Source organism: Ixodes scapularis, unplaced genomic scaffold (assembly GCF_016920785.2).
Source record: "Ixodes scapularis isolate PalLabHiFi unplaced genomic scaffold, ASM1692078v2 PGA_scaffold13__105_contigs__length_92229423, whole genome shotgun sequence".
In the NCBI taxonomy this organism is placed as follows: domain Eukaryota; kingdom Metazoa; phylum Arthropoda; class Arachnida; order Ixodida; family Ixodidae; genus Ixodes; species Ixodes scapularis.
This window is the reverse complement of record NW_024609839.1, coordinates 59,964,555-60,015,327: the sequence shown is the minus strand read 5'-3', so window position 1 is coordinate 60,015,327 and position 50,773 is coordinate 59,964,555. Positions and strand designations below refer to the sequence as shown.

At 45.3% G+C, this 50,773-nt stretch overlaps 1 protein-coding gene across 1 annotated transcript; it reads right to left on the bottom strand.

Moving 5' to 3' along the window:
* Positions 1 to 2,010: 2,010 nt before the first annotated feature.
* On the bottom strand, positions 2,011 to 41,258 carry LOC8027237 (polyunsaturated fatty acid 5-lipoxygenase). The gene is made up of 17 exons (XM_029993750.4): positions 41,237 to 41,258; positions 27,132 to 27,598; positions 21,001 to 21,258; positions 19,233 to 19,277; positions 18,197 to 18,322; positions 17,577 to 17,674; positions 16,658 to 16,790; positions 15,619 to 15,714; positions 15,155 to 15,251; positions 12,219 to 12,336; positions 10,621 to 10,713; positions 9,800 to 9,860; positions 9,356 to 9,461; positions 8,573 to 8,664; positions 3,660 to 3,839; positions 2,832 to 2,995; positions 2,011 to 2,294 (listed from the first exon to the last, which is right to left on the bottom strand). Exons 1-17 carry the CDS (start codon positions 41,238 to 41,240, stop codon positions 2,180 to 2,182), a joined length of 2,253 nt encoding a protein of 750 aa, XP_029849610.2. The 5' UTR covers positions 41,241 to 41,258; the 3' UTR covers positions 2,011 to 2,179.
* Between the last annotated feature and the right edge of the window lie 9,515 nt (positions 41,259 to 50,773).

Here is a 50,773-nt window from a genome sequence, read left to right as displayed (position 1 = left end):
GTTCGTTTCAAGCTACACGTCCCTCAATAGCCAGTGATTCTTGGCTTCGAAGTTGTCGCACGCGGCCTCATGCTATCAGGTATAGCCCTGGAACCGCGCGTAACTGGACTGAAGGTATTGCATTATTCGCGAAAATAAATCAACGCGCTAGCCATAGGAAATCGTCACCTATAACATTGCCAAACTTTTCTATAGCCTACGTAGAAAGTATGACGCTTTGAACCATATATAGGCTGGTCGAAAGAGTTCTACGGGTACGCCTAATAGATGGCGCCAGCATGCCCGCGTGTACTCTAGAGAGCCCATAAATTGAAGAGAGGGTCCATCTGATACCGGGGGGAGCGTTTGATATTTAACGGCGAGGACGCCGCCTGCGTAGTTTGGTCACAACTGCGTATGCGCTGCGTTGCCAAGTGGCGAGAAGGAAAGCTGGCGGAAAGGCGGAGACGTTTGCCGACGATCAACGCTTCTGTCACCTTCTCGCAGCTCGTCTTGCAAGCGCGGCCCATAAACAGTTGGATACTCTATGTAATCTAGCCGCACTATAGTGTTCTCTCGTCGAATGCGATTAGAAAAGAAGGCAACGCACTCGGGCTCAGACAAAGTTAATTCCCCGAACCGGTCTATTACGCAGCTTTCTAAAAAAAGGCTTCGGTGCTTTTCTATACGTGCAGAAACTGGGAGAAAGGGGGAGACTAGAGCGCGCGAGGAAAGCGTTCGAACGCCGAACCCTGGCGTTCGGCGTTTCGCGTTCGCGTTCGAACGAGTTCGAACAGCGAGATAGAGGCGTCTACCCGCTAATTATTCCAACCAGAGCTCGGTGTTCCGACGTCGCCGCGCGCTTTAGTCTCCTCCTCTCCCTCCGTTTCTGCCCGTATATATACCTTTCATCATAGCCTCCTATACACTGACACAACCTGGCAGATCGCCACGAGAAGCGCCGCCGAAATGGAAAAGGTGGAGCGGCAGACAACGCATGAAAAGAGAGCCACGTGACTGGCGCCCCGCTGCGGCGATACATGGAAACACACTTTTCCCGAGCGAACAAGTGTGTTTCGAGTCCTCGACGCTGCAAAAGCTGTGCGCTGACGTCCAGGTTCCCCGAGAAATGGCTCTTTGATGCTCTGTGCTACCAGATCCTCGCGCTCCAAATCTGCGACCGGGCACTCTATGGCTCCGTCGTCGATCTGCCAGGCTTTGGGAGTTTAGAAGAGGCTATGGCTGTATAGATTCCCTGTGCAAGCTTTTTTGCTTGCAGTCATTTTCAACAGCATTCCACATCTTGAATTTCGTATGAAGTGTTTCGTTCTTGATGCGGTGAGGGGTTTACTGCGCTGTCTTTTTACATTTACATTTTGAATAATTCTTGTATGTATTTTGTGTTTTTTTTATTGTTAGTTTTCTTATTTGTACATTTTATGTTATCGGGAAGATTTCGATCCTTATGCTTGAGTTTAACTTTCACCTGAATGTTTTTTTTTCTTTTTTCTTATGTGAACTGCAAGGCTACAGTGCTTTGTTAGGCGTTTTGCACTGACCCCCTTTCGGGCCCTGTAAAAAAACAAAAACAGTTTGCATTTGATTTATTTTCAAGATGCAGGTGAGGCCGTATCGTTGCTCATGCAGACAATTGCTTTTCAAATTGGTGGAATTTCCTACGACAAAAAACACGACCCCAGATCAGAATCATTGGAGATGGTGCCTGCTAGTGTAATTAATTCCACGCTTGTTTAAACAGCAGCAACAAAAAAAGCGACAACACGTAGCATTTTTCTTTTCTTCGTGGAACGATTACTGTGCATAAAGTGCGAATAAACAAACGTTTTCAATTGACACCTGGTGCTTTAACAGACAAGCACTGTCTTATCGAATCAAGAACGCTTTACTTGGTTGAGTGCGATATCTTCTCTTTTTTTGTTCGCAGCTTCTGGTTCTTCTTGTAATGTTCTCAACGTGGGAAATTATTTTGATAAGATCCTCACGCTTTTTATACGACGCATTGAAAACAAATATGCTACAAAAATTGGCCTTTATTGGGACCGTACAAGAAATGATATATCAAGAATGACACCATTTAACTTACAATCAGAGAGCGTTTATATACAGTGAGACAATGAAGACGCTTTTAAATAATACTCGAGGTCGCTGACTCGGCTCGACCAGGCAGAAATTCCGTTCTTTAGATACTGATAGAATTGGGCACAATCTCCGGATCGAGGTAAGGGTACGGAAGATCCTTCAGAGAATTCCGATGCTTAATGTCGTCGCTGATCCGCTTCAAGTCTTCCCTGAACCTGTAATGAAAAGATTGGCGGTTACCGCTACCTTGAAAGTCCTATAATGGATGAAATGCATTATAGGGAATTGGTGAGAGAATTGCAGTGTCACGTGACGTATATTTTCCCGCAACATTTAGCGGGAAAACTGAGTAGACGTATAGGTCATGTGCCGTCAATTTTCCCAAAGTTGAAAGGTCGCGTGACGTCACGTTACTGCACTTTCCCCGCCAAATTCAGCGGAAAATGTATGGATGGATGGACGGACAGACATAATTTTGGGATTGGGGGGGGGGGGGGGGGGGCAGTAGGCGCTAAAAAGTATTTCATGTCTTAATAAAAAAAAACTGGATGAGCGATAAACAGATTGTAATACTTACTCAGCTTGTTATTAGATCAAAGTTTTTTTTAATAATGATTTCTTAGCTAATGCTAACAAGCTAGGTGGCCCTGCGTGGACCCACTAGGGATGACCTTTGAGAGACAAAAGCCTCTTCGAAGTGACATACCGCTGCAGTCGAGAAACGAAAGGGCCCCACTTGAGAGGCTACTCACTCTTCGGCTGCGCTGACTGCCGCCGGTTCGTACATGTACTGAACCTCGAAGTAGCCGAGGGAGTTGGTGCCCTTGCTGCTGAGCAGCTTGGTGATGATCATGGCGTCGAGCGTCACCTGCTTCGAGGGTAGCAGAGACACGACGTCGTCCTCCGACAGCGCCCTCTGTGAACACATCGCAACAACCTCGTGCTCCAGTCATGGCTACACATCGCTTTCAAATGCATTTGTCCATATGTCCAAAGAATAAAAAAATAATGGGGGTGGTGAGTGCAGACAAGCTATAGGGTTTTAACTGTATGTTCGGTATCCTTCCATTTTTGTATACTTCACTTGACTGCATATCTGTGTTTTTTGTCAAAGGTATATCGTAAGCATACCACGCGGTGTTAAAAAAGCGCCTATCCTTACAGCAGTTTTCCGTAAGATCGGCACAATAAGTTTTGATTGAACTTATAATACAACAGCACGCGATACATACCGCGAGAACATTGAGAGGCGTATGAGAACCTATATATCATTTATATCAGTTCACATAGCCCACCGAAAAATCCCGTACAAGTTTTCACCACCTGGATTATGGAACTGGAAATATATCTAAATTCTATACGGATCTCAGTAAAAAAAAAAAATAATAATGCTTTGTTTGCAATCTGGATTTCCAGTTCCATAATCTAGATAGCAAAAAATTATACTGGGATTTGAGGTAGGGATATATGTTTATTGAAAGGATCCTATGTCAAATTTTCCTTTTTTTCAATAGAAAAGTCCTGGTATGGTCATTGGACGAATCGTACGCTACATTGTCCTCATTTGAAGAGGGGCATACCTTGTCCTTGGGAGGTCCCCTGTCCAGGTAGGCCGGGTAGTTCGGTGGAAACGCGTAGTCCTCGTACTGCTGGAAGTTAGCCGCAGCGTGGGCGACGCTGCACTGGCTGATGATGGCCGCCACGGTGTCGATGACTTCGTCCTGCGTCGTGAAGCGCCCCTTCTCTTGGCCCGGCACGCCCTAGGGAAAAAAAAGAAAAGAAAAGAGAAATTGTTTCAAGAAGACGTGACCTGGATGGATGGATGTCATTGTAACGGGTGGTAGCTTGCGCAACCCAGCCCTTGCACCTTGTGTCGCGACGTCCAGTGTTTACAGACCATTCCAAATGCCGGCTTCTTTGCGACACCATATTTGTCTACAGGGCTCTGGAACGCGTTCTGAGCATGCGCGTTAGCTCTTTTCTTCAAAGCGTCCGAGGCCGCCCATATGTCCACGGCCAGTACAACCCAGAAGAAAAGGCCTGAGCATGATGTCATTGCTGTAGATGGTGCTGATGATCAAGTAACTGTTCCCTTTGTATCGGGCGAACTCGAATATTCGTGGCCTAATCAAAATTAAAATATAGAACAACAAAAAATCACCTATTGCTGTCACTCATTTCGTGCCACCATTTGAAAGTCTTGCCTTTGTCCTCGACACACACTAGTGCACAAACGAGTCAGTGCCCTGCCTAGCTGTTGCTGATACGGTTGAGCTGGCCATGTTGGAGTTTCTCCCACATTTTAACCCTTGCTCCGCTTGTAGACGCATTGCCCGTGTTTGACGTTATCATCATCATCATCTTCATCGGTGATAACATTTTTTGGAGAAAAAGTGCAGCACTTGTTTTTTTTGTTTTTTTTTAGGCGATATTGCCACAGCCAAGTGGCTCGCCATTTTTCGCCTGGACGATAAATGCTTGAAAAGTGCTTATATTCGTTCTGTCTAGAGACTTGTATAGGGGGCGCTGTCACTCAACCGCTGGCTAGATGGCGCAAGCCGCCGTCCGGTTTTACACTCTCAGACAAGAAGAAGAAGAAGAAAAAAAAAGGTATAGTCTTACAACCCTTGTCCAATATAATACATCCCAAAATTTCTGTTCCACGTACAGCGGACTAATGTTCAAGCGACGGTACCAACTTTCACGAGCGGCTTGATAGCCCAGTGGTACAACTTACTAAAAAAAAACAAAAAAAACTTACATGTTATTGAATAAAAAAAAATATTTTTGCTTCCCTGTAAAACCGGTGTTATTTCGTGTTTTTTTTTTTCTGTAGTCTTCGATACGTAGATACATTATCATACATTATATAACACCGCTATGAAGCACATAGTAGACGTTAGAACTGTCCATTCGACGTCAGCGCGCTGTACGTCCAACTCAAGTTTCGGGGGGTATATTATATGGGACAGAGGGGTGTAAGAATACCACTGATATTTATTGTAGTAGGCTGGATCGCGGACCGCGGCCTCGGCAGCTGGGGCCAAGTGTCGCCACCGGCGGCCATTGATTGACACCAGCCAATGCATGAGACTCTATGGGAAGAACGAGAAAAAGTGACGTTTTCCCCTGCTTCTAAGCTGTTGTCAGCACTAAAACTTTTTGGATGTTTTTCATAAGCCCGTCAAATAGTTTGCGTACAAACATTAAAATTGACAGCCCTCGCAGTTCTTATAAATAAATATTTTGTGGCCGAAAGTGACTCCGCTGTAGTGCAGCTCAATGAGGCGAGAGTTACCTAGAGTTACCGCGGAATCGGTGGCGGTTTCGTTTGATTTGGGTTTAGCAGACGACAAGCTCGAAGGCTTTGCTACGCGGAATTCGCTCACTCCCGGAGAGCCGCTGTCGAGATGGAACTTCTTTGTCATTCATCAAATTCTGGGCTTCCCTAAGGACGGTCTTATTGACGGCAAGTTCCTTTGTTTACTCCACTACGAGAGCAAGCTTGCCAGCTCAGCCGTGGGTGCTCCGGTACGTTTGATTTTTTCATTCGGCGACCGGACGTTTGACAAATACCGGTTCGATCTCCAAACACCCGACATAAGGATCGCAGCGCACCATAAGATACTCGCCTCGGAGCACAGCGTACATGCTTCAATATGGTCACTTTTGTGCGTTTCTCCCATAGACTTGCGTGTATTGCCTGGTGTCAAGCAATGGCCGCCGGTGGCGACACCGACGGGCTCCCGATCCGCGATCCAGCCTACTAAAATAGAGATCAGTGAAGAATACACCTTTTTCTTTCTTTTTTTTTTAGAGTGTAGAGTAAAGGTTGGCTCACGCAGTTGCAACTGCAACGGCTTGCGACGTACGGGTTGCTATGGGCACAGCTGCAAAAAACCAGTTTTTCTAAAGCCGACGCGGCAGTTGCCATAGCAACTCGTACGTCACAAGCCGTTGCAGTTGCACTCGTTCGAACACGACGCAGGATGTGTGAACCACCCTTTAGTGTACAGACCTTTTCTGTTTACTCTCGTCCCCAGCCACCTGGTAGGCATATCCGGTATGGGCGATAAAAAAATAATAAAGCGTTTATATTTTCAACCTAGATATAGTAAAAAATTAAAGGGGAGACAAAATGAGAATGGGTGCCAGTTATGCGCTTCCTAAGTGTTTTGAGGCATTTTGTTGGTCCCATCGTGGGAGCTACCGGCTCAGTGTATGATGTTGTGTGTTTAACTTGATGAGTTTAAGGCCACTGGCCTAGCGCAATCAAAAGGGTAAAAACCAGTTGTCTCTTCTCAGTGTAATCAATTTTTATGGCTTACTTTGATGCAAATGAATCGAACCAGTTCAATGTCTGTCGCAGAAAAACTCTTCAAAAAACGCTCTCTTGTTTTGGCGTAATGCTACATTTTTATTTGGAGAGGTCATTGTTAATCCTTCTCTGCCATTACAATAAAATGTACCGAGTCCGGTAAAACGATTTCCATGGAAGTGCTCATTTAAGGTCAGGTATTCTAGGTATGGGCGCCGCACTTTTAGGAGCTTTTCATGATCAAGAACACCCATTATTAAGATAAGAAGTTTTGTAATTGCAAACCAACTTTATCTTTTTAAAAAGGTCAATTAAGCATTTGAGGCAAAAGCATCTCAGGAATAGTTATCATTATTGCATTCACTCCTTGTTTTTCAATATTCAAAGCATAGAAGTCAAAATGTTCCCGTAGAGTCCTTAGTTTAAAAAAAATAGCAAACAACCACTCGAAGTGTGCTGCGATTGACAGCGGTAAGCTGCTGCGTTGTGGAAAGGCACGTTGAAGATTTCCCTTCAGCCAGTGTGCTGTACAATGTTTGCAGTCGGTTCTTTGCTTCCAGTGGAATTGATGTAGGAGGCGTGTGTGAGGAGATGTGCGCTTTGGTGTAACGATTGTGCGAAACGTTGCATGTGTTCAAAAAGACACAGACACGTGCTTTTTTATTTTCGACAAAAACGCTTTTTTTTAGGACGGGGACACCCATGGCTTGCGGCGAAAGAAGCGAAAGTACGTACGCGAGCTGCTTTGCAGACGCGCGCAGCGTACACGAGGACGGAACCTGGGCGGCGGCAGTGGGGAGGCGAGGGAGCGTGTCCGCACAGTGCGACCACGTAAGTATTTCGCTACGGCGGCTGCCGGAGGAATAGGGGCGTGTGTGTGGGGGGGGGGGGGGGGGGGAGGGGGGGGGGAGAAGGGGAGGGAAGAAAGGGGGAGCTTTTGGGAGAGCGTCGCCTGAATAAGAAAGCGGAGGCCTACAGGAGGGAAGGGAGGGGGAGCGAGAGAGAGCCTTGCCGTGCGTGAGGAACGACGGGAGAAGGGACAGGAGTGCCTCTGCTGTGGAATGGGATTTCGCGTTTGTATATGAGCATTTTTGCCGGGAAGGGGCACTAACAGCTACCGCTGTACACCTGCAACTATATTAATTAGGTTCTCGTCATGCATGCGTCAATGAGAATCCTGCGAACGCTTCCATTCGAAGTCTAGCCAGCTCGCCGGCACTGCCAAGCCCACCCTGCTCTGGCGCTTTTTCGCGCGCTGGACTAGCCATTGTGACGTCACGGAGCAGACGCACATGCTTTAATTTCTAGGTGTTGGTTCAGTCGCATTCATCCACCCATTCAATGCCCCTTTCGCCTGCCATCCTTGTAAACGGAAATGCAGGTGGCTTATTCCAAGTTGTTCCGACTGGTCAGGTATTTCTGGTAAGTTAAGCTTGTGATTCTGCTCAGGATAAGGCTTCATATAAAAAGAAGGAACGGTATTTTTTGCAAAATGAAGTAGGATTACACGTGACTCATACTGACGTGTTGGGACATGGCGTCTCATGGATGTACGCCCACACTATATCTACATTTAGCCCGTGTAACTTCTTTAGTAATGAGTGGAGCTCTACTGGGTTGGCGACGCCCGTGGTTCGAATATCCGGAGGCGCAATATCCAAGACGACGTTTAAGTCTTTGTTTGTACAGTTGATATGGCGGTTCCGCAGCGAAATGAGACGACAAGTCCGTTGCGTGACATGTCCTGTCATGTCGACCCGTTGTAACAGATTGATCAAAACACATAAGCTACTGACTACGTCGCCATCTGGCTGGTGATTCAAGTCCAGGAAATTATAAATAAGGCAAGTGCGTTTCCCTTCTCGTTCTCCAGCATGTTTTGGGATAGAAAATGAGTTAGCTGCTGAAATTCAGAGCAATAGCCAGGTGGCACAAGCTACCGCCTTATCCAAAAGGTTCAGGCGTATTTATTTATTCATCTACCTAGAGCTAGTTAAGTCCCGCTATGCTTGTACACTGTCCAGATAGGTTGTTTGTGATCAAATTAATGCGATATCAGTGATATTTCGGGTTGTGGACTGGTAACCAGACGCCAAATCTATGTTCTGTGTGTGGAACAGCTTTACATTCAGTCGGTATTATCGCAAGCTGGTTGGCAGGTCTTCGTGTGCCTACCTTGAGTCCGACGCCAGTCAGGTGTCTTTCCTTGACGAGCTCGTCCCTCCACTGCTGAAGCTCGTAATCGTTCTCCAGTTTCTCAGGCGTGTCTGCACGAATTACACCAAATTTCACGAACTGAGTTAACCGTTAACACTGAAATCGCAAACAACTCTGCTCGTGCAATTTTTTTAGGCAGTTTTTGGCTGTTTGGATAGTTTAAGGACTACACTGCGTTTTCTTTACGCGGAAGCCCAGATTGGCGTCTTGGTTAGGGATGACCTAGTTGGGCTGATGGAACAAGAAAGGAATAGCTTGGATTTCGTAGAATTACATTATTTTGGGGCATTCTATGAAGGAAAAACAGATCCTTCTTTTATATTATTTGCCGACGGCTCCGAAGTTTTTGTATCTCTTTACTTTGTGATCTGTTATAACTTACCTCATAAGTGAAAACTCATATAAATTATAGACTATAGGCAACCACACGGAAAGCGGCGTGCACATTCGGGTACAACAGGAAGGTGTGGAAACACACCTCTATGTTGCGAAAAATGTATTCAAAGTTAGACTCAATATACTGTATGTTCTTAATATATTATGCCACACTTCGCTCTTGAATATCGGCCTGCGTTCCAGTGATAATAAAACAATAGAATCGAAGCAACATAGACGTGCGGTTTTTACAGAATAGGACATGTGCCCTTCGTAATTCAATAGGTGGTGAGATCACGAAAGATATCATTTCAGAAATAAAATAGTAGCGTTTCATCGAAGGAAATGTAGAAAAACAATCCTCACCGTAGTAGTACATGACGATCTTGGAGACGTACTTTCTGATTGCCTTGTAGATTCGGATCGAGTCATCTCTGTAGGGATACCAGGGCAAGATGTCTGGACTCAGAACCTAGAAATAATTATGATTTCTGTGTTAGTGGAATCACTGGACATTCGTATCAGCGGGTCAGGTACCTCGACCCGCCTATGAAGGTACTCACAGAAACCGTGTAGATAACTTATTAAGAAGATCAAGAAAGCTATGTCCAATTTATAAAATCGCTCAGTCAACCGCTGGTAATTCCGATTTTTGATAACACTTTTTAAGGGTTAATTCTCGGTGTTTATCGGCATTTACTGAAAACAGTGAACCCTATAGTTTTGACATCCGCACCCAGAATGAACACACACAGAAGTTCACTTTTGGAAAAACACGAATCTCAGAGGATCGTGGACGGATGAACTTACTCCTCTCGACTGTATGTCTTTTTCAGGATCTCCTTGCGTGTCCAGTCTCCACCATTCCAACCTGGTGAAATTCACAGCTATTAATCTTCGTACCGGTTCACAATCGCTCTTAACCGCAGAGCAAACATTCAGATAGATCTTAGTGGTATCTTGTAGGAAACACTCAACAAAGGAATGTTGCAGAGAATCCTTACACTGATAATCAACGCTTTGTCAAGAGACGGCTTCCCGATGAAGAGTATAGATGAAAACCGAGAAGGCAAAGAAGATTAAGCTATAGTTAAATTTTGTGAGGTAAGGTAAGAAGATATGTACAATTTTAGAAGGGACGAGTTCAGAATGAAGTCGCCTTAATTATGTCATCATACTTTATTTTGAAGTATTTATGTACAGGTTTGAGAGCAATCGAAACCGTGTTTTTGTCCAACGAGCACGTTGCTTCTACCGCCTGACGAGCTTAGCGAAGAACGGACAAAAGAACCGTTGTTTGATTCGAAGTTCCGAGAGATTTAATTAAATTTCCAGCAATAAAAGGGCGGTCAATATAAACCGTGAATGGATAAGACAAATAGCGTCTGCCATCGGGAACGGGCGCCTTCTTTTAGCCGAAAAATTTCCGAAAATTGCCTATAACTTCCGATTCCGCCAGCGCAAAGTTAGAAACCTTTAGCATCCGATTTCCACCATGAGCACAATAGATTCATCCAGAGCGCTCGGCGATGCATAATTTAGCTTTGCGTGCAGGCAAACGCCGATTACGTTTTTTCCCCGAACACTTTGTGGATATTCGATGTACTCGCGTAACACAAATAATCTCATACCCACGACGAATGATCTCGAACATTCCGGACACTCCAATCGAAAGCGTCTTGTCCACCCATCCTCCGGGACTGAGGAGTTTACTGATGCCACGTCTGAAATATAATCGTAAGAATAAAAATGTTTAGTTTCCGTTGCTTCCCCCCAAATCCGTTGTGTGCAGTGCCGCCGCGCATGCGCAGATGTCAAGTGCGTGCGCCGTGACGTCAGAGGCGTGCGTTAGCGTACACCAACGTTATTAGATTAGCTCAGTTACGGAACTGCTCATAGGCGCCGCATACACGAACAGTACCCCCCTTCACTCACAGCGACTCGCCAAGCGTCGCTCGACGCGCCGCCAGACGGCTACTTTGGTAACTGAATCAGGATACGTACGTTTCAACGTTACTAGAAACGTAAAAACCAACGGAAAAAAACTCTTTTTGTAGTAACTTTTATTGGAGTTTAGTACAAAATGGGGGGCGCGTGATGTTTTCTCAAATCTTTAGATTGCAAGGTTTTGCAGTACAATTAATATTGTTTTCATACAACCATGACTCAGCGGCCATTTCAGGTAGCACGTCCCGACCTATAGGCTCATCTTAACTTCGGGCAATTTCGCGGCGCGCCCGCTGGGGACACGGGGGTAGCATCCCTGTTACCTCTTTCTATTGTATCTCTTTCGGCTCCGAAATGGCCGATTGAAGCCAAAATAGGTGTTACGTGCAGTTCCTTGAGTGACCGCTGCGGGATAAATGGCGGCGTTGTGATCGCCATTTGGCGCTTCAGCCGGGCTCTTGGAAACGAATAGTTATGAAACGAAAATGTAGATGGCACTTCGATCGACGCTTGGCGGATTGGGGTGAGTGAGGGGGGGTACCCCTCTCCACGGGAGTTCCACAACTGAGGTAATCTAATAACGTTGGCGTACACCAAGTCACTGAATGCTGAAGAAGCGCACAGCGTGGCTAATACTTCGTTCACGCCTTTTTGCTTCGCGATTCGCTCTTGGGCGTTCTTATCGAGTCTATAGTGAAGCATTGTAACTGCCTGCATAGCGTTCATATGTGACGCTCAACATTCGTCACGTCCAGCATTTCTAAAAGGGGCGCTAAACTACTTTTTGTGGTAGTCTATTTATGGTCAGAACTCAGTCTATGGGCCCTAGGCGTCATTAAAAATTAAACATGACATTAACGCGTAGCCGATTTTTCTATTAAAATCGTAATCAAAGATTGATTGCCCTGGTACTATCATTGAAACCAGATGGCGCAACCGGAAGAGGAAACTAACTTTAGCGTCCTATGGCGCCCTCTGGTGTCCGCAATAGTTCCGAGGTAGTCGACCTTTGATAACCACAGGCATAACTAGATTTTTTTTAGGATGTTTATAGCTTATATATTATGTTATGACCATAAATAGACTATCGCGGAAAGTGGTTTAGTGGCCCCTTTAGCTTGCTGGGACTCTAGAGCATGAAAGTTCATCAGTTAATCCCTGTCCTTAAGGTTTTCTGCTACAGTTTATCTTTATCCAAAGCAGTGGATCTCCGCTGGTATTGTAAGTAGTATTCTTTCGGTACCTCGTTCATGTCACTATACACGACAAATGGACGACTCACGAGTTGATGGCGATCAGAAAGAGGAAGTGGGGCGCCATGAGCTTGAAGAGAGGGTGAGAGGGACTCAGGTTCCGATGGGTACAGACGGTCACGCCCTCCATGAGGAGGTGGGTGAACCCTGAAACACCGCAAGAGGACGTGTTGAATAGACTCGTGTTTTATTCTTGTCGGATCGAAACAGATCTGCCTATCTTATCACTCTTAATGAAATAGAAAGGCGCCTGTAAGTATTACTATACCGAACTAAAGAAGTAATTTTAGTAGTTTTACAATAATCTTTGAATTAATCAATCGCCTTCAATTGTATTATTACTATTAGATAATCTGAATAATTGATTGGCGTATTAGTACGATTATGATGCCGAGCCCGGCTGTTCGGTCGTTAAAAGCCGGTCAAACAAAGGGAAATTAAGCTATGTGAAGAAATGGGTCTTGACAGACTAAAGTCCTCAGTACAGCGGGAGAAATGTGTGTTCTTCTCTGTTAAGGTATACAAAGGCTATGCCGTTAAGAACAAAAGTATCTCAAAAAAGATCTTGGGAACTACACATGGCGTCGTACCTACAGCGACACCTTGCAAATCTGGATCTGCTACACCCCTTCCGGGTAACTCAGGGAGTGTTGTAGAGTTTTTGAAGGAACACGACCCAGGCTCGTGCGATGCGTATCATTTGATATTGAAGACGCGTATTGTGCGATGCTGCATAAAATTTTTCTAGAGGCAGTAAAAGAGTGCATCGAGTCTTACGGATCAATCGCTTTTCAAAATGCATGTGCAGTAAGTGTGGAAAGCTGTCTGGAACTGGTATGGTTCTATTTGTAGGCTATCTTTATCGTATTTAGAGAGGAACAGTTTGCACAGAAACAAGGAGTGTGTATAGGACCGAGTGTGGCGCTAATACTGAGTGACATTTTTTTAGCGAGATGTGATAGAGGAATCAACAGCAGCCTTGGAGAAAAAATCCGTGTTTATCAGTACGTTGATGATTATCTGGTCCTGTTTCGGGGGGATTCCGAACTCAGTCGGGAGGTGATGATAACAGAAATGTTAGGAAAATTTAAAGTGCGTTTTTGTGGGTTGAAATTCACAAAAAAGGACAGAGGGGAAGGCGGTATGCAGTACATGGACCTAAAGCAAGTGTTTGGTTCTACTGCCCCAGAAGTAAGAAAGGAGTAGTATTTCCAAATGATCCTGTCACTCAAAGGTGGTGAAGAGAGGCACACTGGGAAGTTGCCTACGGGCAGCGTTATCAAAGCCGTGCGAGCGTAAAATGATGGCAAGTTTTGGCTCTCAGGTAAAGAGCATAATTGGAAGTGGTCATCCTCGAAACCTTCCGGTGATGGTCATAGAAGGTATTTTAAAAAGACTTCGGAGCAAGGGGGAACACGTCAGAAAAAAGCCTATAACGAAACCAGTGGTGTAACCTTATATACATAAGGTGGCTCACAGACTTAAGAAAGTTGGACAAAGACATAACGGTAGTGTTCACGGCTCCGTTAAAATCGAGACGCCTTTGTGCAAAAGTTATCAAAGGAAGGCAGAGCGTTAAGGTACGTAAAAAAAACCACCGAAAGAAAAATAGATTCGTCAAGTGCCAAGTGGGTGTTGTGTACCAGATACAGTTGACGTGTGAAAGAGTTTATATCGGACATAGTGGTAGATGTGTTAATAAAAGACTATGGAACATGCCCAGTCTGGTAATTCACTGTGATAGGAATGGATGCAGTCCAATATTAGAGAAAACGACGATGCTGGGTAGGCATTAAATTAAGATGACAAGAGAAATTTCGGAGGCGTATTTTATTTCACGGTGCGAGGATGGAAGCTGTGTCAGTGTGCCGTCTATAGCTTTATATGACAAGGAACTCATGTTTCTCCGGGATTTCGACAAGTGTTAAAAACATGGATGACGGCGTATGTTTATGAATGTTTTGAGTATCACAACGAACTTCAGTTTATTTTCAATAATAAAAAAAAAACAGTTGTAATTCAGCGCTTTGTCTGTGTGCATGCATCATCTCATCCCCCTTTCGTCTTCACGCTGTTTTTACTTTTCACAAAAGAAATCCGCATCCATATTTGGCTAATATTGTGACCTGATTTCAACAAATCAGAGGTAAGAGTAATACCCTGTACATCACAAGCGAGAATACATTACACTCCGCTCATCTGCATCGGACGGCAAACCTACAGCGTCAAATCCTCCCCATGCGCTGTTAGCACCTCATGTCCAAAAGAGCTAATCTGCGTCGCTCTGTCTGGAGAACCTAGATGTAAGATAGGAAGCAACTCGAACCATGAAGAGTGTTCGCAATTTTATGGCGGACGCCTTCTGCGCAGATTGGTCGTAAGTCCGCATGCACTGCGTTGTCACATTGGAGGGAGCAGAGCGAGACAGGGAAGGCGGCGGCGCTTGTAGACGATCAACGTTTTTGTCACCCCCTCGCAGTTCGTATTGCAAACGGAGCTTATGAACCACGTGACCTCGATCGGGCAGTTTGAAACGCTCTGGAATCCAGGCACGCCGTGTCTGCGATCCGAGGGTAAGTGTTACCGTTGGCGCACCGAAACACCTGGTCCGCCGAGGCAGCCGAGACAGTTGCCTCTAGTGGCGCTAGAGAAGCTCCCGACGATAGATGGCGCCAGTCACCCCCCAAAAATTCAAAGAATAACCACGAGGCTGCTGCGCGTCCAGCCGTTCAAGCTATGCAATACCTGTCCGCGCCAAGGCCATTCGACTTTCCTCAATAAGTATTCAGTAACGAGGACCTACTCTCTGTGAAAGCAATTTCGAGTTGAGGGCAGTTCTGATGTGATCCTCCGCGTCGCACTGTCATATCACATTGCACTGTCATGTCATAGAGCCGTATCAAACATTTTGCAGAATCCTCTGCTGCGAGTTCTCCCGTCATATTTGTAACGCGTTGAACTTTACCTAAATGGGAGCACGACTGGTGATAGCAGGCATCCGAGTTGTTGTAGAACATCTTGGCAACGATCCACGTGTAGGGAGGGTCGGATGGCAGAAAGACCTGCAACAATGTTTTATAGCGTGTTAGAACGCGAGGTCTAGTTGTTCCCAGTATCCCTCGTGATTAAAATTCAACGAAGCCACCTTGTCTTCTTTAGACTATGACCACTGATAACTTAAGAAACATAGGGTGTGTCTTATCATGTTTACGCTTATTGCTTTGTGATTCCTTCTTCAGAGTTCTGACAGGCACTAGCCCATAAGAACGCTGACTGTCAACCTCAGCGACCGCGGAGCGACGCTAGGTGGCGCAAGCTACCGGCTGTCATCAAGAGTGCAACCATTAGCACCCATCCATCTAACACTAATACGCTCGGGAGGCGGCACGCCTCACGTTTCTAAAGATGTCGGCGACGTCCAGGGCTTACCGGATTGTCGAGTGCCTTCTGCTGCCTCAGCTGGATGGCGATGGGCATGAGGTCGTTGCGCTTGTTCAGGAAGAACAGTGCCATGGCACCACCCAGCTGGGAGAGAAGGATGAGTTCATGGCGCACTAAAGAGATTTGCGATTTGTGTTTGTTGTCAAAGGAGTTATTGTCCCGTGGCGTATACCAGGGAGCAACCAAACCCCGAATTGTTCTCATCAAAATTGGGGAAAACACCAAATAAAGCCTGTCCTCAAGTAAACAAGAAAAAATATTTAGAGTTTTGTGAGAAGAAAATTTTATCTACAATAACCTGAAACGTGTTGACCTGAAACACGGCCTGCCTTAAACTGCCCGCGAATTAACTTCTTTTCTTTTTATCGGAAAAAAGGGGGGGGGGGGGGGTGGAGAACCACACTTCTTTCCTCGTTTTTTCTTTTATCAAGACCGCGACGTTTTTTTTTTTGTTTTTTTTTTCAAGTTTTTAAGCTTAAGGTACTCTGGTCAGACAAGAAAATAAAGTATTTACGCATGTTTGAAGCACATAGGTACGTGTGAAGCAAACATACTCGAACATCCTTGAAGCCCGTCCGCAGATAACTATATCATCGTGTCTGCAGCAAACGCAGTGTCTTGTGTGTGATGTATACGCGCAGGGTGACCGCTACTTTAAACATTGTTTAAACAAACCATTTAAACGTTGTTGTTGTTGTTGTTGTTGTTTTTTACAGCGGATCTGTTAAGGGCTAGTCTCCCCAGGATCATGTCCCCCGCAAAGAAATGAAGACACCGAACTCTGGACACCTACCGCCATCTATGAGCGACGGCGGAAAGTCACGTACCTGGCTGCCACCGTCGCTCATAGATGGCGGCAGCCTTTGCACTCTGGCTTGCCGACTTGCGGCCGGTCATTACTTTCCATTGTACAGCTCCTCTGGTCTTCCTTCTTCACTAGAGTGGGAAGGGTGAAAGGCCTTTTTTTTTTTTTTTTAAGGAAACGTTGAATTTTCTGAAACGACGGTTGCGTCGTATGTTTACCCACCATTTCGCCGTTTATTAGCGGGACGTCTTCGACGATCCCGACGTCTGTCATGAAGATCTTGTTGGCCCGCAAGGCGTCGTTCAAACTCATGCCTTCCAAGAAAGGCTCCACCATGTAGTCTTCTACGCCAAACCTACACGTGCAATGAAAAAAAAAAGGGGGGTCATCAGTCACAATGTAATTCCAGTAACTAGAGAGTTTAGTTTTAGGGAACCGTTTTTGCACATCCTATACGGTGTACGATAAGCCTTCCGATACCAACAGCGCTTGCGCGAGTCCTCTGTGGTAGCGCGCGTGCAGTTCGTACCGGCCGAGGGCCCATCGCATAGCTAAACGTATAGTGGCGCGAGACTGGTTTTTAAGCCTCTTGCGACGGCGTAGGAACAGATGTGCTGCTACGGAGCAGGCCCTAAGCCGTCAGAATTGGCTTAAAAACCGGTCTCGTCTTAGTCGGTTCTACTGGGTCGCATGTGTGTGAACGAGCCTTTAAAGGAACATTGAACTAAAAGTGCCTGGACTAGAAGACGTACGTCATAAAACTATTTTTTTTTTTCAGAGAAAAATGCTAGCGCAATATTTGTGCCATCAGAATCATTTGAAGTGATCACTCAAAGTGAGGAGTGATTCACACTACGGTGGTTCGATTTTGGCCGCCGTCCTGAAATAAAAGTCCGATTGTCCCGTTCGGTCCTTCCTTGACGACGTCACACCCGATTTCATTAGATAGCTCTATCTTATTTCGGTGTTACGCGTGACATGATGAAATATTTTCTTAAGGGCGCGATTATGAAATGGTACGTACGCCAACTTAAATTAGCATCGTGACGTGTTTCTTTTTTTCATGCTGGCCAATATGTAAATAATGGTAATGTAGTGAAAGGGAGTACATAAATAAATTCTGCGCATAAAATGAACTTACTTTTCTGGGATTTCGTTGCAGAGGCGGATCATGAAGGGGTTCACACCCTGCACTCTTTGGAGTCCGAACCACCGGTCCTCGTTCCAGTGGTCGAGGCTCTGCAGAACAATTGAAAGACGGCTGCAGCTGCTATAAATGTATTTTATTTGTCTTTTGTGCCTATCTAGGTCATACATTAGCCGTATACTAGATTAGGAAATGGAAATGACTGGAAGTATTAGCATCGTGGAGACACCTTCTGTTTTGAGTGAATCCTACAATATGCAAGCGAAAGTTTTTTCGTTTTTTTTTTTTTGTTTAGTTATTTCTCGATTAGGTTAAGTTTTAGTTAAGCTTTTTTTAAGTTAAGATTAAGTTTGACAGTCAGTTGGGGTAATTTTATAACCTCAAAGATGTTCGTCGCTGTTTTAACCCATTTTTTGGCAAGTACTCAGAGCGCCGCTTTCGATACAAATATAATAAATCTTGCTCACCGCCAAAAAAAAAAAAAAAAAAAAAAAAAAAACGGCGCTATAATGACTGATTACCTTCCTTAACAACTAAACACGGGTAAGACGACTTTGTGGCGAACATGTGATCTCCCACGAGTGATTTCAACCTAATATTATAATGGGGGCTACCTTTGGTTCGCCGAGGCTGTACTTGTAGACCCGCCTGAGGTCGTCCATTGACTCCCAGTGCTGAACCTTGATCTTGATGAGCTTGGTTTCGACCATCATTCGAGCCTTCATCGATATGATGTCCCACTAAAAACATCACACGGACAAATAATCACTTTATACTACTTTGATTTGTCTGCAGAGGGTACTCTTGAGGTCCAGCTTAAGATTCAGACTTAAGCCACATATAACCATGTAATCAGACAATAATAAAAAACTGACAATTCTAATATTGACTAAAGCACGAAACAACATTAGAAAAAAAAACATTGCAATAAGAACTGAGTAAAGCATTGTCACAATAATTATTATATTATATTTCTAAGATTTTTGTTCCACTTTTTTGTTTTTCTATCACAGGATTGGCGGTGTGTTAAGGCCCTGTACATAAAACAAAAAAAGAGAGTTCAGCCGCATTCATGTCCAGCACTTTTTGTTTTGTGTTTAGAGACAATATTCCCTGTATTCTGCGTCCAATTTTAGTATGTAGAAATCACATTCCTTCGTAAATGCGATGTTTACAGTTCAGTCATCGCAGGTTTTGTCCTTAGGCTAAGAAGGATATGCGTGCAAACTGTAGGGGCAGTGTATAAACACCGATCATTACTAGAACTCAGTCCCGTATGGACCCTTAAGCGAGGATCACGATGCACTCGAATAAAGTCTGTGTGTTCAGTTTTCTGCAGAACATGAAAACCGCCACTCAGGGCAAATAATAGAAGAATTCCAGCCTAAATGACGACGCTCAAAATACGATTAGAATCAAAAATGCAGCGTGCACAAGAGACCTTGAGCATAACGTTTCAGTTGCTGGTTGAACAAACAAAGAACAAATGTCCCTAGGGACTAGGGACATTTGTTCTTTCAATTTCTAAATCGTATTCGGTGCAGCGTCATTCACTCGAAGACTGCTAGTGTTTGCCGTGATTGAACGTGTCCGTGTTCTACATAAGGGTGGACTCAAACTTTGTCTAATCTCAAGTTTGGTTGCCCTTACCTTGTACTCGTTCGTGAACCTCTCGTCCTCTGGAAGCTGATAGCTCTAGAAAAAAGAAAAGAAAAAAAAAAAAAAAAGGAAGTGCCATGAGTAAGTTACAACAAGGATTATTTCGCTATTCTGACTTTTGATCATGATATCACATGGGCCAAAAAGCCGTTCTACTCAAAGCAATAAACAGATTAAAGACTAAGATATTTGAAACCGAACGTATTCTGACGCGCTCCTTAGAAGCTAAGAACGCACATCCATCATTGTGGACGCTCTCCAGAAGAATTCGATCTTCGTCTTCATGCGCAAACTAACGTTGGCAAACAATCTCGCAAACTTCATTTCCTCCCCAATATCCGTTCGGAAGCTCTTAGCGAAACTTTCGTACGTTCGCTTCATAATATTTGTGTGTTTTGGAAAGCGCCCCGAAGGAATAATGAGTTTTTATCCTCTTTCACGTAGAGCGGCCCGCAGCCGGGAATCAATTTTGCATTTCTGTTAGTGCTGCAGCTATTGCGTCGGGTAATGGTGTTCAACTTTCATGTTACGTATCTCTCTCCACTCTTTCCTGACGTGGCAGGTAAACTAAATGAAACCAAATACTTTACTATGGGAATATAACTCACTCCGCGAAAATTCAATGGCCACGGCGTAGACAATTTTTACGTAGTTCAAACGGCTGGACGCGCTGCAGCCTCGGGGTCTCCCTTTGACTTGGGAGGGGCAGCTGGCGCCATCTATCGGTGGTAGCTTCTCCAGCCCCAATTGCGACAGAAGTCTCCAATGACTCGTCGACCATCTCCCTAGGAGCGCGGAAAGCGTGATATGCATGTGTTGTCTCGAATCCAAGACGCCCACACCACAAGGGGAGTTATTGGCGCTGTAGACGCACTGACTAATGCAAATGAGCCGAGGGGAATGCATTCTCTCTAGTAAAGTATTGGTGAAACCCAGAATCGTATACTGAGAGATAGAGAGAGAAAGAGATAGATAGAGAGGCCATTCATTTTAAATAGTGGCATAAAAAATGGAGAAAAACAATTCGCGAACGCTCGTTGGGCACATACGCGAGCTTATCTTCGGGTCAACCGCAGGCCGCGACTAATTCCCTGGCGCTGGCGGCGAGCACAGACCGGACGGCCTAAACGGGATGACTTCGTTTTACTGTCGTTGGAGTTGAACGAGGTAACCCTTGGTGACTGAAAAAGCGGCGCGCCTCTAGTCGTGGTAATGGGCGTGTTCAACACTGGAATAAACAAATGCAGAGAGCACTCGTCAGCCTGCTTGTAGAACATCATTAGAGCCTCCAGGTCATCTTGAACATCACCAACTGGTCACAAAAACCAAAGAGCATGATTTGTGCGAATGTCCGGTTCTCGGGAACACCCTGCGTGGGTCAGGTATTCGCAAAAGTCGGTCTTCGTCGGCCAGCGACACTCTACTTTGTTTCATCCTATGTCCAGGCGCAGGCTACATTCGAAGGCAATGGGACCAATCAAGCAGTGTGAAAAGCGCAAGCACTAGGTTTTTTCTGTTCATGATATGCTCAGCGATGATAGAACACGTACAGAAACATGACGCACACCATGATTGTGCGCTTTTGACGCTGTTTGATTAGTCCCATCAGCTGATAGTGTCAGCTGTGTCTGGACTTGCAGTGAAATGAAGTACAGGGGCCGGGGATCAAAGTCTGGTTTTAAACAGACTTCTTTTTTTTTCTTTTTTTTTTTTGTCCTTTGTTCTGTGCAACGTACACGATATTGATGCCCTGTCTCACCTGAGACGGTCCGTCAGGGATCCACGTCTTGTAGCGGTACTTCTTGCGTTTCCGCTGGAGTTCTTCCCTTCGCTGATTCTGGTGGGCGTCGGCGTGGGGCAGGACGCAGTCATAGAGCGACAGGAAGAGGTGTTGGTCCGCGGGCACCCACCGGTGGAACGGGAACACGTACAGTTCCCCGGAGAAGAGCTCCTGGATCTCGATGCGGTCCAGGAACCATGCGTGGCCGAAGCCGAAGCTGTCACGCCATACTTCCACCTGGACGAGGTCATTTGGGTGCAGGGGTTCAGTCCTCGACAACTTTAGAGCGCAGGGCGTAATAAGTCCCGTACATTTCATTATCACTCCACAAGCGATCAGATTGCGGCATTGGACGATAAGAACGCCAAAGAACCAACCACGAAGTAAGAAGCGAGAAGATGCCACGTAATGCGTTTTTCACTATATGGGTGACAATATGTCATATTTGTGTGTTCAGATACAAAACTAACGGATGCATCTGGTACAGCCTAGCGAAGGACTGCGGATTCATTTCAATTACCTGGGAGTCCTGCGACATGCAACCGAAATCTCGGCTGCCATGTGAAGCTTTTTCAGCAATGGGCCTTTATCAGAGAGTGTACACTTCGGCAAGTAATCGAGATCGCGAACAGTACCATTGCTACTTCCACGTGGGAAAGGTTATTTGGTGCCCCGGGGGGGGGGGGGGGGGGGGATTATAGTGTTTAGCAGGTTAAGAATAACGGCACAAGCCTCTCCAACAGAACCCTCCACCCTTCCACTTTAGGAGAGCGAATGATGGAAAGGGGACAGTTGGCGTGGAGTGAACCTCTAATCATAGAGATTAGAGAGCACTGTATAGGGGCTTTTCCACACTTTCTTGTTTTGCAGCAGACTTAGCTAGACGCGCCTTATTCAACCATGTTGATAGAAACCGACTTGTCCAGGTGTAGACTGAGGATTGTCTAAAGACAGTAGACCAAGGGTCATTCCCAAACAATCTGGTGCATCATAAAAACCTCACGAAAGCCTCTGCGCTCTTTTCTTCCCAGTTAGAAATGACGTGATACAGTATAGTATGCAGGACGTCATGGAATAATAGAAGTATCCTTCAGAACCCCGTTTTTAAGCCTGGCACCTACAAAAGAAAAAAGAGATAGCTCCGCCTAATGACTATTGCGCCGAGTGGTGCATTGCCTTTGTGGACAGAGCTTATAATGTATCTCTCTTACACACTAAAACAAAAAAAAAAAAAAAATATATATATGCAATTCAGGGAAGGGCAGTATTTCAAATACAAGTATTTGAAATACGTATTTCAAATACTTTGTGTATTTTGCATTTGTATTTAATTACAAATTGGGTAATGTATTTGACGTGTGTATTTAAATACTAAAACGTGGGTATTTCAAATACAATTGTAATTAAATACAATTTTGTGGGCGAAAATACATCCCTCAAATTTACTGTCACTGTCCAGAGCAGTAAGAAAACTACGTTCTGCACCGAATGCGGTATTTCTCAATGAAGCACAAGCGTTCAGTGACTTTGTGATTACGGTGCTAGTCCAGGGCAAGAATAGTGACGAAATCGACGTTCACAGGCAGACTGGCTAAATAAGTGCCTGTGACAACTTGTGATGCTTTCCAGCCTAATTTACATCCATATTTTTGCCTGGAACATTCTAAATGCGCGGGTCGTCCAGATTTTCGTAACTGGTGCGAGTTGCAAGAATAAAAAATTCTCTAGCTAGTGCTGTGCGTCTTGGTCGTCTCGGTTCTTTGTTGGTCTATACCAAAATGTAATCCACAATAAAAGCTGCTTGAAGCTCTGTACTTTTTGCACCTATTACGTCCAAGCTGATTACCGTAAAATCCCGAGAGATAACCCACCTAACATCAAGAGCAAATCAGGTAAAAATATGGAGTGGCCTAACTTTCGGTGTACAATGAAGAAAATTTAAAAACTTACTATTTTTAGGTCATGTTCCTTTCAAGCTTGATAAGGTGGCGAGGGGCAACGAAGCAAAGATAACTGTACTTCCCAGCTGGCAACGTTCGCTTATATTCCGCCATAGCTAACTAGCCGCATTTACGCCGAGGTCATCATTGACCCCAATACTATTATTAGGAGTCTGGGGGTATCTTTCGGTAAAAAATAGCAAATCAAGCCGAAAAATAGGGGTGGGCTATCTTTTGGGGGTGGGGAATCTCTCGGAATTTTACTGTACATTCTTTTGTGATTATATTTCTATTACGTTACTAGAGCCTCGCAGACTAACTCCCGAGTGTGTGATGCAAAATCAAAATGAGATACCCAGAAACCCGTTGCAGGTGCCCTGAAGTCGCTGACGCAAATTTTGAGGAATGTATTTGGAAAAGTATTTGGCGGAGACCAAATACATTTGGTTGTATTTGTATCTTGTAATTAAATGCTTTTTTGGAAATGTAATTAGATTTGTAATTAAATACATTTTTGACGGAGTATTTTGTATTTGTATTTCGATACATATTTGCATGTATTTTGCCCATCCCTGTATACAATTAAGGGACGCGTTCGGTCAGTGATGAAGCCTAATAAACGTTTCGGGTTGAAAACGAAGTGCAGGGTGACGTTGAACCTGATGTTCCGCTGGCTCGTTGTACCTGCCGCACGGGTTCCCGAGCCCTTCCATTTTTGCGTTCTTCGTCGTTCACTATACTTCGTTTCAGCTTCCGTCCGAGCGCAGCCAAAGCTACGTGTGGCCGGAGCCAATCATACGCCGGCAATAGGTCACGCGATCTCGCCTGCACTTTTGTATCACTCCGCTGCACCGCTGGTCGTCCGCGCCGCCCGCGCTCGCCGAGTATTTCGTCTGCTACGGGTGTATCAACGGTATCGTCTGCTACAGGATTAAAAAGTGCCCTTTCACGTTCTGAAGTTTAGTCACAGAGGATGTCAGTACGCAGGCTGGCCCCTGGCGTCTGTGTCCGAGCTTTCCACTTGTTCGGCATTTCGGCATAGTTTCGAGATGTAAGTACACGTTGCAAGGTGCCCGATGACCCGGCCGTTGATGTTTCCTTCTATTGTCTGGATATACCAGAGCTCGAGGCGCAGTCCTTCTCACCAGCTTCTCGGCGTTCAATGTGATCGGCAGGTAAAGGAGTGCCCTGATTTCGCCACGTATCAGTGAACTGTAGTGGCCCGGACGCTTTCCTTGTTTACAACACATTCGCGGTACGACGCAGCCGGAGCCTCCTGCCGAGTTTGAAACTAGATATTCATCACGACCTCTCACGTCTGACGCACAAACGTGCCATTGCGAAAGGGCGTTTTGAAGTGACTCAGTGAGGAAAGCAGCGAAGCACATGATTCGGCCATTACGGGAATGAAATCGCACAGAAAAATCGAGCCCTGCAGCCGTGTTGCCAGTAGGTGTCCGTGTTTTGACCAAACCACATGCATTTACATATATTAATAAAAACATAAACTTAGGATATTTAATCTTTATATTTGCAAATTACTCTCAGCAGTACACATCTGCAATATTGTGCATTACTTACGCACAAAACAGCTATTTAAAAAAAAAAAAAAAAAAAAACTTTTGCGGACTATTTTGTGGTGCGTAGGAATGCTCTTCTCTAAGTTGCGAACCGTCCCTCAGTCTCCGGCTGCGCTCGGAGGGAAGCTGAAACGAAGTATAGACGTGCTCTGTGGATGATAGTGAATGGCTCTTTGCCGCCCTATGCGGGGAGGTATACGTTCAGTCATGCTTGAGAGTCAAGCTTTGCTGCATTGGGTGATACAGGGATCGATTGAGAAAATGAAACCCGGCTTTTCGGCCTGGATCGTAGAAAGGTGAAACTCCGTGAGAATTTGGCGCCAGCGGTGCTGAAAAAAGTCAAAAGTCTGAGCACATGACGTCACATGAATCAAACGATGCAAAAGAAAAACAAAAATTCTGTACGCGTCGACGGCCACCCAAGCCTCATATTCATCAAACGAAACTTTGAGCTTTGGGTGCCTGAAGAAACTATGTCAGTAAAACGAAAATTGCCAGGAAGAAAGAAATGTGTATAATCTTTCTCATTGACAAATGTTTTGTTTTTTCTTTTAAATTTATTATAAACTTTACAGGCGCCAACAATCTCAACTTTCCATTTCATGAATGTTTGTGGCTTGGGTGGACGTCAGCTGGAAAGGAATTTTGTTTTCCCTTTTTTTGGATATTGTGATCTATGTAACGTCATTTACTCCCACATTTCACCCCCACCGCTGGTGTCACATTTTCACGAAGGTTCAGGTTTCTGCGTTGCGTGGTTTACTTGCGCGGGACAAAAAACTGGGTTTCCTGATCTCGAGTCATCCCTGTAGATCACGAAGGTACGCGAAGTAGGCAGTAGGAACTTGAAACAGAAGAACCTTAAAATCACAGAATGGCAGCAAGCGTTTGGCCCATTAGCGTGGCTGATTTGAGCTTAGCGTTCTAGGCTTAGTCTAGTTCTAACGAAAGTTTACGAAACTTATACGCCTACTACGTAGGCGTACCTTAACGAAGTGTCGGCTGGGTTACTGGGATGTCCAGGAAGTTCCATTACAGCAAGTTTAAATAAGGCAACTTGCAACTTCAAAAATATCTTCGCTGCCTGTTTTTTTGTTACCAGCACCATAGCTGTGAGCTAGGTGGATGTTTGCTCTTCTGAATTTTACTGTTCTAAAGCTGCAAAACGCTTTAAAGCGCAATTTATGTTCTCTCTTCGCAAGATAGGCTGGTAAAATATCTCAAATTGCAATCGGGAAACATCGAAATTACTTTGTTGATATATGACAGCACTACCTATAACGAACTATATTATAAACGAAACATTCACTGATATCATATTTTGAGCGATGTTTCACGAATAGAATGTGACAAGTAGAGGGATGGCATCCGGTAAAAAAACTTCCAGGGACAGAGTGCGTGAACTCACCTCGGTGGAAGGGAAAATCCACACGAAAGTAAAGAGGGCGCGCCCACAGAATAGACGGAACCCTAAGTACCACCTACCACTTCTAAGTTCCCTCTTTTCTGGATAAAATCTAAGAAACCGCGCCGGGAAAACCGACTGACAGCGACAGTACTGTGAGTCATCCTCAAGCCCTTCCAGTCACTGTGTCTACGGCGGAAATGGTTCCAGGGCAAACGCCGCTCGCGCAGGATACGAGCGAAAGTGACCGTGAATTTCTGTCATTATTGAGTTCGTGCGAGCGATGCGTGTTTCCTCGGTTGACCTTGAGGCTTATTTTTTGTAGGGTGTCTTTGTGCGGAGAAAGCGTTGACTCAAAGGACAACCAGAAGGATGGAGCGACGATACGTATTATACGCAATGCTACCGTAGTACCTATGGGAACAGGTTCAGCAGAATTAAACCAATTTAGGTTTAAGGCTCCGGTTCCAGGGCGGTCACTTTGAAATTGCTTCAAAACAAATGTTAGTTTATTACAAAAATAAATATACATACTCAAAAGTTGCTTTGCTAGCCTATTCTTTATAGTCACGGGGATTCCACTGCAAGCTATTACTGCCAAGGAATATTTTTTTTAAGATATTGCGAATAAACATTGCCACGGGCTTTTTATTTTTCTCCTAGAGTATTACTTTTATGAGGGTAATAAATTTACACTGCATACTCGAATCTATAATAACGAATCGAACTGGAACTTTTCAGTAATAAGTACTTCTAACAGTGATTCACTTCGTTGCATTGAACGAACATTGGTACCGCAGAGCTGTGGCCCTAATCTATACGGCGGGATCAAGCGGAACCGAAAGACCGGGACATCCCCGCCTGCTACGATTGGGCAGCACTGCGGAGCTGGTCAATCACCACAAGTGGCGATGTTACGTACTCTCCCGGTCCCGCTTGGTCCCGCCGTGTAGATTAGGGCCCCTGTAGTACCTTTTGTTTCCTCAAGCATTACGTACTTCAGGAAAATTTCAAACTATCAGCTTCCATTTCGTTTTTTAGTTAATACCCGCCGTTTCTTTTTTAAGTTTTCTTGAAAGTACGTGCGCTAGTCTCTATAGCGCAGAAAATACGACGGTTGGTAAAAGAGTACAAAAAAAAAGATTCCAGCGGAATTATCTCGTAAAAGGAAATCAAGGTACATACCTTGGAAACGGCCCCAAAGTTGAGGATGGGCTTGACCGAAAACGAAGACGTCTCCCCTCGTTCGTGGTCGTTCTTGAAGGTGTGGTTCAGCGTGATGATGTTCGACTTGTGGCCGGCGTCGTCGTGCAGACGCATCCAGACATTGGCGTCCGTGCCGGCACCCTTGCGGTCGCCCGTTATGACGAAGATCCTGAACCCTGCTTCGGTGAGCGAGTCCATCCTGGTCAGCACGGGACCCATGGCTGCTTCGAGTGCTGAAGCGGCGGCCGCCGCTGTGGCCACTGACGACGCCTTGCGTTTAGAATCGACCGATGTGGACGATGCTGAACGGAGGAGTGCAGCGGCTGTTACGACGTCCTCCGGGGGAATGATTGGCGAGGTGGCTGCCGCGAAGGCGGATGTGATTGCTGAAGTCACCACTTCGGGACTCCTGGTACCAGGGTCCTGTGGAGGCGAGACTCGCTTCTCTGCGAATGAAGATAGTGGAAAAGTTTAGGCGGCTGGTTTGCTTCAATATTATCAGCGACTCTAGTCATCAGTAGTCATAGTCTTTTTTTTAGGGTATCAAGACAACTGTTTGCTACATTGTGTAAAAGTAGCAGACCGTCAGCAATCATTCGTTCTATTGTAAGACATCTTTTTACCGTATATTATTACCATATTAAGCCGATGCATTTACGTCTGGGAAACACAGGAACATCGTAGCCGTTACAAATAAATACAAAGTACTGGTGCTGAAACAACTTGTTTCTAATCAATCCTTTTTATAAATGAAACCAGCTTTGGCTACTTTACGGTCATTTCCGAAGCATAGTAAATAGCACTGAAGTACCGAGAAGTCGGAACACCAATATGAAAAGAGAACATCTCTAACGTATTCGTATCAGCTGATTTTGTTGATGCAACTCACAGTTTGTAAGAAGCGTGCCTGAAGGTGCTGCAACTCCTACCTTTTCGGTAATACGTGGTTTTTCAAGTGTGGTCGCGAGCCAAGCGGACCGCCGTCTCTTTAAAGACAAGGGCAGGAATCATCGGACCGCACCGGATATCGTGAGAAGGGGAAATACCCCGGTCGGTCAGACGTCAGCAACATCTGCTTCGGGAATATCGTAATTCAGAAATGCTCGCGCATAGCTCCGACGAATTCAAGGGCTGCGCGGACTGCGCATTCAACTGCGTCCTTATACACATTCAGTAGGAAAAAATTACAGAGTACGTAGCGAGCGGCTCCTTCCCGTTGTATAAAACAGGGGTTCTTAGTTTTCAAATACCGTTAAGGAGCAAGCAGTTTGCCCAGTGGCATTGTTTGGTGATTTCCTGTATTCTGAGTAGAACGGATGGTTTCCTGCAGTTTTAATGAAGCTATGAAGGTGTCTTTTTTTTTTCTTTGGGGCACTGAATTCTATAGTGAATTCCATCGTCAAGTCTACGAGCTATTTCTGGTCACCATTTGTACCCTTGAAGACTCTTAGAGGATGATTGCTCAGCACGCTAACAGGGATGCCTTGCCAGTCTCTGAGCAGCAGATATTTGGGCCACATTAACCAGCCTGGACGCGTAGTTCCAAAACATACCTTCTACAGATGCGGCGCAATTGTTTCCACGAAAGTTACAATGAAGACGTCAATAGATGTCGATAGACGCTATCAGATGCAGCTTGTTTTTCAAGAAACTAATTGGCCCTTTCATTCTTATTCCTAAATCAACGTCTCGAGGCACACGGACTCCGAGGATCCGGCTTCGAATTTTGCGAATTTGTTAATCCGGCTTAGTTGGCATTACTTCCGCACTATCGTGTGTGCGAGTCTTCCTTGTGAAGATGGCTCTTAACGCTCATTTGTTGTAAGAATTAAGTCGTGTTCAGTGGCCCATCTTCGATTCAAATAAAGTAGTGTATACAGCAGGTTATTTCTTGCCATTACATGGCATCATCCGCCGCTCGATGGAATACTGTATAATATTAGGCAAGCTTCGTGGTGCGTTTCAGACATTTAATTAAGTGCAAAACTAAATCCGTGGATTAGACTAAGTTTTTTTTTTTTTTTCACTTTAAACGGTAACATTTTAGAACGTAGCCTCACAACGTAAGGATGGTGTAGCCGTGAAAACACATTCTATCCGTGATGTGAAGTAATGGTGTCGTTTATTATAATCACTAACATCTTAAGAAACGCATAAATGAATCATGGTAATATCGGAGGAATCGTGCCAGAAAGTAAGGCGTAAAATAAACCCCGAGTCAAAGAAATAAAAACGAAAAGAACGGACAACACGACACAAAAATGTCGAGTTGCCCGTGTTTTTTCATGTTTCCTATCCAGCTGGCTTGCATTCTTTTTCTTGTAAACTCCCCTTGTTCGCACTAAGCGCAAAAAGAGAAGAAAAAAAATTAAAACGACACCCATTTTCCTTCGTATACTTTCTATTTTATATTCGTAAAACCAAGAACCTAAACTTCGTCATGTAGTAAACACGAGGATTTTTTGTTCATAAATTTACTTACAAGCCAAACGAGAGCGAGCAAACGGCGTTATACATCCTCGCAAAAGTCACGTTTTAGAGTATAAGGAACAGAAACAATACTCGCGTGATACAGATATAAAGAACAAAACTTGCAAAATTTTTCCATTTCTGTTTTTTCCCGTTTGTTAAATCATGGCCACGAGTAAATCGTACCTCCTCCAGAACACCAACGACTATGTACGATATGTTGCCCGGAAATATAGTTTGGTTCCAGTTTTCCGTTTGACAGAAACGCCATATCTTAAATGTGCTCTACGTGTCGCGGCACGGTCGTTTTCCCAATCATGGCGGCTCAGGTGTGTTCTCTCTACCCTCACAGCGCGTTACTTTAGGGCCCCGTTCATACGAAGAAATTTTGCAATCTGAATCGTGTAACTTTCAAACTTCTTTAAAAACTTACACAGATTATGGATGGGGGTTCTAGAGTACAGTGGATCGAAGATTACCAACGTTATTGAAATTACTCAGTTGGGTAACTGCCAGACTGCTCTGAAAGAGTGGCACGGACCCGTACTCGAGAACCGAGCTAATGGCGATCGCAACGCCGCCATTTCTCCCTCAGCGGCCACTCGAGGAACTGCACGTGACCCCTATTCTGGCTTTAAATGGCCGATTTGGCGCCGAAAAAGGTACGGTGGAAGGGGTTTCGGGGATGTTTAGAAAAAGTTTATTGACATAAAATCAATGGCACTGCACTTATAATATACACACTGGTCTTCAAGCTTGTTGACAGTATTTGGACCCTTCGATACAATGACACACTTTACACAGGATCTGAAACAGCATCTTATCCTTCACGCAAAAATAGCGTACCAAAAACACTGATTCAAGCAAAAATGACCGCATCTCCACGTGGTGAGTGATGTTGATTGGGGCAAAGCTCTGGTGGTGCTGATGATACTGATTTTGTTCATAGGTAGTGCTGATGGCGCTCATTTTTTTCCATGTCAGAAAGAGAATGTGTGATATGGATCGTGGTTATATACGCAGTTGAGCATTTGACTGCACACCCTCTCGTCTATAAACGTTGAGCCAATGCATGCAAAGTTTAATGCGATTATACACGCATTTGACCGCAGCGCCCTCTCCTGTATAGATGTTGAGCTGCTACATGCAACGTTTCATCCATGACATCCCCAGCTCTTGAGTTACTACCACATCTCAGAGCCCCCCACTCGTCCCGCAGTCGTGGCCGAGTGGTTAAGGCGATGGACTAGAAATTCATTGGAGTCTCCCCGCATAGGTAAAAATCCTGTCGACTGCGCAAACATTTTTTCTTTTTTTAAAAAGACAGATGGGATGGCAATCGATGTGAGCACGGACGCCGGACGGACAAGGCTAGACCCTAAGGAGCTTGGCCCCTAAAACGGAATACGTGAGAAGAGACAAAAACGTCAAACTCGGATGCCGTTTCAGGAAAGGTCCCATCACACCAAGGGAAGTGGCGTGAAAGAAAGAAGGATTCGACCATGGGCCAACCGGACGTAGAGGCAGGACCATCGTCTCAGGAACTCCGGCTCTCCCAGCCAAAAACGTTTGCGCTCTAAATAGCGGTAAAAAGTACCTCGAAGACGGGACAGCAGAGGCCCCATGGCTCGCGTACAACGCTGCCTGCCCACAGCAGCACAACGATTCTGCCAAAGCGCATGCTGGCCGACTGCGAAGAGGAGGAGGGCTAAGCCTCCTCGAGGATAGCGGCGGCCTGAGACCTAGTGCACGATGTCCAGAGTGCGAAAACCATGGCGCACGAGACGCCAAAATGATCGTGCAACGCTGCAAGTCGCAAAAACGTGGGAGTTCGTCTCCACTTCTCTGCAATTCGGGCACCAGGAATCAGGCACCATGCCACAACGTTGCAGACGATCCCTTGTCGGAAGAACCTCCCACCCTCGACGCCACTTGAGGTCGTCCACGGGTCCAGGAAGACGGCGGGAAACCAAGGAGTCCCACGGAAAAGCGTTTGCCCGTACTCGCTCATCAGCTGTGATCCGCGTCAAGCAGACCTCCTCAACTATACGAGCCGGTGGCTCGTCTCGCACCATTAGGTCTGGCACCACTGAGCCTAAATCCTCTTGAAAAGTCACCACCATTTGGTAGAAAGGGGGTGTAATTTCAGCGCTCGGGTAGGGGTTGCCTAGGGCCCGAGGTACGAGCCTTCGGCGCGAAGGCCCAAGAAATACAAGGCCATACAGCGCGCCGGGTGTTCTGTGTCGTGAAGCACCCCCAAGATGGTGCGAAGCGCGAGTACTCGCGACTCGGTATCGATACAAGGCATTCCCCTTCCTCCGAGTGACGTCGAGAGGCGGAGGACAGCTCTGGTCACGAGCTTCGTGCCCTGGCTCCAGTAAAACCTAAAAAGGCAGGTCGTTACACGCCGGCAAAACCGAGGTGGAGGGAGGCCGACATGGGCCGCATAGAAAAGTTGGCCGCCAAAGACTGCTCTCACAAGATACCCTCTGCCACGAAGCGACAATGCAAACGTTTCCGCCACGGCAACTTGGCGCTCGAGCGCGGAGTTTATAGTCTCCCACGTGCGTGGCGACACTTCACAACAGTCAAAAAACACTCCTAGGACACGAACCACGGCTACAGTTTGGATGTCTGCATGTAAGGAAGGAGGGGAGCTTTCGAAACGAAGAGCTTGTCTTTTGGAGGTGTTTAAACGCGCTCCCGAAAGGAAACCGTACTCTGAAAAAAGCTGTGCAGCGGACTCAAAGCTCTGCGATTCACGCAAAAACAAACTGACATCGTCGGCGTACGCGCTAACTGCGACATCACCGCGGCCAGGTAACGGAAAGCCGCGTATGCAGGAGCAAGACGCAAGGCGTCGGAGGAGAGGATCCAGGCTTAGGACATAAAGCAGAGGAGACAGGGGGAAACCCTGCCGTACTCCCCTTGTCACGGAAAAGGGAGCAAGGATCCACCCATTTACTTGGAGATGGCTTGTCAGCCCACTGTACAGGGATCGCAGCAAGGCTATAAAGGTGTCAAGAAATTCAAAAACTCTCAAAACTTCAAACAAAAAACAGTGCTCGACTCGATCGAAGGTCTTGGCCTGATCAAGAGAGACGAAGCACCCTGACAGGTGTGTAAAATTGGCGCACAAAAAAAGATCCCGCGTGAGGGACAGGGACGAAAAGATGTTCCTGCCGGGTACGGAACACGTGTAGGGCTTACACCATGCGGCAAAATGTGGCGCAAACGGGAAACAAGCAGCGACGTCACCAACTACTGGTCTGTGTTCAAAAGCGTTATGGGCCGCCACGCCGAAGGGTCCGACGGTAAGCCACCTTCCTTAGGGACAAGCACCACGCGACCACGTTTGAATGACGGCGGAACGGCGCCGGTTTCCAGAATACCGTTGACCAGCTGGACAAGAGGGGCCCCGAATATTTCCCAAAAAGAAACGTAAAATTCGGCTTGCAAGCCGTCCGGCCCTGGGGCAGGCCCAGCCTTCATAGCACGAAGGATCTCGAAAAGTTAATCGCGGTCGGTGGGACACACGAGAGACGAGGCCAAGAACTCGGGGCAAGCAGGAACGTCGCCACAGAACTGGCGAACTTTTCAGCAAAATTTTCGGATGCAAGGTGATCCGAACAAAAAAGTTGTGAAAAGAAATCTCTGAAAACCGTGTCAATATCGTGTGAATCGTCGGAAAAGCTCCCGTCCGCGAGTTGGACATTACGAATGAAAAGCGGTCCGCCTCCACCAGTTCGCACGGCGCAAAAGCACGGAAGAACCTCTGGGTCCTCCACAGGCCGGTCCTGCAGTCGCTGCTCGACAACCGTTCGGGAGGACAAGCGTAAAAGCCGCTGGTGTCGTTCACGGAGGGCCGCCAGGTATTCCGACATCAGGTGTGTGCGCGCGCCTCTACGCTGCACTGCGCGGATGCGGTTCAACTCGGTGCGCTCATGCAAGCCGCGGCTCGCTAGTTTCGTGAAATCGATAGCAAATCCGTTCTCCTTGTATCAGAAGCTGGCAATTACACTAGAGAAGAAAGGTGGAAAAGTCACGCAGTACAGTTTTCTCACAAATTACTCAAGCACCACGGAGGATGCTCGGAATGTGCGTACAAGTGTCCCACACGCTCGTCTTACCCGAAGGAACGTGCTATTTCTTTTAGATTTTCTTTAGAAAAGTTAGTGATGCAGACGCCAGCGCGCGTGACTACTCTCGTAGCATGCATGTGGTCTTTGGTGCTTAAAGTAAATTAGCAAAATATCTATAGACCGCTCACGAAAAGCGCTTCTCTGGTCGGTTCCAATTTCAGCGTATGTGCGTGTGGTGCATACTTTTGCTCGCCTTTCAAAGCGGCCAACATGCGCGGGCTGGGCTAGGACCTAATGCATGTAGACTGTGATTCTCGTAAACATTGAAATGTATAGAGTGGAATGAACGGTCTTCGTGTATGCCACATGGCAGGTATACTGTTCACGAAGATCGTGATGAAATAAAAATTAAAAGAACTCCGTTACCACCAAGCCAAACGTCAAGGTGCAATAGAAGGCGTATAAAAAAGATACACTATTTATCTTCAAGTAAAGAATTTTTGTTTGACGGTACAGTAGTGCATAAACACAGAAATGCGTAGTAAAATGTTAAACTAAAAATAAGTTAACAAAAGTCACTCAAAGGAAATTGTGTACCCATATATCTTTTTTTTTTTTTACTCTCGAAGTAGATTGCATCGCGCTCAAACGCTCATTCACGAGTGCACATGAGAAAGGTGTAATTCTATATAAGATACTTTTTTTTAAATTAAGTTTTGGTTTTGCGTTGCCTCCATCGGCTGCAAATCTACATGCCTCCCCTCAGCTACATTAATATTTTCATGGTTTTAAAAACTTTTCAGCCCTATAAAACATTTATCCGCAATAGAATAAAATAAAGACGTTTTCACGACCTCTTCTTCGAGAAAATATTGTACGCCAACCATTTGACAAACCAGGCAACGGCTGTATCGTATATTAATGGACCTGAACACCTGCTTCCTAAATCTGTGTAATACCAGACACAAATAGCAATGTGCAGAAAGTCATGTCTAAACTCAGACTTGAACTTTGTTTAGACGTTTCACTTCTCGTCTTCAACAGATCGGCCGCGTGAGTGGAACTCCGAGAAAAGCCAGACCAAACAAATGTAATCTTTATTAAAAAAAAAAACAGCATTGAAGTAATTGTAAACAACAAATGTGACTGTGCCAAATTTCGACTATAACACTAGAATGTGCACTGTTTTTTTTTCGATATTATCAGCGCTCCTCTTTGGACGGATGTCGCAGTGGTCACAGCCAGCATGAGTTTGCGCTTGCCGCTCTTGAGGCAGTTCCAGCTGCTGAAGATGCTCAACTCGCAGCACGCGGCTATGAAGTATATTCCGAGCATGAGTGAGAATGTCTCATGTGACACTAGTTCTCTCGGCACACAGCTCGCGCAAAAGCACCTTGACGTGGCGCATCCCCGGTGCTGCCAAACCCCCCCCCCCCCCCCCCCCCCCAAAAAAAAAAAGAGTAAAAAAGAAGCTTTTTCAGGCGCTGTTCCTACAGTCTACCGCGGAGCACGGATTGCTACCCATTGCAAGGGAACATTCAACCTTGAAGCTGTGAAACAATAATCTCGATCGCTGGCGCCCGGAGAGCCACCTCGCGGCTGCCAGGGTCGCTCGTCCGCCTGCCCGCCGGTGACGTACACGGGTAGGGAAAAGTAGGGATTTTTATTATTGCCAGTTGAGAGTCGCCTCCTGGAACCAGTCTTGGGCAGGTCTTGGGTAGTAACGCGCTACTGTAACTTTGTTACTTTTTCGGTAACTTCTAACTGTAACGAGTTACTTTTTAAAAGTGTAACTTGTAACTGTAGTTATATTACTTTTTCTCAGGTAACGATGAAAGTAACGACGTTACTTTCCAGTTTTTTATGAAGAATATATCAATGAACAAGTACGTACAATCTAGGAATTCCTTTCACTTTCCAAATCGTCCGTTCCGACATTTCGAGTGTCAAGTTGGCCTTGCACAAAGTTCTGACTACGTTCTTTCTCGCGAGTCACGACCCGAATATAGCCACGTGTAGATTGGATGGAAAAAAAATCTAGTTAACTATACGCACGTGCTTGTTCTTTGTGACTGAACACTTACATAGTAAAACATACAAAAAAGCGCAAATAATATTGCACGTCAACCATTTGACAAACCAGGCAAATATTTCTTGTCCTTGTCTTTTTTGCGCTATTTTATATGTTTTACTACGATGAACCAACTAGGCCAACTACGTACCCTACTGAACACTTACATCTTAGTATCTTGAAGCACTATCCATGTTGCAATTGCTCTTTTATCTGCGCAAACACTTTTTAATCGGGTGAATCAAGCGTGAAACAATACACACGGAGGGCACTGCGAATGTTTCGTATTTTGATTAGCGCCACTACTCCGGTGAGGTGCCAAGAGTCGAGGCAAAATGTACGGCTGTTTGCGCGGGGTCTGTTCAGTAAGGGCAGGGACGTGTTCGTCGTCAAACGAGGGAAACTTTCAGACACTATTGTCGAGAAGCAAATGATGCTAAGTTACAATATAAAGTAAAAAGCTTATTTTTTTAATTTTATGGAATAAAACTTGCGGAGGGACGTCTTCTAGTTTTTCCTAAATTTTTCGTATTATAGACAAGTAACCGAAAAGTAACGTCGTTACTTTTTAAAAGTAGCTGTAACTGTAACAAATTACCCTTTGTTGCAGTAACTGTAACGGCAACTTCGCTACGTTTTTCTGGAAGTAACTGTAACTGTAACGAATTACTTTTTTAAAAGTAACTTATTCATGACTGCCTGGAACACTCAGGGCCGATGTAATTTAAGAATTCAATAACTTCGCGGGAAGGTTTTTTGTTTCATAAAATTTTTGACTATCAGTTGAGAAAGGGTTATTGATACGGTCTGCCTATTTCCAGCCGAATCGAAAACTATGGAAAAATCAGCGGAGTTAATTAAGGGTGTAAAATGTATTAGAGTGTTCCTTCACGACCGTCGGAAAAGCACGTGCTACTCGTGCGCTAAACACGTGAGAAAACGCACCATACCTCGCTCGAGAACAATGGGGACGCTGTAACCAACGAGGAAATGTTTTTGGCGGCCGCGGATGTTTTTACTCTTTGTTTTTCTGCCTTGTGACGTCACGTGGTCGCGCTTCCTGCGCCGTCGCCAGACGCCTCCTATGGCGCGGCGTTTGTGTGCTCGCTCGTGGCCAAACTTGCCGCCGTCGACTTGTAACGAAAATGACAAATGGTGGTGTCGCACGGAGCGGCAATTAACGCCGCTGTTGCGCCCTCGTTGGTGACGCGCCGCCTTTTTACTTTTGTTTGATATTTTGGGAGCGGGAGACTCGAAAAGTTAAATGGTAAGCGTCGCCGCCGCGACCCCAATTGAAGAGTGGCGGCAGTTTGCTTTAATTAAGGGATTCCTCGAAGGGACGCGGAGTTTCGAAACGGAGTTGCGACCTCATCTCTACAACACGCAAACATAAAACAAAGAAATAAAACATTAAAACCTATACGTTTCTAGTATGTCGGCAGCATCGTCCGTGGTTCTATAAAAAGTCATGCTTCCTGAGCTTTGCCGGACGACACTGCATTAATATTGGGTAGACTTCTGATGTGCGGCAACATCGAAGGCCAGCTGGGAATAACTTTATAGTAATTGAATTGAAAAACGAAAACTCAGAGCGTGACGGATTTTGTGAATCTGATTATCATATTCCAGCCAATAAATGTGCGTCATCAGCCGTAAAAAAGAATGCAAAATAATTAATTAGGAAGCAAAAAGAGCTAACATAATAAATCCCACCCTGCCATTTTTTTAAACTGGTCGCGACCATATAAAAAGTCGGCCCGATTTTTTGGTTCAGTCCGCTTGTAAGAGTCAAAATTAAAGCTCCACATTCAATGTCATAGACTGTGGGGCGATGATTTCATTTTATTCATTACATACTGCTGACCGTAGAATGTCCCCGCAAAAAAGGCAAAAAAAAAGAAGAAAAAAAACAGGAAGGCCAGTACATTGTTTAACAAAGTAATCCAAGATCAGTAGAAAAAAAAAACAGTCGGAATTTCGCAAAATGATACACAAATGCACACCGTCCGTACACAAAATATACAAACAAACAAATAAGACGCCCGCCACTCGCCATAGCTGGCTTGGAGAAGCTATATCAGTGACTTTGGTACAACGCGATTTTCGGCGTCGAGTATATGCGAATTGTTACCGAAAGCAAATTCTTGAGAGTCGAAGTGAAGCACTGCCTATGAAAGGAAAAATGTCGTCGCTTTTTGTCGTTGTGTGTGTATGATTTGCTGCGCCATTGTTGTGACTGCGCGTTTACGAGGGTCAAGCTTCCGGGTAGGCCGAGATTTAAAGAACAACACAGCTTTTCTCGTTGGTGAACTGGCTCTTGTTCGTTGAGCCCGACAACTGCCGAATGAGAGGCGCTAGACTTCCTCTTGTTCACTGCTCTACGCCGATTTCGGCAATGTAATCGATAGGACGGCTGTTATGCCCCGTTTTCTCTCAAGTCCGACCGGGGCCGTAGTTGGTTGCTACACAAACACAGGCGCACAGACAAAAATCTCGATGTCCCAAAGGATTCTTTGCGCTTGATTGGATCAGTTGGCGGTAACTCTCGCAAAGAAACGCACACAAAATGACAGGAGCACACTTAAGACCGCTACGTGTAGGAATGCGAAAACATACGTATGCGTAGCGCATTCCTACAAGCTCTGCAGAGGGCGGCCGAGCAGCCTCTGCGGAGGCCGCCCGACCGGGCTCTGCAGAGCGACTCACGCCGTTCTGCACAGCGGTGTCGCGGCGAAAGGGCCACAGCCAATCCCGCGCGGCCAATCTTTCGCAGCCATTTTAATAGCCGTTCCGTAGAAGGAATTTCTCTGCCGTTCTTCGCGGTTACAGACAACGGCGGCTCCGCTCCACGGGGGAGTTAATGCTTTCGCATCATAAATGGCGGGATCTAGCCCTTTCCAAGAAGCTTCATCGGCCCTATTGGCTCGCAGCGTTTATAACACCGGACTCCACAAAAAAATTTAAAAAATACACGTCACATTAGCACTTTGTTTGTGCAGTTTGTTTGCATTAAATGCCTCAGGGGGCAAACTGTCGGCGTTCGAAACACTTCTTTTTTTATGGACACCACCCTTGGCTGAAGCTGTTATCTGGCTTACCTTATCTGCGGCAACGATACTCTATGCGGTCTAAAATATGTCTTCAAAAAATCTATATCGTTCGAGTAGATTGTACGGGTAGTTGCTAAGCTTTCCCGAGTTGCCTTGTTTTCTTCACGGACCGTCTCGTTACTGCCAAGCGTAAACAATTAGCACAGCTTCCTGCGCCGCAACAACGTCTTCACGGACACCGACAGAAGTTCTAATAATTTGGTAAGCACCATGAACACGCTACTCCGCTCGGTTATTAAAGTTAACACACACACATATCAATATTAAAACATAATGACCTCCTCGGTTAAAACTTCTGATCAAGTGTTTACACAAGCACTTAAACGAACCGAAACTTAGTCTAATTTGGCCCTAGCAGACTTTATAGTGTGAGACATGAAAAAATTTCGTCACCCTCACGTACCTCTATCACCACTGGCTCATTTCAAATGCAGCAAACGACTGCTTCTCCGCTTGCAAGTGCCTGAGGCGCCGTGCGCCAAGCTTTCTTCATATATATCCCAAACATACTTTTGTAAGCACATTCCCAGACGTGCTGGCATCCGGGAGTTTGTTTGCGTCAATACTGCCCTTTGCGAGCGAACCTTCCGGCGTTCTCAGTTCACCCAAAGTTACGACCAACCGCATGGGCCGGTATAGAAACTCCAGCCGTATATACGCTATTACATCTAAATCCGCAGTCGCTTTGCTAATACGTAATTCAAAGCACAGTCCGCAGACACGCTCTGAGGCACGTTTCTTTCTTGCACGGCGTTCCTGTCTGTTACTTTGAAGTCACATTGCATTCATAATAGAGGGAGCTATATTGTTCTCCAGAAACGAGAACCGTGTTTTTTCACCCGGATAAATAAACTACGCGTCGCAGAAAGCTGAAATTTCCGTGAGAATGTGAGGCTAGCGGTTGGGATAGAACGCGGAAGTATGAGAACATGACGTTACCTGCATCAAGAGGTAATCGAGAAAAATCTGATTCTTCAACGAGCCGACGTTCCTCCTAACCCTAATATCGTCAGGACAGAACTCGATATCGTGGATGCTTGTGGGATTTATATCCGTGGAAAACGCTTGTCAGCAAGAAAGAGGATGTTGCTTTCTTTCTTGTTGGCGGGTATTTTGGTTGTTTCTTTTTTTCTCACTGAAATAGATGTTACGGGCGCCAAAAATGTAATTTCTCGTTTTGGCGATATTAGGCTCAGGTGAACGTCGGCTCATAGCGGCATTTTGTGTTTCGCTATTATCTTTTGATCCAGGTAACTTCATGCTCTCCAACTTTCTGGTTCTATCCCAACCGCTAGCGTCATATTCTCACGAAAATTGGGCATTTTGCGATGCATAGTCAATTTCCCCGGGCCGAGAAACACGGTTCTCTTTTCTCGGGAACACTCTGCACATCTAAGAAGTGCTTTAAGTAAAGTACAAATTAAATGAAAGGTTATGTACTTCAAAATAAAGCAGTAAGTACACCAGGCGCAATGTACTTGACGCAAAAAACAACAAATACAAGGTAGTTTTGAAGTAAAGTAGAAGTACTTTTTACCATAATCTTTCATGGTGCACTTTAATTCCCCTATTTATTTATTTTATTTTTTTAAACTGGTATGCATACACCCACGCCTTGGGTAATTGTGAGTGCATCAATTATTTCCGGAAACGAAGGCGAGTATTAGATAATGTCCAATGTTCACAAAGTAGTCGTTTTAATCTCGGTGAAAAACTATTTCAGGCAATTTGCTTATACGGCACTTATTTGTATTGGTCTTAGAGTCACCATTAGTTCCCTCAGAGAAATGACCAGAGGAGTGATCCGTCGTCTGCTCCCGTTTCTGGTGAGAGTAGAATATCCCTCCCAGTATTTCTTCAAAGTTGACAAAGCATCATTTTGTGATACAAATTTAACAAGACCAACTTTGGGGAACGTACTTTGAAGTCAGGAAGTACCAGAAAAAAATGCTTTAAGTACTTTAAAATACTTCCCAACAATGAGTTCATCAACTAATCATTCGAATCGGAGCTCGGCGTTCTGAAGTTCCCGCGCTTTCTCGCCTCCTTCTCGATCTTACATTCTCGACACATAAAACACGAAAAACCAGGAAGAACAAATGAGAAACTCACACACATACTCAAAAAGCACTACTTTGAACGAAAGAATACACATAACTAAAATGCATAACGTTATGAGGTAAGCACAATATCCTTTAATTGGTGTCAGTACATTATTATAGATGTGGATATTTTGAGGTGAGGTAGACATACGCTGTTATATATAATGAGTGAATCCGGCGACGTACCACACGGCGAACGAACATCACACTTCCTACCGGCGAAAACGCGAACGACGCAGTTCTTACTCACCCATGGTCGTCCAACGAAGTCGGGAACTGTTCGAAGGCTCGGATTACTTTGAAACAACTAGAGCTTACGATCCCTGCCCACAGCCATCTAACCTCGCTACGTAACTCGATAAATTGGGTCACAAGTAGCAATTATGCGCTCGCTACGCAGGACAATGGGACACGGCTCTAACGTAGCATAGCGGACATTTTCTGCCGGCTTGCAGCCGGGATGCGAGCGCGTCGAAAGTGACGACCGGAACACCGAAGCGAGATGAGGCTGTTTCACGCAACGACGAGGCTGAATTCAGGAGGTCTGGGGGTATTTTTATCCCTCGTGCCTCGGGCTGCCGGCGTCGGTGGAGCCTCCTGCCGTACCGATTGAGCATTGCCAATGGGCATTTCTAAACAAACTGGATGGCAGCTGCGGCGGTTGGTGGAAAATGCCCCAAGCCGTAAAAATATACATTAATGGAAAAACAAGCAAAAAATGAGGGGGGGGGGGGGGGAAGGCAAGTTACGTGCCGTTTTTTGGAAACTGGCTTTCGTCAGCCAAATATAAACGTACCCCTAGGGATTTTTCTGAACTGCCCTGCCAAACCGCACAACTACCAGTACGGGCGCTTGTGGAGAGGATAGGGACTTTTAGCAAACCGTTACCGCGTTCCGCGTACCACACCACCGAAGCCTTTCAAGTGCGCTTTTAAGCGCGCGCTCGGTTGATACCGCGACCGCGAGGCGCGCGCTTAAAAGCATGCTCCGAAGGCTCTGGTGTAGTGCGGTATGCGAAACGCGCGGTAACGGTTTGCTTAAAGTCCTCTAGGTCATGTATACTATAGAGTTATTACAATAAACGCTAGAGGTTCAGGTGGCGCTATGCTGTTGCATTTTGAAACAGACAGCAAGCAGTCGGAAACTGACTTCCAGTAATGCATTTCTATGGGGAAAAGCGAGTGCATTTTCTCTCTGCGCTCAAATATAAGAGCAAATATCACGAATAATTTGTACGTACTTGGCACATTAGAACATTTCTCAGTCACGCAGACGAAATAATTGGTCAGTTACGGTGTTTTTATTTGAAATGCGTGACATGAAAAACGGTGCTAAAACCGCTTCGTACGTGTATTTATGTGCACTGTCGGACACTGTTAGCGCGAACACGGCGTCGACGCTTTCCAGCATGGGGTATATACGTGCCAAACGAACGAAGGACATGTGGAAAACCAAGAGAGACGGCAAGAACTACGCAGTAACACTGGATAAGTAACTCCTTGTGCATGCAGACGATCAAAATAAATTGAAAACCAGGTAATATAGTCAGATTTGCAATAAATAAATACTGCTTTATTCTTTGTGCTCATGAATATGTGCGAAGATGCTTGTTCTGGGTTCAAATCATCACCCGCACGCTCCGAATCTTTGCAAATAGGGTGAGCCAGAGAGCAGGTGCCCGATAAAAACTGCCCGACATAGAAAATAATAAAGAGACACCTTTCGTAGCTCACGTGCTTTATGTTTGCGTTCGAATGTTTCTTTAATCGATCGTGAAGGTGTACGACGCAGTCATTTTCATCCAATGACAGGACGGGCATATTAGCAATATATAAGCGCCACCGAAATGCTGGCGAGCCTTGAACACACTCTACATTCCTTTTGATCGTTAGTTTGCTTAGAATCGTCGCTCGTTTTTACTTACCTTCATTGCAACAGAGGTTTGGGCCTGAAAATAGAGCGAAGTTTAACATCGTTTAGTGGTAAAGAAAAATGTTGTAACTAAAGCAATTACACTCTCACAATACCAATAAAGGTACATACTATCCGGTACAACCGAAATGACAAAAGTCATTCATGTTATTTTCCGGCGAAGACACAGAATTCACGCGCTTTTTCCCATGGGAATACACAGGGAGGCTGGAAATGTAGACTGCATGCTGTCTGCTTCAATTTCCAACCGGAAGTCCCGTAGACACTAGCGCCAGCTGAGCCTCTAGCGTTTATTGTAATAACTCTATCATGTATACCGCAGGAAGTGTTAATTATTCGGGCCGAACATGTTTCGTTAATACCCATCTATACAGAGACAACCATTTCCGGGGACGCACTGGAAAATACGCGTATTCTTGTCTCGTTAATATATAGACAACTAGGTTATTGACGCTTTTGTTGTTTTTGCGGAGGGACAACGAAAGGGCCCATATTAGCGAGACAAGACTGTAGATATGATCACAGAGTGAATGAGCATGGCATGCAGGAGTTTCAGTTGACTTTGCAGCAGCTGTGCATGGGCGCCGCCATAACCGACCTTCAGTTCTTATTTCCTCTTATTAAATTTACTTCACCTCATCGTTACCCTAGAGGGGCAGGTTATTGCAATTTTAGTTTCTATAGTGTCCTTCTCCACAGCATTGGCCTTTCTGGAGGCTTGTCAACGCCCGCTTTAGTGGCTCGGCATCTGGGAAAGACAAGAGAAGGTCAGCAACGGCGGCTGTAATTTGGCGCGCGTGTAAAGCGTCTATAGCTTTGAGAGCGCTTCAGTGTCTCGTGAGTCATCAGCGCACACGCGCAACTATAAAGCAGGGTAGAAAGCAACGAGCACGTGCCGGAGGCCCGTAGCCTGTCAGCGGTGCCCTACCGTTCTGATCCCGTCGGTGACTACCAAGACCCGAGACGGAAGGTGGAATAAAGGGAAAACCATCCACACAAATATATGTCCCCGTTTTTTTTTTTTTTCGTTTTTTTTTGTGTGTGTGTGTGTTTTGGGTTTTATGCTCACTGACACCTCAAAGAACTATACGCTCATTTTTCTTGTATCGTTATACGACCTACGGCCTCCTAGCCGATCGGCGCCGTTTCATACTTTTAGCATACCGTATACGTTTCATACTTTGTATATTGCAACGCTGTCAAAGCTCCTGGCGCGAGGACGTGGCTTCGTCGTTTCGTTCGCGCCAGAACGCGTGAAAATGATGTACGAGATGAAACCCGATGCTCGCGTCAGCAGCTTTGACAGCGTTGTACACTACGCGTAGTTGCGTTTGAGAGCGTTTGACTGCGTTGCGTCGAGAAACGAAAGCGAGCCACCGGCACGGCACATCTGTGATTCGCACAAGGCGTGGAATCCAATTGAAGGAATATAGCTTGGCACACTACATAGCAGACATGTCGTGGTTTCTCGCAGCCCCTACGCAGTCAAACGCACTCAAGCGCTCTCAAACACAACTGTGCGTAGGGGCCTTTGGAATGAAACATAATATCGTCACGAATGAAGGTGACGAGAAGACAAACAGCGAACTGAAAAATAAAGGTTTAACAGGTGAACTTGCGCCAAATGAAAAACAAAGAACGAGCGTTGAGGCAGCAGAAAAGCGGGCGGCGATTCGGCGGCGTAACAGAGAGCGAGAGCGAGACTGACTCGACAAGGTCGCGGGCAGCTGCTTATCTACAGTGTGTCACTCTCTCGAAAGTTCGGCAAAGGAAGGTTCGAGCGTCGCTCGCTCGGGGCGAGGGTAAACTGGCACTTTCGAGGACAGTTGAGGGGATGAACGATGCTTATATTTCTCGAATTTTTTTGGCGACTGCCATTGCCACGAAAGAAAAACTAAGGCAAGATTATTCCGTCATTACCTCTAAGTAGCATCAGGAGGGCACGTCATGGAATCGTGCGACTTACATCAAGTGGCCCCGTGACGTTTAGCGGAAAAATGACTCCGCTAAATTTAGAGCGGAAATTCCCCAACCACGACGATTCGACAGGAAACAGACCCGGGGATTTATTTGTCTTATTTAATTATTTATTACGTGCTGCAGACCAATACATGGTCCAGGCTGGAAGGGAAGCAAAAAGAACGCCGAGGCCCGTAATTGATCACAAAAAAAGGTTCGTTGTTATGGACAGCTTATCGAAAATTATCGGTGAGTTTTAGAATAGCGTACGCAAAAGAATTTACGTACGCTAAAGATATAGCGTCGTCGCCATGTGCAAATCTAAAACGCGGTTTCGGTTTGACGCATGCGAGTGGCGACGACGCTATTTCATTGCGTACTCAAGGATTTTGCGTACGCTATTCTAAAATTCGCTATTATCTGTAAAAACAAATAGTCACAAAAGCATCCACAAATGTGCATGCTTTTGCCCGTCTCTATACAAAATGTACCGTTGATACATCTCGCGAATAACCAGTGTCGTAATAAAAATATATAGGTCGGACCCTAACCGATTTTGTTGGGTTTTATTCTTGAATTTCAAGGGCCGTGCTTACGTTCGAACGCATAGGAATTCTGTCCGAAATGGGGCTCTCCGCCAGACACGTGCCAAGATTCTGGAAGCAAAACATTCCATACGTCCTTGAGAAGTTCGGAGGCGAACGTGAAGGCTTCCGATGTTATCGGCGCAATTTCGCACGTGGAAGCAACCGTCCCACTGGTTTACTGCCCACCATTCTTCTCTCCCGTTATTAACATGTGTTCATGAAGGCTGTCGGCTCAAATTACGGGATCGGTAACTTTCACTGAGAGAGGTTTTCTTTTTTCTCTCTTTCTCTCTCTGTCTCTCTCGATACTCGCTTTACCGAGTATGCTGTTAATCGCATATTCACACGACGGACTGATCCGCGGACGGATTGATCATGTGACGACATGTTTGTGATTCGCCCGTCTTTTTAGCGTATCCGCTAGTGATACACCGAATCTGCCGAACTTCAGATTCGGCAAAGTCCGGCATATGCCGAACTTTTGAAGGAAATTTGGGCAAAAATTCGGCAAATGTGTGCGCACGCGCGATAACACGACGGGGCCATGGATTGCAAATGGACGCCGTGCGGTCGGGCGGTTACCATCGTATACATTGTAGTACAGCCAGCGGTTGCGGCGAGGTGTGGAGTAGGCAATTCGGGAACTGTGCGTTCGTGAGCCCCCCTTTGCGAGTCTGGTTTTCTTCAATATTTTCTGCCTCAAGAACAGAAAATGGGCCAGTAATTTACACAGTCCACAACGCAAGTGACAAATGATGAGGTAGATTCTGGATAACGCAATTTTCATTTGACCTGTTTAGTGATGCAACGAGGTAGTTGAAGCATTGACCGACCATTACTTTAAAGCACTTCTCGCAATTAAAACAATCCTGTTTTCGGCTCAGAAGAAGTTTGTGCCGAAACAAATGGTATGGCCTTTTAATTAGCGGAGTCTACATGAAAAACACTTTTTAGATATTTTTCTATTTAGTTTTTTTCAGTGGTAAATGGTGTGAGAAAATTGAATAGTGGGTAATTTCACGTCTCTTGTCTCAACTATTGTTTATGTCGCTTGTTAAAATGTTGGTCGTCGCAAGTTAATCCTTCAGTGCGCTCTCATCGTAAGAATTAATAAGGTACACATATATAGGCGCAAAATCTACGTGTTAGGCTACGCATTCAGTTGTTAAGTCGGAGTGAATTGTGCTTAAACTTTGTGTGCTCGTTGCAGGATAATGATTGCAAGGATGAAATTATTATGTAATGCGATATTTACTGGAGCTTTTCTTTCTTTTTCTAATTGTGTATCTCTTAAAATAAATATACCACGAGTCTCGTAAAACACACGAAGGAGACATATAGTATATCAGCTGCTTACTAGTGTCGCATTTTATGTTAAGCGTTCATAAATCAGTGTTGCGGAGTTGCCATTCCGGAGTTGGAATGATTCCGGAATCATTCCGTATTTTCGCGACCCTGGAATGGAATGAGAATGGAATGGCGGCAACGTGCAGGGGAATGGAATGGGAATGGAATTAGATGACTTTTGCCCGGAATGGAATGGGAATGGAATGGGCCCAGTTCTTTATATTTTATTTGTTTATTCATTTATTTATTTTTTACGTTCAGCTATACCGATCCAGTTAGGGAGTCGGTTGCTCAGAAATAAAAACAAGCGTCAAAGCAAAGAACAGAGGGGGGAGGGGGGAGGGGGCGGCGGTGGCGCCTTTCACCAGTGAAGTTCAACACATATCCGAATGCGTCTGCGCCTGTAATATTGCACGGCTCAAGGGTACGTCATCAGCCAACGCGAACGTGACCTGCTGCTCTGGTGATCCGATACCCAGGAATGAGGCCAGACGTGGCCTCACTGTGCGGACCCAGACTTCATACACTTTCGACTCGTCTCGAGCGCGCTGTTTCTCGGAGAGCTCGCACCTGTGCCGGTCATCTCAGGTCGCAATCTACGAGGTCTCTGTTTGAATGATGCTGTAAGCGAAACTTGAAGACTGCCATTCATGCCTTGGAGGCGGAGAGTTGGCAGGAAGGACCGTCACAACAGGGATGCCACCGTATCGATTTTTCAACCGTAACAGAAGATAAGACATGTGCTTCACGATGCTTCAGGTGGTCCACTTTTCTCGAAAATTCCAAATGCAACTGCCTGCATGGTCTTCAACGAGGTCACCTACAACCAAAGTATGTATTGTCCTTTCATACAGCAGCGTGGGTAAAGTTTCATGTTCAAGGCAATACCTACAGATTCAAGAATACTAGTTCATCCCACCGTGATGTCATGTGATCAGTGCTGATAGGGGCGCCCTTATTGGACAGGGAAGTGGTGATGTTTTCATGGAATTTATTTTAGAGGTCGAAGTCTTTTCGCATCACTGGTCACTCAGACAGGATGCCAGGGAAGGGACCGCAGTCAATCCTTCATGGAACGTTATTTAAACCCATTGAGGACTCTTCGTCCGGAACCACTACCTTCAAGGCGAAGTGCCAAGCCTGCAAAACATTAATTTTAAACCAAAAAAAAAAAAAAAAAAACTTCCACTTTAATCTTAAAGCCTCATCTCAGTTGGCGTCTCAAAGAAATTTTAAAAATGTATTGTATTATCAGTATTTATATTTCTCCCCTCCCTAAAATGTATTCTTGTATTTGTATTTCCAAAGACTTTTTGCCTCTTTTTAAAATGCATTTCCGATACGTATTTGTATTCCCAAATACATTTCTGAATATTTCTACCCAACCCTGCAACGTAATGCAGCTGTCAAGTGACACTTTTAACGTTTAGGAATTGGAGGAATGGAATGGAACGACTCGACCATTCCAGGAGTGGGAATGGGCCCAGTGTCCCCATTCCTAGGAGTTGAAAGGAATGGAATTATCGAAAACTCTAATTCCCCGGAATAGAATGGGAATGGAATGGGGGTGCCCATTCCGCAACACTGGTTCATATACATCCTATTAGAGATTTCCTAAGATTGTTGTTCACGTATACGAAATGTATTTTTCTCGATTGTTTGGGGGAAAAAATTGGCATTAATTATTCGAAAGCAAGCTTTTTTTCTTCGAAGTGGCCACGATCGCGCATTGAGTTTATTTTTTTTTTTTTATTCGATCTTATTTTTAAGAGAATGCTAAAAAACATTGCTCTAGGTTGTGAGTCAAAGTTTTGCACGTCACGAAAGCTCATTCAAACTGCCTCCAAACTGGGGCACTAAAAGCTATTCTTGTATTTTTTTTTTCTATCCGTATTTAACTGTCCCAACCTTCTATATTTTAAGTCCGTGCATTGGCGATCTTAGGCATCAATTCGCATGTGCGCATGAGCCACCATTTAAATGAAAATACTTATATTATGCGCGCAAAAAAAAATCCTACATTTAAAAAAAAAAACAAAAAAACAAGTTTATAACTCTACAAGAAGCAAAAACCAAATACAAGAAAAACCCCAATTTGAGCAACACCAGAAACGCAAACGAACTAATTTTCACTTTGTCTACTATCAGACCTTTAAAGGACACATGCAAAGGAAAAAAACATTTTTTTTAAACGGCTTAGATGGAAAAAGGACGCCATAAAACAATTTTACAACGAAGAAAAAAAATTTTTAGAGCTATATTTACGGCGCAAAACGAATTTGTAGTTGGCGCCCGCGGGCACCGCGGAAAAGTGGTCGGTATGTATCACGTGACTGGTCTTTATTTATCACGTGGTGCTTGCGTTCTTTCGGAAGCTTCCTATGGCCTCTAAAAGTAACTTATTCATCTTTGTTTGAAGTATAACAAAAAACTAAGATGAATAAGTAACTTTTAGAGCCCAAAGGAAAATCCTGAAAAAGCGCAAGCAGACGTGATAGACCTGTGCGCCGGTCAGACGACGGCGGCGGCGTCCCAAAGCAGACGAACTTGTGCGGCGGCGGCGACGGCGGCGTGGAGAAACGCGTTGAAGCGGCGTTCGCACAACGCTCAGCGTGCGGCGGCGACGCAGCGCGGCGGCGCGCGGGCCTACCACGTGACCAGCGGCGGCTCCCGCGAGCGCCAACTACAAATTCGTATAGCGCCGTAAATGTAGCTCTAGAAATTTTTTTTCTTCGTTGTAAAATCGTTTTATGACATCCTTTTTTCATCTAAGCTGTCTAAAAAAAATGTTTTTTTCCTTTGCATGTGTCCTTTAAGAAAGATACTTGCCTCTAAAAAACTGCCACAAAAAAAAAAATAAAAGCAGCGATGACAAGAAGTTACGCGTGTAAATAAATCGGGACATATCTTGTACTATTACCTAAACATTAAGAGACTGTATAATTTTATGTAGAATTCACTTCGTATAAATCCTCTCCCAACTCAGGTCGTACCAAACGCTCGCTTTGAATGAGAATCGCCTGCGACGTAGTTCCTGCAATCAGCGAGGCACACACCCAAATCCTCGACACGGGATGTGCTTCCGCTTGTGTCGTTTCCCTCTCGCTCACGTTTCCGTGGGCCTAGACCTCAGACCGACATCCTTGCTATCGTAGCCGACGACTACAAGTGTAGATACTAAAGCTACGTGTGTTTACTTTATTGGCTTTCTTGCAATACTGCACGATATGTAATTTGTTTTTCTGGTAATCTGGAGAGCGCTTTCTCCTTACAGTAATGTAGTCATCTTCCACGTAGCCACGAACTACGCAGAACTCGGAGCCTAAACACATTGTAAATAAAACTCTCCAAAATTGGGTTCAGTCCACACCTGGGATCCCACCAGGTGTAGGACAAGAATCCCAGGTGTGGACTGGGTTCAGTCCACACCTGGGATTCTGGGTTCAAGCCCCACCCCTGCCCGTTTCGATCTGGATGAACATCGTACCGGCGTGCGGTCGCGTATCACTACTGCGTGGTGCACGGTAAATAGGCCACCAGTTGTACTGCACTGGCCAAGTTTTTCATCGACAGCGGAAACCGCGGACGTCCATTGGGGCTACCCTGCCCTATGTCTTACGTACGAACAGACTCAGCGAGTGGTACGGGGAGTACCACATATTCCCCACTCTAAAAATAAGCGCAGAGCTCTAATTACTTAATTTTTAATTCCGTTATTTATCTATTATTTCCACCTTATTCGTACACGTAGTTTCGGTTTATTTCAATAGTGTACAATAAGACCCCTCCCCAAAGAAAATACGTAAAGTGTGGACAGGAAAAAACCCATAGGGAATACCAATTAACGTCCGTCTGTTCTAATACACGCGGCGTAGCTCTCAGCAGAGCTGTGACAAGTCCCCGAGCCAGGCGGATGCAATAGAAAAAGGAACGCCGATCTTCTATGGTCGCTGAAAGGATGA

Excerpts from the sequence above, each read along its gene's own strand:
- LOC8027237 (XM_029993750.4), bottom strand. Across the intron at positions 19,278-21,000 it reads TCCCTGACGGACCGTCTCAG|AGCTATCAGCTTCCAGAGGA; the intron begins GTGAGACAGGGC and ends TCTTTTTTCTAG. Across the intron at positions 15,715-16,657 it reads CGCTAATAAACGGCGAAATG|CTGGGTGGTGCCATGGCACT; the intron begins GTGGGTAAACAT and ends CTTCTCTCCCAG.